This window comes from Dreissena polymorpha, chromosome 5 (assembly GCF_020536995.1).
Source record: "Dreissena polymorpha isolate Duluth1 chromosome 5, UMN_Dpol_1.0, whole genome shotgun sequence".
NCBI lineage: Eukaryota > Metazoa > Mollusca > Bivalvia > Myida > Dreissenidae > Dreissena > Dreissena polymorpha.
In genome coordinates this window covers 114,548,158-114,601,105 of record NC_068359.1, presented here as the reverse complement: position 1 = coordinate 114,601,105, position 52,948 = coordinate 114,548,158, and the positions used below count along the sequence as shown (strand labels likewise).

At 38.1% G+C, this 52,948-nt stretch overlaps 3 protein-coding genes across 3 annotated transcripts; all 3 read right to left on the bottom strand.

Moving 5' to 3' along the window:
• Positions 1 to 5,012: 5,012 nt before the first annotated feature.
• On the bottom strand, positions 5,013 to 11,473 carry LOC127832700 (transcription and mRNA export factor ENY2-like). Its single transcript, XM_052358334.1, has 4 exons — positions 11,307 to 11,473; positions 10,483 to 10,553; positions 8,416 to 8,490; positions 5,013 to 5,812 (listed from the first exon to the last, which is right to left on the bottom strand). Exons 1-4 carry the CDS (start codon positions 11,444 to 11,446, stop codon positions 5,742 to 5,744), a joined length of 357 nt encoding a protein of 118 aa, XP_052214294.1. The 5' UTR covers positions 11,447 to 11,473; the 3' UTR covers positions 5,013 to 5,741.
• Positions 11,474 to 32,325: 20,852 nt separating this feature from the next.
• Positions 32,326 to 40,501, bottom strand: LOC127832672 (uncharacterized). The gene is made up of 3 exons (XM_052358280.1): positions 34,264 to 40,501; positions 33,879 to 34,082; positions 32,326 to 33,293 (listed from the first exon to the last, which is right to left on the bottom strand). Exons 1-2 carry the CDS (start codon positions 40,235 to 40,237, stop codon positions 33,886 to 33,888), a joined length of 6,171 nt encoding a protein of 2,056 aa, XP_052214240.1. The 5' UTR covers positions 40,238 to 40,501; the 3' UTR covers positions 32,326 to 33,293; positions 33,879 to 33,885.
• A 1,048-nt stretch (positions 40,502 to 41,549) lies between these two features.
• Positions 41,550 to 52,648, bottom strand: LOC127831562 (uncharacterized). The gene is made up of 8 exons (XM_052356543.1): positions 51,863 to 52,648; positions 50,182 to 50,479; positions 47,599 to 47,793; positions 46,389 to 46,668; positions 45,891 to 46,088; positions 44,002 to 45,218; positions 43,591 to 43,686; positions 41,550 to 41,596 (listed from the first exon to the last, which is right to left on the bottom strand). Exons 1-8 carry the CDS (start codon positions 52,646 to 52,648, stop codon positions 41,550 to 41,552), a joined length of 3,117 nt encoding a protein of 1,038 aa, XP_052212503.1.
• Positions 52,649 to 52,948: the final 300 nt, after the last annotated feature.

Genomic DNA, 52,948 nt, shown 5'->3' with positions numbered 1-52,948 from the left:
GTATTTTAATATTTGAGCTTTGTAAAAAATATATATCAGTGAACCCGACCTTGTATTATTGAACAAAAAACAACAAAAACCGATAAAAAGGAGAAGTAAGAATGTATCAGATGTTTTATATATAAACGCCACGTTGTACTTAAAAATAACAAGTCCCAAAAAGTGAATCAAATAAGGCGACCATAGGCCCGAGATCGCTCACTTGATACCAGAAGAAACTTAGCTGTTGTCAGCAGATTTTGCATTGGTTTCGGAAATGATTTTCAACGGGCCAGACAATTTTCAAACTTGACCAAGATATCATTTGAACAAATTTTTGAATATGATTTGACTGACGTCGTTTAGAGTGTTAACAATTTATCACCATAACCATACAATGAAAACTGCTTAACCCTCTTTGGATCTTTTTCATCGTATTTTCGTACTTGGCCGTCGATATCAATAAGACAAGTGTTTTGATCACATTTCATTTAGATTGGACTACAAGGGGCATCTATAACCTTAACAATGTTCACTGTAACCAAACTGCACATATATTACAATTAAACAATCTTACAAAGTTTTGCGAAGAATTGACAAAATATGTGATGTAATATGTGATGTCTAGAGTGTTAACAAAGTTTCACTATATAGTAGTGTAAGAAAAACTGTTGTTGTTTTCAGCGGACCTAAACCATTTTTGAACTCGGCGAAGAATCATTAAAACTAACATTTTGAGCAAGTATCACGATAAAAAAAACCACAAAAATGTTAACTCGCTTTAACAAAGAAGGAAAACTTTCCCGCGCCGTGACGATCATGTTTCGATTGATCCTTAAGCAGTTTAAAAATCGCCCGAGTGGTAACAACTCGAACAAATGTTCTGACAAAGTTTCGCAAAAATTTGACTTAAAATGTTACAGTTAAAGGGTTAACAAGTTAGCCATATAAGGAAAAGTGGCCCGCCACTTCCTTTCATTTTTTTAACAACCCGAAAGCATGTAGTAATAGAAGTAGTAGTAATAGTAGTAGTAGTAATTGTTGTATTGAAATAATTGAAATTAATTAAAAAATATACATATATTGTCGTTATTATTTCAATTTATCCGTGAATTGTAGAAACACGGATACCTCACAGATCCTTCTAAACACGTATATCACACTTATCATATTACTGTAAGAATATTTTTCTTGATTTTGTTTTCATAAATATATGAAAGAAACCTGAAAAAGAATGCAAAATGATTTAGTGCAAGCTCCGCCCATAAAGTTTATTGCTTAATTTCACCAGAGGTGTTGTTTCTGTATTAAAATAAAATAATGTCCCCACACTGATGCTACCTTTTTCTAACCGTTCAAACGCGCGGTTGCACTTAACTGGAAAAATACTTATTTGTTTTATAAAATCATGATACCTATAGAAAACTCTCATGAATGAGCGGGCTCTCCACTTCATCCCATTAAAATTGGTGACATTTAAAAAAAGTAATCCTTAAAAATCTTGCCTTCGTCGCGCTTTTGTTGATATTTTACTCCCCATACAGATCTTAAAAAGTCACGTGGAATAGGCACCGTACCGGACAATAAATAAAACACCTAGAATGTAAACAAGGTAACCATTAACGACGAAGGTTGAACGACGAACAAAAAGTAACAACAAACTCTCACCATTAGCAGGTTGGGTTTAGGTAGGCTAAAATAAAATAAAGCGCATGTTTTAACATACATTTTGGTTTGTCGCTGTTTAAGGGCATCAATTACCGAAAAAAAAAGCTTCTCACAGTTGTCTCCCTTTTCTTATAAGGTGATCGTGAGGAGATGGCAAAATAAGAAACATATGTATCATCTTTCAAACAAATTTTCATTTTCAAGATGTCTGATTTTCGACATTGATTTGAGTATAGGTAACACTGCTAGAATTTTAGCTACAATTTACCTCGGCTATCTTAAAGAGTTATAACGCACAATGTGCAGGTTGCTACTTTATTTGTATACCGGCGGTACAATTTTTGCAAGAAAAGACTACATTTATTGTAGGACTCGCGCGCCTTTCAACAAGATATAGGATTACAAACTCTGTTCAAACATGCTAGCGTCTCGTATGATTTTATCAGAAATACTCAAGTACATCGGATAAAAGACTTTCGGGTTAAAACAGGAATCGGGTTAAAAGTTAATTTACAGGTCATCAATTTATGTCTGGTTGCCATCAAAGGGCAAGGTTACTCCGCCTTGGGAATTTTTACGATGTACCAACATATCTCTTTCCGTTCCTAGCGCGCTGCGCCGCCTTTAAGGCCGCTCTTGAAGTCACAAGCCGTCCATCCGAACCCCAGAACATTATTCCCAGAACTTTGAGCGTACTGAGTACCGCCGTCTTGGGACACTTCCATTATTTGCATAAGGCCAACCCCTTCAAGTCCTGGTCTGCATCACTGCACAGTTCTCCCCGTCCGTTCTCTACGCTGCCACCTCTGCTGCCCCGCTACTCCCGTCCCTTTCCGGCGATATAGCGAAACCACCATCCACCTACGGACAATTAACATTCCGCTTGGCGATCCTGGGGGTCAACGAAGTCAGCGGGAGAGGACATCCGGCTTGAGGGATGACGGTACTCGCTGGATTAGCAGAGCCACCTGCAATGTTCCCCTATCCGACCCACTTCAGACGATCCATTGAAACCACTATCACCTACGGAAAATTACCATTCCGTTTGGCGATTCGTCGGAGAAGTCTTCAAGAAAATCTGCGGGTGACTCTCGCCCCGGTCGCGACGTGCACGCTCCAGCTGCTGACAAAAGTATGTAGTAAAACTTTTCATAACCAAATGAAGACTTTTCATACAAATCTTTTCATTTATTCTACTGCTGGATGGAGGTGGGAGGGGGCATACATATCCAAAAACGTATATCAAGCGAACATATATTCATCGAAAAACTTCATTACATATGCTAGTTTAGTATGTATCAAAAACATATCATGACAAAATGTACAGCATTTTCATTATATTCTTGTTTTTGACAAACGCATACAAAATCGCTGCTGAGTTTGGTAGACATAGGTCGGCTTCATCGCATTTCACATTCGCTACGAGGTCGTAAAATTTAGTATGTATTAGCATTTGGTCTTAAATAGTCTAACGCCAATTTAAAAACATACTTGTTAATGTGTTTTAGCGGTGGTTTTAATTAATATAGATTATTCACATTTAAGTTCACATGTTAAGTAATAACTAGTTAAAAACTTAAGATCGCTGTGACATAGTTAATAAGTTGTCCGCCTAGTGGTCATGGTGGTCGTAATGTCACATGTTCGGTCACCACCGGCACCGAGTGAGCGTTCGACGGATTTTTCCCCAACGACACCAAGTATTTGTTCCATTAAGAAACGCAATCAAGAGCGTTTCAAAAAGTCTTCGACTTTCGATGCAAGCGAAATTACATATAATTAGGTTTAATGTAAAACAAGACTATTGCCAATCAATATATGCCCCTACCGGCTCCAACATTGTAAGATTTTTTTAATTTGTTGCCATAGCAACCAGTATTTTTGACGTAGGAACAAAATGAAATGGCGTGCATAATGTCCATATTGCCATCTATCCATTTTCATAAACAAATATGAAGAACTTTAAAAGTTATCGAAGGATCCAGAAAAGTGTGACAGACAGACGCACAGAGCGCAAACCATAACCCCCCCCCCCCGGTGAAACCGGTAGGGGACAAAAAAAACACACTGGTTTGAAAAGGTGCAAAGCCCAGGTATATCACCGGGGCTTTTTAAGTGCAGTGAATCTCCGTTCCTGAATATCGCAATGAATGGCAGTGCTCCAGGTAGGATTTGAAAAGGGCAGGGGGGCTTTTTTGTCAAAGGGGCACTTTTAACGCGCAATATTTTGTCAAAAGGGCACTTTCGACGCGCAGTATTTTGTCAAAAGGGCACTTTCGAGTGCGCGGTTGTTTCAGGAATGCTTCCTGTTGCATGTTTATTTATATGTTATTAATAATTGTTAGAATATATTATTCACATTATTATTAAACCATCCAATTATAATGTCTACAATATTTTTTTATTTTTTTTTGGTGGGGGGGGGGAGGGGGCAGGGGTGGCCCTAGGAAAGGCAGGGCGGAGGTTCGGAAAGGCAGGGCGCCCTTCAATTAAGACCTAGCTGGAGCACTGAATGGTACCCATGTGCCTGAACTTTCAATATAGGTTTACCCCTTTATCTTAATTTTCCAATACCTGTGTGTGCTTGTTAAAGCAATTTAATTTAGAAATCATTATAGGATAAATTAAATTAAGACAAAATCAAATTGTCATCTGTGGTTATCCGCACCTATGCCATAACAACATTCACCACCAGAAGCCATATTGCAATATGCTGTTTCCTGAAAGTGAACAACAAATGAACATTCATCAATTATCAGAACATTTTACTTGTATTGCTGGTTATTCTATGTCTTTTTTATAACGGTAACACAATTATAAATTTATCCAAGAGGGCTTTTGGACTTTGCATTTGAATCCCATAAAAATCAGAAATGTGCACATGTTATTCCATGTTTATGGAACGCGCCCAGTTTTTCTGGAACTTCTTTGTTTAATCTCGTAATAACTTATTATGACATTGTTTTTTCTAGTAGATATTAAATTACATATTTATACCATTAGTAGTCTTCATTGTAAATTCAACGATATTATTTTCTAAAGACTATGTAACTTATTCAAAAATTCTTATAAATATTATGGTGAATAAAACTCCCCTCCAAATCTCGCTTTTTGTATTGTTCTGTATATTTTTTACGCTTATCAAATTAATCAGTCTTACAAGCAATTCTGTTATCATAAACAACGGAAAGGTGCTGTTTGTTTTAATTAAGAGTCAAATTTTTAGGACAACCAAACCAGCCATTTGGCGACATTTAAATGATTGTATTTGGATCTCTATCATGTCTAATCGAAACTATGTTTGCAGTTTTAATTTTCATCAACATATTTTCTGGAAAGTGGAATTAAGAATGAAAACAAGAATACAAATTGCTTAATTGTATTACAAAAACACGACAGACACATATGATTTGCAAATCATGAGTGATAGTAGACAATTACTCCCCTATAGTTTTTAATATGACTTAAATGTAATATGAACAATCTTTCAACATTTCCACACCAATTACATGGAAATAATCATAAGACTGCAAACACTACAAATAACTTAGACTTTTGTGAAATAATTTATGTTCAGAAAAGATTTAATATGACAACGGGTTTAATAATATAGTAAAGGAGAAACAATACTTATACAAATTTGATGTGCATTTATTAACAATACTAACACAAACACAGAATTGTATATTTGGCATAATGGTAGTCAAAGAATCAAAATTAGAAGTTTGATGCTTGAGTAAAACAATTACTAAGAAACAATAATAATTATCACATAAATATCGACCCCAGATCAAACTGTGTTTTAAGTTTTCAAAATAATAAGATTGCAATTTCAACTCAATTTATAAAAAATAGACATCTGTAACAAATTAAATCTTGATGATTTGTAGAACTTATACCAGATACAATTTTTCACAATAGAAACAAAACTTCAAACTATATACACTACACTCATGAGTGTATATAAGACATAGTGAGTCTTTAATTGTCATAAAAGTGCATTAAGTGTTGATGTATTTCATGCAGGTGTTTGAAGAATGATGGTGTGCAACCCTTTGCCCAGTTGTGAGTAGTAGTTGTAGTGAGACATATCATCAACTTTGTTGTGCCAGAAATGTCCGGATTCTTTGCAGTAGCTCTTTCTTTACCATGTCTGGTACCAAGGCTGCAAAAACAAAGATATAGAGAATTTAGATTTAAAAACCAACTGCGGAAATAATGTTTCTGATTTCCGTGACAGTTCATTAAAAATTTCTAACATTTGACCTCAGCATCATGTGACCTTGACCCTAGTCTTACCTTTGACAAAGCCAGATGAAGGAATACAGTTGTTCAAAGTTATTACATATCCCTTGTTGCATAGTGAAGTTATGGCTAGATTATGAATAATTAATCAATTGTGTGATCTTTGATCTCATTATGAGATCTTGACCTTGCCTCTAGGGATATGGGTTTTCATCCCAGGGGTGTAACTTCCTATATACAGGTATATAGGGGTGTGCAAAAAATATGGGGTGTGTTTTTCGACTAAAATTATAGATATGGGTATGGTTTTGAGCATCTAAGTATAGATATGGGTATTTAAATCAGAAATTTGCTTGTAAATAAATGCATATATAATAGCAAATTCAATAAGTATACTGTATTGATATGATAGAGATTAAAAAATTCTAGTATTAAATGTGTCCTCTTTATCAAATTCTAGTTATCCCCACGCTTTTTGAAAAGCGTGGGGATATTGTGGTTATCTCCGCCGTCCCTCCGTCCATCTGTCAGTCCTGGCCATTATCTCCTCTTCACTATTAGCACTAGAACCTTAAAACTTACACACATGATAGCTATGAGCATATGTGCCACCCTGCACTATTTGGAATTTTGATCTGAGCCATGAGTCAAAAGTTATGGGGGTTGGGGTGGGGCTGGGTCAGAGATTTTCACTCATTTTTATGCACCTGGTATGGTGCATTGGCCATTAATTTTGCAATATTGAAGATAGCAACTTGATATTTGGCATGCATGTGTATCTCACGAAGCTGCACATTTTGAGTGGTGTAAGGTCAAGTCATCCTTCAAGGTCAAAGGTCAAAAAAACAAATCCAAGGGAAGTAATAAGCTTTAAAGGGAGGTAAGTAATAAACCTGCCAAATGATATAAAAAAAATTAATAAATCAAAGCGGCGCAGGAGGGGGCATTGTGTTTGTTCATCCTTCAAGGTCAAAGGTCAAAAAAACAAATCCAAGGGAAGCAATTAGCTTTAAAGGGAAGTAAGTAATGAACCTGCCAAATGATAATTTTCTTTTAAATAAATCAAAGCAGCGCAGGAGGGGGCATTGTGTTTCTAACAAAAACATCTCTTGTTTTATGTTATTTCTAAACGGATTCACTTCCAATTGATACTGAACATCTCTTATGACAATATGGTCAATCTCAACAATGCATGGCCCCATTACTAACCCTGATGTGCCCCCTGGGTCAAACATGCGGCGTGGGGATACTCGTTGACCTCTACCGCGCCATTTCTAGTATTGAAATGGGTCCAGTTTATCAAAATTCTTGTATTGAAATGGGTCCACTTTTTCAATGGTATCGTATAGAAATGGGTCTGCTTTTTCAAAAATCTTGTATCAAAATGGGTCTACTTTATCAGAGTTCTGGTATAAAAATGGGTCACATTTCGGAAGTCTCAGTGGGACACCCCTGCCCTTAAATTTGGGAAGTTACCCCCCGGGGGTCTTCATGCACCTCAGCCCCAGGTGATTGAGAACAACCGTGGAAAGTTTCATCACTGTGGCTTATGATATTGGAGATACAGCTCAAGACAGAAACAATCCTGTATAAAAAGACTATCTTCAAGTAAAAAAAGACCATAACTCTGTTACTGACAAATGGTTTGCGTCGCAATAAAACATGCATCATCCTCGATCTATATAAACACTCATACCAAGTGTTAATGAAATCTGCCTGAGCAGTTCCAAGATGTGGCCCCAGTCACAAAAGTGTGCTAATTTTCAAGTAAAAAAGGCCATTACTCAATCATTTACGCAAGGATTGCTACTGCATCAGATGTGTATCATCTTATCCATATATACACTCGTTACAAGTTTCAAAGAAATCAGCTCAAGCAGTTCTGCAATATGGCTCCAGACACAAAAGAGTTTCAGACAGAAGGACAGAAAACGCCAAAACAATACCCTAAATGCCTTTTGCCTACTGGGGGGGGGGATGTTCTAGGAGTCAGTGGTACAGCTAAGCCTAAACAGACAGGCACAGATCAATGCTGCTAATATTCATTCTTTTTTCTTTTGCTTGAAATAATATTTTAGAAAGGCTTTAGTTCTTGGTTACAGGTCACCAATATTTAATCTTATATAGTCCCTTCTTGCATATTAATGCTAGAATAGAAATACGCAGAGACACATTAGTCCAAGGCCCTAAATTTTCTTAGAAATTTTACTTGTTTTTTCTATACAACTATTGAAAGAAGATAAGTATGTGATGAGGTTTAAAAAAAGTTTCTAATGCTGTAATGTCAAGTCTGTAGAACATTTCAGAAGCAGCTGTTAATTTGGATGCCACCTTGCATCTGTTAAAACAGAATAAACTTAAAATTTTGCAATAAAACAGCATAAATACTACTTTGAAGAGCAATGTGAAATTTTAACAGCAGTAAGAATCAATGAAATAAGCAACAAAAGCCTTTTTTCTTGTAAAAAGACAGTAGATTTCTTGAGAAATATGCACCAGGCTGTATAATGCATTCCCACTGACCTCTGCCTTTTGGAGTGATTTCTGCCACCAAGTCGTCCACTGTGATATGCTCCAGTCCTTTTTGTCGCACCACTTCTGCAAATTCAAAATCAGATTTTTTACTAGCCACAGTTTATCATTGGCCAGATACTTATCATAGTATAAGTAAACAAGAGATGCGTTCGTCAGAAACACAATGCCCCCTATTGCGCCACTTTGATCTTTATTTTTACCTTTGACCTTGAAGGATGACTTTGACCTTGAACTTCCACCACTCAAAATGTGCAGCTTTATGAGAACACCGCTATGATTTTTTTTGACCTTTGACCTTGCAGGAAGGATGACCTTGATCATGAAGGATGACCTTGACCTTGAACTTCCACCACTCAAAATGTGCAGCTTCATGATAACGCCGCTTTGAATCATTTTTTTGACCTTGATGGATGACCTTGACCTTGAACTTCCACCACTCAAAATGTGCAGCTTCATGAGAATGCTGCTTTGAAATTTTTATTTGACCTTTGACCTTGAAGGATGACCTTGACCTTGAAGGATGACTTTGACCTTGAACTTCCACAACTCAAAATGTGCAGCTTCATGAGAACGCCGCTTTGATTTTTTTTTGACCTTTGACCTTGAAGGATGACCTTGACCTTGAACTTCCTCCACTCAAAATGTGCAGCTTCATGAAATACACATGCATGCCAAATATCAAGTTGCTATCTTCAATATTGAAAAAGTTATGGCCAATGTTAAAGTTTTCGGACGGACAGACGCCATATATTTGACATTTGACCTTGAAGGATGACCTTGACCTTCAACTTTAACCACTCAAAATGTTCAGCTCCATGAGATACACATGCATGCATTTCCCCAGGATTTTGGCCAGGCACAGCGGCAAGGCAGCATGGAAGGGAGTTGATGCGGGTGGGGGACCATTTCCCTGTGTAGATTTATATATATTTATTGTTCTAACTGAAAATCTTCATTACTTAAGAGCTATTAAAAGACATTTTTGTTAACTTTTTATTTGTTTTTACTCAATTTATCTCATTTAACTCATCTATTATAATATTAAGTAACAAACATATAGACATGATCAGAAAAACAAGCGCTGCGGCAAAATAGATTTTTACTTCCAGGCACCACGGGCCCGCTGTGCTAAAACCGCATGGGGAAAGCCTGACATGCATGCAATATATCAAGTTGCTATCTTCAATATTGAAAAAGTTATTGCCAATGCTAAAGTGTTCGGACAGACAGACGCCATAAATTTGACATTTGACCTTGAAGGATGACCTTGGCCTTGACCTTTCACCACTCAAAATGTGCAGCTCCATGAGATACACGTGCATGCCAAATATCAAGTTGCTATCTTCAATAGTGAAAAAGTTATGGCCAATGTTAAAGTTTTTTTCGGACAGACAGGCAGACTGACTGACATACTGACGGACAGTTCAACTGCTATATGCCACCCTACCGGGGGCATAAAAATTGTCACAAAACACTCAAAGTGAGTTAGTGTAACTATTATGCTGTTATTAGCCTGTTAATTAAATTTATTGAATACAAGACATATTTATTATCAGCCTTGTGCGCACAACACATGCACATAAATCATTTTGACGTCACCAGCAGCATCTTGAGGAACTGGGCCTGGCTGCAAAAACTTAAAACAGTGTTTACACATATGTCTTTCCAATTAACTCTCATAAATTTGCTGTCAGACTAGAAGTGTTGCAGCTAAGCTGAATGGAAGAGTGCAGCACCATGTTCCCACAAGGTCCCGCCATGACCCTTTTGATCCCTGCTATTCGCTTTTTGATCTGATCACAATATTTCACAGCAAATTGTTTCAATAATGTATCTAAATTAACACAATGAAACTAGTTTTATATATAGAAAACATATGTACAATAAAATATATCACAAGTTATTTTGAAAAAAAGCTGCAGAAATAATTCAACCGCATGCGATACACTGCCAATTGGACAAAGACCACCCTGCCCTTTGTGAATCCTAGCTGGAGCACTGGACGAGTGTGAATTATGGCCACTAAAAAAGCCTGGTTTATCGTTGCCATGGTACCTTTGCAGTGCTGTTTGAGTTGGTCTCTCCAGCCACACTCCACTAGACGGGTCCTGAGTAGCTCCTTCAACCTGCCATGTAAAAATAAGAGCCACAATGAGAAAACAGGGCATAATGCATATGAGAATAGTGAAGTCTCAGATAGCTTGAGAGTCTGCACAGGCTTATCACAGACAACACTAAGCTTTAATGGAAGTTTTCATTTAAAGGGGGTCTCTTTTCAGAAAAAATCAAGTTTAGGAGGAAAAAGTAATCTCTAATAAGCCTGCATACTGCACAGGCTAATCTAGAACAACACTCTACACTCAGTCATTAAACCCCATTTTCCCTGAAGGAGGCTCATATGCAGGGTAAAAATGACATTTAAAGCCTAGCTTTCGGGCTTGCATATCGGATGCAATAAAGTTAATAGGCAAACGTTCATTTGGTTCAGAAAAAATGCTCAAGCACAGATGTTTTATATTTAATGCCAAATGAATTAAAGTGCATTTCATTCAATAAGTTGTCTTATCCCATCTGTGAACGTAATAAAACTTGTCGACCTTGTGACCAGGAAAGGTGAGCCCCAGTAAAGTAACCTATTCCAAATAAGCCAGAATGTGCCATGCATAAAAGTATTAAGATGGTTAACTCCAGATTAGAGATTTTATATCAATCATAAGTTAGTTAGTATGACATGTTGAATAAATACCATATTTTGTATGAAAAAGAAATGTCTACTGTGTCACACTTGAAATGTTTTATAAGAGTAATAAAATAACAGCTGTGAATGTTTCTTTGAAGATTAATTCAAAACTAAAAGCTCTAGAGATTAAACTAAATACCTTTCTCGTTCACCAGTTTCCACCAGCTTGGAGTTTATTGTTGCCCGCATCTGAGCATCTTTCACTTTTCTATCGTGTAGGCTGAAAAAGGACATACACAAACAATTATTCATCAAGATATTCGAATTTAAAGATATCATTAATAAATACTTTTCTTTGGAGACTGTATCATAATACAAAACAGCAGTTCAATCCTTAATTTTATAGAGAATTATAACCTATTCCTTCATCTTTCAATTCTTTGACCTTTTTAATATTATTTCTTTTGAGCAGAGTGATACAAAATTGTGAAACTCCTTTTATAAGATAAGTATAATTATTTTATTTTATTTGTTTTAGCTTTTGCTGTGAACTTCTCAAGTCTGTTAAACTGATTATCTAACCAGTGATTTTTTACCATTTTGGAAATGTGCTCTTTAGATTGGGAAAAATTCATTGTTTTATCATATGATACTTATATCTTTGTTTGGTTAAAATGTTTAATTTGTTTGTAAAATTTGGGCTGTTTTTCCACTCCATTCCTAATGTCAAAAAGGATATTTTTGTTTTAAAATGAATGCCTAAAATTCAAAATTAAAGGTTTTAAAAAATGCTCTTATTTAAAATAAATATTTAAATTTATTTGATTTCTCTATCCAGTTGTAAACCTTGAACCTTAGTGAATATTACTGGGGACAAAAATATTTCAAGATTGCATTAGTCCTGCTGGAGGAGTACTAGTCAATTTCACTTGTCCTGCAAACACTTGCAACGGTCCTTCAAATGTGTGCATTATTAAGATTGCAAGGGGCTGATAGGACGCACAAAGTTTACACCAAAAACAATCAAATACTGATTTGGGACACAGTCTAGCATAACAATGCGCACCTGCTTTATGAACTTCACAATGCCAATTTTCATTCAAGTTCTACTTTTGGATATAATGTTAGAAAAAGTACAAAATTAAATGAAATATAGTCTACTGGACTGGTCAGAAAATACATACAATTTGTTCTCTTTTCCTGTTGGATGAGAGCATTTGTGAAATTCATTTGTCCTTTAAAGATTTCACTTGTCAATACGAGTGGAATTTTCCCATGCACAATATTGAAACACTTTTATTCTCAATTTCAAGTATATAGAAACAGGAAGCCATAACAAATCACATGCCAATTTCACAATTTTATTTAAAAATGACATGATTTTTTCCAAAATTAAAGACATCAGCCATATTACCTGGAAAGGTAAAAACCACTGTTATAACAGACATATGACAGAAAAATTGCCCTTTTGACAAAACTCAAAAAAGAATCCTGACTTTTCAAATCCTTGCTGGAGCTCTCCGATTGTTGTCAATGGAGTATTTACTTTGAAATCATATTATAATATGGACTGATTATATGCAGCAGATATTGTGAAAAGATAAAATTAACAATTAAAATCAACACAACAAAAATTATTTTACTGATTTAAATTATCCTTTACTCTCATAGTATTGGTCCTCCTCATAGTATAGTGCTTTTAACGAAAAACCTTCAAGAAGTGCTGAAGCTTATGTATTTTTCAATTTTTAGAAATTGTAATTTATTTGATGGTTATACTATTACGACGATCATTCTCATGATTTCCAGTGTTTGTTGAAAAGTAGATAATATTTATTCCAGGGTGATGCTTTGATTTTTAATTACGTAACACACAATTATGTTAGTTTGTTTATGGGTTCATAGTAGCCTAAACAAACGTTTTATTATTTATTTTTTTTAATAAAATATCAAAATATTATAAGAACAACATGAGCAAGAGTTTTGGTTTTTCCTTCAGTTACTTTTTTTAGAACAAGCACATGCCCATAGTTACAAATATAAGCAACCAATCAGAAGGGCCGATACTATGAGAGAATTGTACACGAAACAGATAACTACAGGGAGCTAAGTCTAGCCAGTATTTTGTCAAAATATTGCTGATTTAAATGCAGTTTTCATTGTAATGTCCAAGAATACACATTTACTATAGATTGACATATAACACATGCATTTTCTTTGTATTTTTTCACTTCCAAAATACATATGAAACTATGAATTCATTAAGAGGGCCGATACTACGGATAGACATGCTAATGTGATTGTGTTCAGTTGGGAACACTCTGCAAAGCCAAATTATATGTTTTAAATACAAGTTATAAGGGTTAAGTAAGGTATAACATTCCATAATTTATAGTTATATAATATATATATATATATATATATATATATATATATATATATATATATATATATATATTGTGAATTTATATAATTCTGGGCAAAGGGTGTCGAAAAACATTTTAACTCTTTTGGTTACATTTGGCACTTCGTCCGAACAAACGTATCCGATTACACATCCATTAACATGAGTACATAGAAAACGAATAGCACCAATACAATCCTGTGTATTCTCCAGAAAAAGAAATTAAAGATGTTATAAAATTAACAACTATAAGTGTTTAGACAAAAATTGAGTTATGTTACTATTGAAAAAAATAAGTTGAACAACTTATAAACAAAACAACTCACTCTGCCATATTGGTATGTCTATTCGTACTTACCTCTTTCGAACCCCAGGTAGGAATCAATAACGGCTGTCCTGTTTTCGCACTGAGTGGTACATGCGCATCACACCTAGGCGACCCGTGTTCAATCCCTTTACCAGAAAGGGTTTGGGTTTGGTTGAAGGGCACCATACCGGACTGGAGGGGTTTCTTCCAGGTAATCCGGCTCCCACACAACACAAGACGGCAGTCACGGCTGTCGGATTTACCAAATGAAGGGCAAATAACCGAAAATGATTTTTTAATTGCAGCGCTGAATTGCAAATAGGTTATTTATGAAAGATGCTGAGAGTGTAAATTATTCCCCATATGTCGGTTATATGAAAAAAAATGTCGTCCAAAGGAGACATTTTTTGCATATAATTTAAATGTGTTTTTTTTTCACAATTAAACAGCGCGCAAGATCGAATCGACGTTTACAAATTATAACGATTTTCCCTTTATTGATCATCCTCATGTACTATTATATTTGTTTAAACGAAGTTAACCTGAATTTTACAACATTTTGCTGACGAACGACCGGTGCTTCAACGTACTATGACGTCATAATTTTATTTTAAATGACGTGGCTGCTATAGCGACAGAGCGTCATTTTATCTTGCGCTTTGTCAAGAGACACACGCGTTATATGCAACAAGCTTAAAATGCTATTGTTTACATCTTTCTCGTTCAATGAAAAGAACCGGTGTATTAGTGGTAGAAAGCGTAGTGAAGCAGCAGAGTTTGCTAGTCAAGAAACGGAAACGTGCTGATAGATTGGTAGACCGCGAACTTTCCGTTCCTGGACCTGATTTTACAGAGCGAGAGCCGAAACGATGCAAATTTCAAGACGTTACACTGTCCGCCATTGTTTGCTATAAAACACCAGGCAAGACCGCAAGAGTAAAGAAGACATATATTCATGGAAGTTTCCTGACGCGGGCTGAAAAGAAAGAGCTTCATGACAGAAAGTGGAAGCAATTACAAGAATTGAAAGAGTGTCAGTCAAGAAATCTTACTAGAACCGAGATCACAAAGCGATGGTCGACACAAACCAAATTTCAATACATCAAACTGTCTGCCAATGGTTGCGTTAAAGCTGCAGACCAGAATGCGAATGATAAGAAGACGTATATTCCTGGAAGTTTCCTTACGCAGGCTGAAAAGAAAGCGATCCATGATAGAAACTGGAAGCAATTACAAGAATTGAATGAGTTAATAATAGGACAGCCAAACAACGAAATCAGCATTGATTCCATTGTGAGTTTAATGCAAGTTCTAAATATTGCTGGTCATGAAGAAGAGGAACGCAAATCATTGGCAAAACAAAAGCTGGCATTAGAAGAAAAAGAGAAAGCTATAAGACAAAGAATCGAAAAAAGATTGTGGTTGAAGAAACAGACAGAGCTTGTGGAACGTTCAAAGAAAGAATTGAAAGAAGTAGAAAACCTTCTGAATGAGATGGAAGAACTTCTTTGCAATAATCATGTCAACCTAGACCACTACGCTGACGTACCTGTTGAAGATGTTATATCTAAAATCGACAAGATCCTTGGCGAGTACGGAAGCTACAAAATAACACAAACAGTAATTGATGACAAGAACAATCAATCACGAGAGAAAAAAGAACGCAGATCAATGAATTCAAAAAATGATGAGAACAGCCCTCCACCGACAATGAAACCAAAATTTAAATTCGTACCAGTCTCTTTTCCTTGAACGACGACAAAATATTTTTAATTTGTTACACTTTTGGCCTCTTTGACTAACGATTTCAAAGTCTACTTTTCAAAAAACCTATAGTGGGGAAATCTGGTTATTAAGACACGTGGCTGGCTTAATGACCCACCACCTGATGAGACCCATAGAGGGGTCGAAATAGGTTTAATTAACGTATTGGTCCGTGTACATAGAAACATAACTTACTAATATACTTAACATGTAACACAACGTATAAAATACACTTTTTTAACTTTGTTAATTTTTTTTCCACACAAGCATTGAAGGACATAACGAACTTTTTTTTTCGCAAAAATTGACATATATTAAAAGACGGCATATTCCCACTTTTTCACACATGTATTTACATCGTATCTAGCATAAATTGATATAATCGTTGGGGAAAAAATTTAATGTCGACAAAATCTCAGCGATACGCCTTTGTCTGACGATACTAAATTTAGAATTAATTAGAACTGATTACTTTGTTAAACAGCATGTCTTGGTGAATACATTTTATATATAAGTTTATTTATTTTAATTTTTTTAATATTAATCTGAGCGTTGAATTTAAAAAGGCCTATTTGTTACGACACACATTTATTATTCAGGACACATGATGCTATTGATATGTAATTCCGTTGTATACGTAGATCTGGGTCTTACAAGAAAAACGATACTTTGGCTGACAATATTACTCTGAAAATCTTAATAAGCACTATTCAACAAATGTGTAACATAGTTTTCAAATTTATATTTAAGATGTAAATAGTTGATATCTATTATTTATATAAAAAAATAATTGATGTTACCATGCGTTTAAGTTTGTTTTGATGAATAGACATATTGTTAAAGAGGTGATAATGTGATACCACCCCTAAAATCGGTCGACTTACAAGGAAACGTAACTAGATATACTTCTGAAGAAGAAAAAGCAACGTGCTTAAACAATTATTTTGTTTCTATTTCAACTTAAGATTCATCTTTGGGAGTTCTTGCCGTTCCTACTCAGTTTCCATTTGCCAGTTTGCAAAATGTGTCCATTACTGAAACTGAAATAATCGATTTACATGTAATCAAAATTTTAATAACCAACACAGCCGTTGGAGAAGATTTAATCAGTCATCTTGTTTTTTAAGCGAACTTGCGAGTCTATTTCAAAACCGTTATGCCTTTTGTTTAATAAATCACTACAAGAATGCACATTTAATTCATTATGGAAACATGCAATTGTGATGCCCTTATTCAAAAAGGGTGCCTCGAACATACCTTCAAACTATCGCCCAATCTCTCTTTTAAGCTGCTTAGGAAAACTTATGGGGCGTGCTGTATACAAACACTTGTATAACCATTATTTGCACACAATTTAATTTATTGCAAACAATCAGGATTTCTTAGAGGGCACTCAACAGTCTACCAACTCATTGATATATTTGATCAAATAGCTCGATCTATTGACGACAAGAAACTTAATTGTATGATATTCTGCGATATATCCAAGGCGTTTGACCGTGTTTGGCATCGAGGTCTTTTATTCAAACTTAAACAAAATGACATAAGTGGAAATATGCTACACTGGATAGAGTGTTACTTGTCTAACCGTACCCAAAAAGAATTTGTCGGCTTAGCAAACTCGCAGTTATTAGACGTAAATGCCGGTGTCCCGCAGAGCTCAGTATTAGGACCGTTGTTTTTCTTGATTTACGTTAATGATATTGTAATAAACCTTTTAAGTATTAACCCGACTGTTGATGATACTTCATTATCATGTACCACATCTGTATTAGCTGATCTCGAGGGTATTTTTAATCATGATCTATGCCTAATTAACGTATGGGCAAAGCGTTGGCTTGTTGATTTTAATCCCCAAAAACTGAAGCTATTCTATTCACAACACAACAGAATATTCCTTTTCCCAAGTTATTGTTTGGTAATACACCCGTAACATTTGTTTATGAACACAAACATCTCGGCCTTACGCTTAGCAGCGATGGTAAATGGAACAACCACATAAATAATATTCTGGCATCCGCGTCAAAAATCCTCGGCGTTATGCGTAAAGTTAAGTACAAACTATCAAGAAAATGTCTAAATCAAATATATTTTACACATTTGCGGCCATTATTAGAATACGCGTGTGTTGTTTGTGACGGTTGTACATCGTACGACAAGGAATTACTTGAAAAATCCAAAATCAAGCCGCGCGTAATGTCTCAGGCCTAACCAGACCCGTCTCACTTAGAAACCTTTACACTGTAGTTAAATGGCCAAGTCTAGAAAAACGACGAAGTTTTCTAAAACTAATAAATATCTACAAAATGCATAACGGCCAGTGTCCCAATTACCTTACTAACCTTCTCCCACCAACAGTTCATGAACAATCCTTTCGTAATCTTAGAAACGCGGAAGACTATACTATTTTATCAAGAAGAACTTATCTTTATTCGCGTTCGTTTTTACCATCTGCCATTAGTCTATGGAATTCGTTACCTATTGATATACGAAACATTGACACCATTTCGAATTTTAAAGCTTCATTGAAACAGTTATTTAATTTATGCGAAGATAATCCCCAATACTTTCACACTGGGGATAGACTATCATCAATTCTATATGCCCGTTTAAGAAATAACTTAGCCATCTTAACTCGGACTTATTCATTAATCATTTAAAACGCACTTCCCGATGTGCGTGCGGAAATGATGTTGAAAATGTTACTTCTTTCCTTGCCATACATACCATTTGCAGCGAATAGCTCTATTTACTGCGTTACGATCGTTTCATCCCCTAAATTGTGAGATGCTCCTTTATGGTAAGCCTTCACTAAATAATGAAAACAACACCATCATTTTTAACGAAGTTAAAAAAATATATTATTACGACAAAGTGATACATTACTTAGCTAACTCTTTTTTTTACATTTTGCTGGACAGGACTTATTACTATCTTTATTACTATCATTATTAATATCCTTCATTGTATAAGATATCTGAATATTTCTATAAAATCATTATTATTTTTTTGTTTTATTAGCTCGGCTGTTTTCGGAGAAAACCCGAGGTATTGTCATAGCCAGCTCGTCGTGTCGTGTCGTGTCCGTCTTCGTGTCCGCCGTCCGCGTCGTGCTAAAACCTTAACATTTTGTTAAGGTTTTGAACATTGGCTCTAAAATCAAAGTGCTTCCACCTACAACTTTGAAACTTCATATGTAGCTAAACCTTGATGTGTTCTACACGCCACACCCATATTTGGGTCACTTGGTCAAAGGTCAAAGTCACTGTGACCTTTACAAAAAATAATCTGACAAGCTTTCATTTCTTCAAAAATTTACCCGCAGCCGAGCGTGGCATCCGTTATGCGGTGCTCTTGTTATTAGTAATGCTATTAGTATTACTATTCTTGGTAACTTCTGTTATTATTAGTAGAACTGTTGTCATCATATAATGAATATAATTTTTATATTTATGTTCTCAATTGTATACTGTGTAAATGACATGATTCATATTTTGTGTAACTCTGTCACCATAACGGCATGTTAAAACTTTTTAGTTTTTTAAATCGTCAAAAGATGCATATAATGTATATTTTAGAGCAAGGTAAACGTTCAGTATTACTGTTTCCTCACGAATATCTTAACTACAACAAACATGTGCGAATCTGAAACAATATGTATTTTTTAATTTTGTCATTATACCAAAACGTGAAAAAGACCAATTTAATTGTGTTTATTGAGTTTCACAAGATGTAAAAAGCGGGCGAGAGAGTGAGAGGATGAGCATGATTGCACTGTGAGAAAGACTGTGGATGTCTTTGTGTATGAGAAAGAATAAGCGTATGCCATGGGCCTAACGACAGACGGGTTATCTGTGAGTTATTGTAGAAGGTGAGTTATTGTACAGAAAGTCAGAGATTATGAATATTTGTACGCGAGGAAGGAATGTGTTAAGAAAACAGGAAAACAAATTGTAAAAAAGTGAATATGGACGAGTACACGGGAAACGAGTGCGTAAGAGACGAAATGTATATGTAAACTGAGTATAATTAGACGATAACACATGACTGAGCTGGACCGGAAGTCTATAATCGGTCCGCTGCCTACATAACGGCACCAGGACCTTTGGCCGCTCTGACAGATTATAAACGTCCAACCAAGCTCTGTCATATGTTATCGTTATCCTATTTTTCCTTAAACAATTTTATAAGCGAACCAGCTTTCCGTACTTTCATTTTCATTTAGTAGATTACGCAATTATTTATTTTAAATGACGTGGCTGCTATAGCGACAGAGCGTCATTTTATCTTGCGCTTTGTCAAGAGACACACGCGTTATATGCAACAAGCTTAAAATGCTATTGTTTACATCTTTCTCGTTCAATGAAAAGAACCGGTGTATTAGTGGTAGAAAGCGTAGTGAAGCAGCAGAGTTTGCTATAGTCAAGAAACGGAAACGTGCTGATAGATTGGTAGACCGCGAACTTTCCGTTCCTGGACCTGATTTTACAGAGCGAGAGCCGAAACGATGCAAATTTCAAGACGTTACACTGTCCGCCATTGTTTGCTATAAAACACCAGGCAAGACCGCAAGAGTAAAGAAGACATATATTCATGGAAGTTTCCTGACGCGGGCTGAAAAGAAAGAGCTTCATGACAGAAAGTGGAAGCAATTACAAGAATTGAAAGAGTGTCAGTCAAGAAATCTTACTAGAACCGAGATCACAAAGCGATGGTCGACACAAACCAAATTTCAATACATCAAACTGTCTGCCAATGGTTGCGTTAAAGCTGCAGACCAGAATGCGAATGATAAGAAGACGTATATTCCTGAAAGTTTCCTTACGCAGGCTGAAAAGAAAGCGATCCATGATAGAAACTGGAAGCAATTACAAGAATTGAATGAGTTAATAATAGGAAAGCCAAACAACGAAATCAGCATTGATTCCATTGTGAGTTTAATGCAAGTTCTAAATATTGCTGGTCATGAAGAAGAGGAACGCAAATCATTGGCAAAACAAAAGCTGGCATTAGAAGAAAAAGAGAAAGCTATAAGACAAAGAATCGAAAAAAGATTGTGGTTGAAGAAACAGACAGAGCTTGTGGAACGTTCAAAGAAAGAATTGAAAGAAGTAGAAAACCTTCTGAATGAGATGGAAGAACTTCTTTGCAATAATCATGTCAACCTAGACCACTACGCTGACGTACCTGTTGAAGATGTTATATCTGAAATCGACAAGATCCTTGGCGAGTACGGAAGCTACAAAATAACACAAACAGTAATTGATGACAAGAACAATCAATCACGAGAGAAAAAAGAACGCAGATCAATGAATTCAAAAAATGATGAGAACAGCCCTCCACCGACAATGAAACCAAAATTTAAATTCGTACCAGTCTCTTTTCCTTGAACGACGACAAAATATTTTTAATTTGTTACACTTTTGGCCTCTTTGACTAACGATTTCAAAGTCTACTTTTCAAAAAACCTATAGTGGGGAAATCTGGTTATTAAGACACGTGGCTGGCTTAATGACCCACCACCTGATGAGACCCATAGAGGGGTCGAAATAGGTTTAATTAACGTATTGGTCCGTGTACATAGAAACATAACTTACTAATATACTTAACATGTAACACAACGTATAAAATACACTTTTTTAACTTTGTTTATTTTTTTTCCACACAAGCATTGAAGGACATAACGAACTTTTTTTTTCGCAAAAATTGACATATATTAAAAGACGGCATATTCCCACTTTTTCACACATGTATTTACATCGTATCTAGCATAAATTGATATAATCGTTGGGGAAAAAATTTAATGTCGACAAAATCTCAGCGATACGCCTTTGTCTGACGATACTAAATTTAGAATTAATTAGAACTGATTACTTTGTTAAACAGCATGTCTTGGTGAATACATTTTATATATAAGTTTATTTATTTTAATTTTTTTAATATTAATCTGAGCGTTGAATTTAAAAAGGCCTATTTGTTACGACACACATTTATTATTCAGGACACATGATGCTATTGATATGTAATTCCGTTGTATACGTAGATCTGGGTCTTACAAGAAAAACGATACTTTGGCTGACAATATTACTCTGAAAATCTTAATAAGCACTATTCAACAAATGTGTAACATAGTTTTCAAATTTATATTTAAGATGTAAATAGTTGATATCTATTATTTATATAAAAAAATAATTGATGTTACCATGCGTTTAAGTTTGTTTTGATGAATAGACATATTGTTAAAGAGGTGATAATGTGATACCACCCCTAAAATCGGTCGACTTACAAGGAAACGTAACTAGATATACTTCTGAAGAAGAAAAAGCAACGTGCTTAAACAATTATTTTGTTTCTATTTCAACTTAAGATTCATCTTCGGGAGTTCTTGCCGTTCCTACTCAGTTTTCATTTGCCAGTTTGCAAAATGTGTCCATTACTGAAACTGAAATAATCGATTTACATGTAATCAAAATTTTAATAACCAACACAGCCGTTGGAGAAGATTTAATCAGTCATCTTGTTCTTAAGCGAACTTGCGAGTCTATTTCAAAACCGTTATGCCTTTTGTTTAATAAATCACTACAAGAATGCACATTTAATTCATTATGGAAACATGCAATTGTGATGCCCTTATTCAAAAAGGGTGCCTCGAACATACCTTCAAACTATCGCCCAATCTCTCTTTTAAGCTGCTTAGGAAAACTTATGGGGCGTGCTGTATACAAACACTTGTATAACCATTTTATTGCACACAATTTAATTTATTGCAAACAATCAGGATTTCTTAGAGGGCACTCAACAGTCTACCAACTCATTGATATATTTGATCAAATAGCTCGATCTATTGACGACAAGAAACTTAATTGTATGATATTCTGCGATATATCCAAGGCGTTTGACCGTGTTTGGCATCGAGGTCTTTTATTCAAACTTAAACAAAATGACATAAGTGGAAATATGCTACACTGGATAGAGTGTTACTTGTCTAACCGTACCCAAAAAGAATTTGTCGGCTTAGCAAACTCGCAGTTATTAGACGTAAAGGCCGGTGTCCTCTAGAGCTCAGTATTAGGACCGTTGTTTTTCTTGATTTACGTTAATGATATTGTAATAAACCTTTTAAGTATTAACCCGACTGTTTGCTGATGATACTTCATTATCATGTACCACATCTGTATTAGCTGATCTCGAGGGTATTTTTAATCATGATCTATGCCTAATTAACGTATGGGCAAAACGTTGGCTTGTTGATTTTAATCCCCAAAAACTGAAGCTATTCTATTCACAACACAACAGAATATTCCCTTTCCCAAGTTATTGTTTGGTAATACACCCGTAACATTTGTTTATGAACACAAACATCTCGGCCTTACGCTTAGCAGCGATGGTAAATGGAACAACAACATAAATAATATTCTGGCATCCGCGTCAAAAATCCTCGGCGTTATGCGTAAAGTTAAGTACAAACTATCAAGAAAATGTCTAAATCAAATATATTTTACACATTTGCGGCCATTATTAGAATACGCGTGTGTTGTTTGGGACGGTTGTACGTCGTACGACAAGGAATTACTTGAAAAATCCAAAATCAAGCCGCGCGTAATGTCTCAGGCATAACCAGACCCGTCTCACTTAGAAACCTTTACACTGTAGTTAAATGGCCAAGTCTAGAAAAACGACGAAGTTTTCTAAAACTAATAAATATCTACAAAATGCATAACGGCCTGTGTCCTAATTACCTTACTAACCTTCTCCCACCAACAGTTCATGAACAATCCTTTCGTAATCTTAGAAACGCGGAAGACTATACTATTTTATCAAGAAGAACTTATCTTTATTCGCGTTCGTTTTTACCATCTGCCATTAGTCTATGGAATTCGTTACCTATTGATATACGAAACATTGACACCATTTCGAATTTTAAAGCTTCATTGAAACAGTTATTTAATTTATGCGAAGATAATCCCCAATACTTTCACACTGGGGATAGACTATCATCAATTCTATATGCCCGTTTAAGAAATAACTTAGCCATCTTAACTCGGACTTATTCATTAATCATTTAAAACGCACTTCCCGATGTGCGTGCGGAAATGATGTTGAAAATGTTACTTCTTTCATTGCCATACATACCATTTGCAGCGAATAGCTCTATTTACTGCGTTACGATCGTTTCATCCCCTAAATTGTGAGATGCTCCTTTATGGTAAGCCTTCACTAAATAATGAAAACAACACCATCATTTTTAACGAAGTTAAAAAAATATATTATTACGACAAAGTGATACATTACTTAGCTAACTCTTTTTTTTTACATTTTGCTGGACAGGACTTATTACTATCTTTATTACTATCATTATTAATATCCTTCATTGTATAAGATATCTGTATATTTTCTATAAAATCATTATTATTTTTTTGTTTTATTAGCTCGGCTGTTTTCGGAGAAAACCCGAGGTATTGTCATAGCCAGCTCGTCGTGTCGTGTCCGTCTTCGTGTCCGCCGTCCGCGTCGTGCTAAAACCTTAACATTTTGTTAAGGTTTTGAACATTGGCTCTAAAATCAAAGTGCTTCCACCTACAACTTTGAAACTTCTTATGTAGCTAAACCTTAATGTGTTCTACACGCCACACCCATATTTGGGTCACTTGGTCAAAGGTCAAGGTCACTGTGACCTTTACAAAAAATAATCTGACAAGCTTTCATTTCTTCAAAAATTTACCCGCAGCCGAGCGTGGCATCCGTTATGCGGTGCTCTTGTTATTAGTAATGCTATTAGTATTACTATTCTTGGTAACTTCTGTTATTATTAGTAGAACTGTTGTCATCATATAATGAATATAATTTTTGATATTTATGTTCTCAATTGTATACTGTGTAAATGACATGATTCATATTTTGTGTAACTCTGTCACCATAACGGCATGTTAAAACTTTTTAGTTTTTTAAATCGTCAAAAGATGCATATAATGTATATTTTAGAGCAAGGTAAACGTTCAGTATTACTGTTTCCTCACGAATATCTTAACTACAACAAACATGTGCGAATCTGAAACAATATGTATTTTTTAATTTTGTCATTATACCAAAACGTTAAAAAGACCAATTTAATTGTGTTTATTGAGTTTCACAAGATGTAAAAAGCGGGCGAGAGAGTGAGAGGATGAGCATGATTGCACTGTGAGAAAGACTGTGGATGTCTTTGTGTATGAGAAAGAATAAGCGTATGCCATGGGCCTAACGACAGACGGGATATCTGTGAGTTATTGTAGAAGGTGAGTTATTGTACAGAAAGTCAGAGATTATGAATATTTGTACGCGAGGAAGGAATGTGTTAAGAAAACAGGAAAACAAATTGTAAAAAAGTGAATATGGACGAGTACACGGGAAACGAGTGCGTAAGACACGAAATGTATATGTAAACTGAGTATAATTAGACGATAACACATGACTGAGCTGGACCGGAAGTCTATAATCGGTCCGCTGCCTACATAACGACACCAGGACCTTTGGGCGCTCTGACAGATTATAAACGTCCAACCAAGCTCTGTCATATGTTATCGTTATCCTATTTTTCCTTAAACAATTTTATAAGCGAACCAGCTTTCCGTACTTTCATTTTCATTTAGTAGATTACGCAATTATTGACGTCTCTCATGTGACGTAATTTTTGTGACGAAACACACCAGTTTATGTTATACTTTCTGGAGTATAGGAACAACAATTCGGACGTGGTGGTTTAATCAACAGTAAGGTATTTCTTAAAAGCATTGAACGAATCTTAAACATGTGTGTTCGCATGCATAATTGGAATCTTCCGAAAGGTACATGTATAAAATAAATCTCTCTGACCATAAATATGATTTCAGACGAGACTGCATGATCATCCCTTTCTTACCGCGACGATACAGAACTACTGACAAAGTAAATGAGATAATTTCTGACGTTTGAGAAACGTTTTGGTACTGTGAATGGTGAATGAATATTGCTGGATATCTGTGAAAGTGAAGGGGCGATGATGGGTATGTTAAAATGTGAGAGAGTGACGATGGTAGATCTATGTGTAAAGCGAAGGAGTGATGGTTGTTATGTGTAAATTGAAGGGGTGATGGTGGGTATATGTTACGTGAAGGAGTGATGAAGGGTATGTGTAAAGTGAATGTGTGATGATAATTGGTATGTGTAAAGTGAGGGAGTATTTGTAGGTATGTGTAAAGTGAGAGAGTGATGATGGGTATGTGCAAATTGAGAGAGTGATGGGTATGTGAAAAATGAATGGGTGATGATAGGTATGTGTTAAGTGAGAGAGTGATGATGGGTATATCTAAAGTTAATTAGTGATGATGGGTATGTGTTAAGTGAAGGGATGATGTTGGGTATGTGTAATGTGAATTGATTTTGTGTATGTGTAAAGTGGGAGAAAGTGAGAGAGTTATAGCGCGTATGTGTAAAATGAGAGAGTGATATTGCGTATGTGTAAAGTGAAGGAGTGATGATGGATATGTGTAAAGGGAGAGAGTGATGGTAGGTATGTGTAAAGGGAGAGAGTGATGGTGGGTATGTGTAAAGGGAAAGAGTGATGGTGGGTATGTGTAAAGTAAAGGAGTGATGGTGGATATGTGTAAAGGGAGAGAGTGATGGTAGGTATGTGAAAAGGGAGAGAGTGATGGTGGGTATGTGTAAAGGGAGAGAGTGAAAGTGCGTATTGTAAAGTGAAGGAGTGATGATGGATATGTGTAAAGGGAGAGAGTGATGGCGAGTATGTGTAAAGTGAAGGAGTGATGATGGATATGTGTAAAGTAAAAAAGTGATAGGTATGATAGGTATGTGTTAAGTGAGAGAGTGATGATGGGTATATCTAAAGTGAATTGGTGATGATGGGTATGTGTTAAGTGAAGGGATGATGGTGGGTATGTGTAATGTGAATTGATTTTGTGTATGTGTAAAGTGGGAGAAAGTGAGAGAGTGACAGTGTGTATGTGTTAAGTGAGATAGTGATAATGCATATGTGTAAAGTGAGGGAGTGAAGGTGGGTATGCGTAAAGTGAAGGAGTGATGATGGATATTTGTAAAGGGAGAGAGTGATGGTGGGAATGTGTAAAGTGAGAGAGTGATGGTGGGTATGTGTAAAGTGAAGGAGTGATGATGGATATGTGTAAAGTAAAAGAGTGATAGGTATGATAGGTATGTGTTAAGTGAGAGAGTGATGATGGGTATATCTAAAGTGAATTGGTGATGATGGGTTTGTGTTAAGTGAAGGGATGATGGTGGGTTTGTGTAATGTGAATTGATTTTGTGTATGTGTAAGTGGGAGAAAGTGAGAGAGTGACAGTGTGTATGTGTTAAGTGAGATAGTGATAGTGCATATGTGTAAAGTGAGGGAGTGAAGGTGGGTATGCGTAAAGTGAAGGAGTGATGATGGATATTTGTAAAGGGAGAGAGTGATGGTGGGTATGTGTAAAGTGAGAGAGTGATGGTGGGTATGTGTAAAGTGAGAGAGTGATGGTGGGTATGTGTAAAGTGAAGGAGTGATGACGGATATGTGTAAGATGAATGGGCGATGATGGCTATGTATAAAGTGAATGGGTGATGATGGATATGTGAAATTGGGGAGAGTGTTGGTGGGTATGTGTAAAGTGAATGGGTAATGATGGATATGTGTAAAGTGAGAAAGGGATGGTGGATATGTGTAAGATGAATGGGTGATGATGGCTAGGTGTAAAGTGAATGGGTGATGATGGATATGTGTAAAGGGAGAGAGTGATGGTGGATATGTGTAAGATAAATGGGTGATGATGGCTATGTGTAAAGTGAGGGAGTGATGATGGGTATGTGTAAAGTGAATGGGTGATGATAGGAATGTGTATAGGAAAAGAGTGATGTTGTGTATGTGTACAGTAAGAGAGTGATGATGGGTATGTGTAAAGAGAGGGAGTTATGGTGGGTATGTGTAAAGAGAGGGATTGATGGTAGTAGGTATGTGTAAAGTGAAGGAATGATTAAGGGTATGTATAAAGTGAAGGAGTGGTGATGGGTATGTGTAAAGTGAGAGAATGATGTTGGGTTTGTGTTAAGTGAGAGAGTGATGGTGTGTATGTGTAAGTGAAGGAGTGATGGTAGGTATGTGCTAAGTGAGAGAGGTGATAGTGGGTATGTGTAAAGGGAGAGAATAATAGTGGGTATGTGTAAAATGAAAGAGTGATGGAATGTATGTATAAAGTGAGAGAGTGATTGTGGGTATGTGTTTACTAAGAGAGTGATGATGGGTATGTGTAAAGTGAGAGAGTAATGGTGGGTATACGTAAAGTGAGAGAGTGATGGAATGTATGTGTAAAGTGAAGGAGTGATGGTGGGTATGTGTACAGTAAGAGAGTGATGGTGGGTATGTGTAAGGGGGGAGAATGATAGTGGGTCTGTGTAAAGTGAGAGAGTAATGATGGGTATGTGTTAAGTTAATGGGTGGTGATGGGTATGTGTAAAGTGAAGGGATGATTGTTGGTATGTTTTAAGTGAGAGAGTAATGACGGGTATGTGTGAAGTGAGGGAGTGATGATGCGTATGTGTAAAGTGAGAAAGTGATGATGGGTGTTATGTGAGAGAGTGATAATGGGTATGTGTAATGTGAGAGAGTGATGACGGGTATGAGTGAAGTAAAGGAGTGATGGTGGGTATGTGTAAAGTTAAGGAGTAATGGTGGGTATGTTTTTATGAAGAGAATGATAGTGGGTATGTGTAAAGTGAAGGAGTGATGACGGGTATGTGTAAAGTGAATGGGTGGTGATGGGTATGTGTAAAGTGAAGGGATGATTGTTGGTATGTGTTAAGTGAAAGAGTAATGACAGGTATGTGTTAAGTAAGAGAGTTATGACGGGTATGTGTAAAGTTAAGGAGTGATGATAGGTATGTGTAAAGTGAGAAAGTGATGATGGGTATGTGTTATGTGAGAGAGTGATAATTGGTATGTGTTATGTGAGAGAGTGATGATGGGTATGTGTAATGTGAGAGAGTGATGACAGGTATGTGTGACGTAAAGGAGTGATGGTGGGTATGTGTAAAGTGAAGTAGTAATGGTGGGTATGTGTTCAGAAAGATAATGAAAGTGGGTATGTGTAAAGTGAAGGAGTGATGACGGGTGTGTGTAAAGGAAGAGAATGATAGTGGGTATGTGTAAAGTGAGAGAGTGATGATGGGTATGTGTAAAGTGAATGGGTGGGGATGGGTGTGTAAAGTGAAGGGATGATTGTTGGTATGTGTAACATGAAGGAGTGATGATGGGCATGTGTAAAGTGAGAGAGTGATGGTGGGTATGTGTAAAGTGAGAGAGTGATGATGGGTATGTTTTAAATGAATGGATTGTGATGGGTATTTGTAAAGTGAATGGATGATTGCTGGTATGTGTAAAGTGAAGGAGTGATGATGGGTATGTGTAAAGTGAGAGAGGGATGATGGGTATGTGTTAAGTAAATGGGTTGTGATTGGTATGTGTAAAGTGAAGGGATAATTGTTGGTATGTGTAAAGTAAAGGAGTGATGATGGGTATGTGTAAAGTGAGATAGTGATGATGGGTATGTGTTAAGTGAGAGAGTGATGAAATGTATGTGTAAAGTGAAGGAGTGATAATGGGTATGTGTAAAGTAAGAGAGTGATTATGGGTATGTGTAAACTGAGAGAGTGATGGTGGGTATGTGTAAATTGAAGGTGTGATGGTAGGTATGTGTTAAGTGAAGAAGTGATGATGGGTATGTGTAAAGTGAGGGAGTGATGATGGGTATGTGTTAAGTGAGGGAGTGATGATGGGTATGTGTAAAGTGAGGGAGTGATGATGGGTTTGTGTAAAGTGAAGGAGTGATGGTAGGTATGTGTAAAGTGAGAGAGTGATGTTAGGTAAGTGTAAAGTGAAGGAGTGAAGGTAGGTATGTGTAAAGTGAGAGAGTGATGTTAGGTATGTTTAAAGTGAGGGAGTGATGATAGGTATGTGTAAAGTGAGGGAGTGATGATAGGTATGTGTAAATTGAGAGAGTGATGTTAGGTATGCGTAAAGTGAGAGAGTGATGTAAGGTATGTGTAAAGTGAGGGAGTGATGATAGGTATGTGTAAAGTGAAGGAGTGATGGTAGGTATGCATTAAGTGAAGGAGTGATGGTGGGTATTTTTAAAGCGAGAGAGTGATGATGGGTATGTGTAAAGTGAGGGAGTGATGATGGGTATGTGTAAAATGAGGGAGTGATGGTGGGTATGTATAAAGTGAAGGAGTGATGGTAGGTATGTGTAAAGTGAGAGAGTGATGTTAGGTAAGTGTAAAGTGAAGGAGTGAAGGTAGGTATGTGTAAAATGTGTAAAGTGAAGGAGTGATGGTAGGTGTGTGTAAAGTGAAGGAGTGATGGTAGGTATGTGTAAAGTGAGAGAGTGATGTTAGGTAAGTGTAAAGTGAAGGAGTGATGGTAGGTATGTGTAATATGAAGTAGTGATGGCAGGTGTGTGTAAAGTGAAGAAGTGATGGTAGGTATCTGTAAAGTGAGAGAGTGACGTTAGGTATGTGTAAAGTGAAGGAGTGATGGTAGGTATGTGTAAAGTGAAGGAGTGATAGAAGGTATGTGTAAAGTGAAGGAGTGATGGTAGGTGTGTGTAAAGTGAAGGAGTGATGGTAGGTATGTGTACAGTGAGAGAGTGACGTTAGGTATGTGTAAAGTGAAGGAGTGATGGTAGGTATGTGTAAAGTGAAGGAGTCATGGTAGGTTTGTGTAAAGTGAGAAAGTGATGGTGGGTATGTGTTAACTAAGAGAGTGATTGTAGGTATGTGTAAAGTGAGTAAGTGATAGTGGGTATTTGTAAAGTAAGAGAGTGATGGTGTGTATGTTTAAAGTGGGTATGTGTAAAGTGAGAGAGTGATGGTGTGTATGTGTAAAGTGATGGAGTGAAGGTAGGTATGTGTAAAGTTGTAAAGTGAAGGAGTGATGATAGGTGTGTGTAAAGTGAAGGAGTGATGGTAGGTATGTGTAAAGTGAGAGAGTGACGTTAGGTATGTGTACAGTGAAGGAGTGATGGTAGGTATGTGTAAAGTGAAGGTGATGGTAGGTATGTGATAAGTGAGAGTGATGACGGGTATGTGTAAAGTGAAGGAGTGATGACGGGTATGTGTAATGTGAGAGAGTGATAGTGTGTATGTGTAAAGTGAAGGAGTGATGGTGGGTATGTGTAAAGTGAAGAGAGAGAGAGAGAGAGAGTGGTGAAGTGTATGTGTTAAGTAAGAGAGTGATGGTCAGTATGGTTTAATTGAGAGTCACTGATGGTGGGTATGTGATAAGTGAGAGTTGTTACAGGTATGTGTAAAATGAGAGAGTGATGGTGGGCATGTTTTTAGTGAGAGATTGATGGTAAGTATGTGTGAAGTGAAGGAGTGATAAAATAAAGTGTAGATTGAGAATTGGTATATGTGTGAGTATGTGTTAAGTCAATGATAGGTGATGGTTTGCATCATGGGAGATATGCGTAAAGAGAGCGAGTGAGGGAGACCGTGCATGTGCAAAGGTAGTGATTGTGGATGTTCATGAGTATTTAGTAGTATGTTTAAGTCAGTTAGTAAGACAGCGAAGGAGCAATCAAGTTAGTATGTGAAAAAGTGAAAATGGGAGTGTTCTAAGTGAGTGAGCGAGTGAGTGCATAAGTGATGATTGGTATGTTAGCGCGCGATTGAGTGAAGAGAAAACAGTAACGGCTGTGGAATTGTAAATTAAGAGGGTTAAAATTTATAGGGTGCTGATAGTGAACTTTTAAAATTATTGATAGAGGACTTCCATGTGAAATAATAGCGACCGAGAGAGGGGGTGTGTATAAGTAAAGTTAGTAAGTAATCGAGTTTTGAAGAGAAGTAGAGCTTATATTATGTGTTAAGTAATGGATCGGTGCTCTATCGTTGCTCAAATAATCTGTTGGCTGTTCGATGAATTGGTACCAGAATATGTTGCAAATATATATATTTTTTTCATTTTAAATAATTTATAGCACTCTGGCACGTCTTTTGGCTAACAAATACGAACGTCATCTCGTCTTATACATACAGTTAAAATCAAAGATCAACTGGTCGGTCGCTATACTGCAAGGATGCACCCATTGGTATATGTTGTTTCTAACTTGTACATTAAATGAACGGATTACTTTTAATATGGTGCTTTGTTTAATGTTTTCAGGGATTTCAGTAGATTTTGAAAACCAGGAGTCAAAATGACCCAAGGTCTCAAAATTATGAGGGGTCAACATAAAAAATTATTACAAATGATCATGGTCAAAATATTGATGTAACTTAAACTTTTCCTAAATGCACGTTGAAGGTTTTGTTATAGCTTATTTATCATAATAATGAATAAAACATTTTCACAAAAGCTTTATTATTTCCATAAAAGATCATTTCTGGTCTTTTTTCAAGATGGATTGTGGAAATCATATGTGTCAACATGATGCAAGGCTTTTTTGTTTTGCAGGAGTCAAAAATGAGAAAATTGCAACTTGCTTGCATCAAAATGCAGGATTCTGCTTCAATTGAAATCTCTGTGTTTTGTAAATAACACGGTCAATATGTTAACACAAAATCATTGATTAGATAGCGTTGTGTCTGTTGCTATGTGTGAAACAAATTGCATTAAATGTACCTTGGTAAAATCATGGATAGTCTAAATTTATTATACTTGGTCAACCGCATCACATCCTCAACGGAATAACAAGAACATAAAACATTTTTTTATTGTTTATTTTTTGTATCAACTTCTTACAGATACGACAGAATGATTTAAACATTACACGTCAACACATCGATACAATAATTAATGGAATGATAATTCAGAAAATTGCGTAAGGACTCCGTGTTCTATGAATACTTCATTGCAGAATTTTCCTATTATTTTGAGGCAAGTGCGATTGTTGTTATGGCTATCAAATGAATAGTTTAGAAGTGCTCTGCTTGAATTTTGTGGATACTTGCAAATTTATTTCCATTAAGGTATACATAAGTTTCAATGAGATTGTGTTATTTTTTATTATTGCATTTCTGATCTTCCAAAAATTATATGTCGACTTGCCATAAAAACTTCCACACATTACTCTATATTTATAATAAGCACATGAACATACAATAAATGGTAAACGAGGCAAAATGGACATCATAAAAAGTTTACCGACGTTAGCAGACTTTTCAGTCATACTGAGACATGAACATAATGTAATGAATAAATACGCAGGAAATACAAGGCAAGCAGTAACAATTTATTTCGAATCATAATAATTGAAAAGCAAACATAAATATTAATCTAATTCAACGTAAGCACAAGAGGCAACTTAGTTATTTAAATTACTTTAGTATAATTTAATTTAAAATAATTTTAAATAAATGCTAAACTACAGTGAAATAGAATAGAAACATGATGGAGTAAACCATTAAGAAAGGCAAATATGCGAGTATGTTTCCGCTGTCTAAAATAACTATGACATGACGACAGTGCTTATGTTACGTTGGACAAAGCAGTACCGTAGGCAGGGATTAACAATATTACACGTCAAACAAAAACAATCGGTTAACAAAAGATGCAAATTCGTATGCGATTATACAGCTAATATATGACTAACTCAAGAATATACACTATTTTTTGTAATATTTTTTAGATAATTAAGAAAGTTCATGTGATGCATAAATCCGTCTTCTTCCCATCTGCATCCTTTCTCCTGAAAAAAAGACAAAAACATGTTACGATATTATAACTTCATACAGAATGCTTGTTTTCTATTTAATTTGCCAAGTCAGGTCAAATGGCCTGTTATGGTAAGGCCAGTGACGTAAAGTTACATAAAATAACGTCACGGAAGAAAACATGCTAACGTCATTGGATAAAGTAAAGCTAACGTTTTTTCCTTTTATTACGTTGATGCTGCCGAAAGAAAGATATAATTGGTCAGATAAATTATTCACACAGTAACTTTCTGGATCCCGCACGCTTGATACCGGTAGCAAATGCATATAAATTTATGAATCGATTTGCATATACACTTACATCTTAACAACGTTAATTAACTACAAAGTGCATAAAAGAAGGCGAACACGATACTATGCATATTTATTAGACAACTTTTAAGATGAACAAGTATTCCGTAATTAACGATTATTTTTTGTTGCAATAGCTTCTAACCGAGTAAGTTAACGAACATGATCGCGCAAATATTTGCCAAGTTTTGATTACTGTTTAATTGGGTAGTTAATGATCACAAATAAATCAACAATGTTCAACTTCGAGCATTGTATGCACACCTCACCTTCAATCTACCACTCCATCTTGCCCATCTTCCACTTGACATAATCACCGCAGCAAATTGCGAGTTTGGGCGTGTACACGTATTCTCCGCAGCAGTAACTCTCTTCGCCGTAGCTTCTTGGTTTAACAATACCGTTGCAACAAATGTACATGTATGGGTCGTAACTTGTCTGACCGCAGCATTTGGTTGCCTCACCACAACGACCTGTTGATAAAATATCGTAATAATAAAATACGATTAAAATGTTTGCACTTTAAATTCATGTTCCTTTAAAACCATTTTAAAAGTTAATATTTTGCTCAAAGGTATAAAGTTTTATAGTTTCATGAAATAAAAAATGTGTGAGAAAAGGACGTTTGATGTATATCTCTTTAAACAATGTTACCTTGGACATTGCAGCCGCAGCATACTTGTTTGGCGCTGTATATGGTCTTATTGCAACAGCAGCAGTCGTCCCACGGTAATGTCTTCTCCACCATCTGGCCATTGCAGCAAAGTCCTCGATCTGGATTGTAGCTTCTCTTGCCGCAGCAGCGCGTTCGGATACCGACCCAGGCGTGTTGGATAACGCCCTCACAACAAACGTCCATGCTGGCATCGTAACTCACGCCATCGCAACATCTTGTGTTTTTGCCCTTCAGTGGTTGAGGTCTTTCCATTGGGTCTCCGGGACAGCAAATCTCAGTGTTAGGATTGTATGTGCCGTTTCCACAGCACCAGAGATCGCCAGTCTTGTCGACCGGACGAAGACTACCATCGCAACAGACATGTTTGTTAATGTCGTATGCCTTATCTCTGCAGCAACGTGTATTCTTTTGACCACCGACCGCTTCCTGAAGCGTCAGTTCGCAGCAAATATGTGTTTCGATGCTGTAACTGTATATTCCACAACACTTTGTATCCTTGATGTCCTTTGTTTTAGCTGGGCTAGCAACACCATCGCAACAAACATCAGAAAGTGTGTTGAACGTCGTGTTTCCACAACAACAGTTATCATCCTTGTTCGCCTTTTGGAATATTTGCAAGTCATCGCAGCATACTTCGTTGCTAGGATTAAAAGCCACCTTTTCGCAACACATTGTGTCCATTCCACCTGTCCTATTTTGGATGATGCCTTGGCAACATATCTGCAGTTGCGGATTGAATGTTAACTTACCGCAGCAAACGTTATCGCTATTTTTGGATTTAGGCATGACGTTACCGTCACAGCAAATTCTTTCGCCACTGTCGTAGCTAACCGACCCACAACATTTGGCGTTTCCATTATATATTGGCTGTGGAACACCCAAGCAACATACTTGAGTATTTGTGTTGTACGTGGTCTTTCCACAAATCCAGTCATCACCTGAACTGACCTTTTGATACAACGTGTTATCCTCGTAACATATGTATTTATCAGCGTCGTAGCCCTTTGTGCCACAACATTTGGTGTTTGCGCCTTGCAATGGTTGTGGAACATCGTTGCAACATATTTCTTTGTTTGTATTGAAAGTGGTATTACCACAGCAACAGTTGTCATCGTTGCTTTCCTTCATTCTTACAGAATTCTTGCAACATATTTCTTTCTCAAGATTATAACTCTTGTCCACGCAGCACATTGTCATGGCGCCTGCTGTTCGTGGCTGTGGCGTCAAATTGCAACAAATCTGCGATACCGCATTGAATGTCTTCATGCCACAACAGCTGTCATCGCTAGGGTTATCTTTTTTCATAACCGAGCCATTGTCACAACAAATTTCCATAAGCATGTTGTAGCCCTTGTTGCCACAGCAACTAGCGTCCTTGATATCACCGCGTAGAGTGCTTGGTACACCGTCACAACAAACCTCAGTGCCTGTATTAAATGTTGTCTTACCACATCGGCAATTGTCATCCTTATTTCTCTTGTCATACAAAATGTCATCAAAACATAGTTGCTTGCGTTTGTCGTAGCTCTTCTTGTTACAGCAATCGGTAAATTCGGCGCCTACAGCTGCTTGCGGTTCGCCGTTGCAACATACATCTTGCGCCCTGTTGTAGGTCTTATTACCACAGCACCAGTCATCATCGTTGCTAGTTTTATCGAACAAAGACATGTCGTTGCAGCAAACCTGAGTTTTGGGATTGTAACTTGTCTTTCCGCAACATAATGTTGCTTCATAAGCCTTAGACGGGTTTCCATTACAACAGAACTGTGAGTTAGTGTTCATTGTAGTCTTACCACAACAGGCATTATCATTATTATTTGCTTTCTTTCGTATTTCATTATCACAACATACGTGCTGTCTTGAATCATAGCTTGTCTTGCCGCAACATTTAGTGAATTCGTTACCAACAAGATTCTGCGGAATATTCTCGCAACATATTTGAGTCTTGGCGTTGAAAGTTGTACTTCCACAACAGCAGTCATCTTCTTCGCCTCGCTTTTCTTTTACCTTGCCGTCACAGCAAATGGATTTTCTGTTATCGAAGCTCTGATCGAAGCAACATGATGTAGATTCAAATCCACCAACAAATGGTCTTGGCTTATTGTTACAACATATTTGGGTAGCTGAATCAATTGTGACATTACCGCAGCAACAGTCATCGTTCGGATTCGCTTTAGAGACAATTTTACCACCACAACATACTTGTTTGGCTGGATCAAAGCTCTTTCCGTTACAGCATTGTGTGTCCTTGCCATAAGAAGGTTGGCGTATCATTCCATCGCAGCAAACTTCGCTCTGTGTATTGTAAGTAGTAGAACCACAACACCAATTGTCCTTGCTATCGTCCTTCTTTCTAAGTTTTCCATAGCAGCAAATATGAGTTAATGTGTCGAATGATTCCATTCCGCAGCACTGCGTGTTCTTTCCGAAAGAGATTTGCACTGACAAGCCGTGACAGCACAATTCCTTGTTAGTATCATACGGCTGGTCAGCACAACACCAGTTGTCACCATCCTTCTTCTTTTTAATAATTTTTCCACCGCAACAAATTTCTTTCGTGGAATCATAGCTTTGAATTCCGCAGCATTTAGTGTATTCAATTCTACCCTTGGCTTGTTGAGGACTTCCAATGCAGCAAACTTCGTTCTTAGCATCAAATGTGGTATTGCCACAACAGCAGTCATCTGCTTTGTTCTTCTTGTCTCTAACCTTTCTTTCACAACATATTTGCGACTGCGTGTCAAAGCTGACATCTTCGCAGCAAGTCATATATTTACCACCAGCGCGTGTCTTTTGGAGGCAACATATTTCAGTAGTAGAAGAAATGGTTGAATTTCCGCAGCAACTGTCGTCACCTTGGCGATTTTTATTTCTAATTTCACCATCACAACATACCTGAGCCTTTGAATCGTAGCTTCGTTTGCCACAGCACTTAGCACTGTCACTTCCTTTCTTCTCTTGTGGTTGATCTTCACAGCATAATTCTGTGTTTGTATTGAAAGTCGTTGCACCACAGATGTAGTTATCGTCTGCGTTGCGCTTCTTACGTAATGTGTAATCTTCCATACAGTAATACTCTCTTGGATTGTAACTTGTCTTTCCACAACACATTGTTTCTTCACCGACTATTAGCTTCTGTGGCTCGCCATTGCAACAAAGTTGAGTCCTTGTGTCAATAGTTGTCTTTCCACAACAAGTGTTGTCATTAACATTTTTCTTTTGAACAACATTTCCATCACAACATACTTCTTTTCCAGAATCGTAACTTCTGTTTCCACAACAAGCAGAGAGATCATTTCCTACTAATGGATTTGTAAAGCCATCACAACATATTTCAGTACGGGAATCGATTGTTGTTCTTCCACAGCAGCAATCATCTTTTCTGTCCTTCTTATCTCTAATCTTTGCCTCACAGCATACTTGCGTGTCGGAGTTGAAGCTCTGGTTACCACAGCACGATGTTTTGCTACCATATGATGGTCTTGGCGTATTATCACAGCACACTTCTTTTGCCAATGTGAGTGTCGTTGTTCCACAAACACCATCGTCGGATGGATTTCGTTTCTCAATTAATTTGCCATCGTGACAGAGATGTTTGGCAGGGTCATAACTTTTTTGTCCGCAACATTTGGTATTTTCTTTAGCAACTGCTGGTTGAGGGAAGAGTCCCTGACAACATACTTGAGTGTTTGTGTTAAATGTTGTCGTTTTGCCACAACAACAGTTGTCATCAAGTTTTACCTTCTTAACAATATTATTGAAGCAGCAAATATCCTTACCGGAGTCATAGCTGACAACTCCACAACAACGTGTCGGTGCTCCATATGATTTTTGCGGGACACTATTGCAACAAACTTCGTTCAGAGAATTCGAAGTTGTGTTGCCACAACAACAATCATCTTCTGGATTACGTTTAGATCTTAGCTTACCATCGCAACATATGTCCTTGCGTGGGTCATAACTTACTTGACCACAACATTGTGTGTACTGGTCGTACATAGGCTGCGGTAGACCACTGCAGCAAACTTGTGTCTTTGCATCAAACGTGGTACTTCCACAACATGAATCGTGATTGTCATTAGCCTTGTCACGTATCTTCTTGTCACAACAAAGTTGTTTGATAGTGCTGTAACTCTTACTTTCACAGCATGTTGTGCTATCGCCCTTTTTCGGTTGTGGGGTAGCTAAACAACATACTTCAGTCTTCGTGTAAATCGTTGTATTGCCACACGGGCAGTCATCATCTTTGCTTCTCTTTACCAACAGAACAAAATCGTCACAGAATTCAGTATTCGGATCATAGCTCACTCCAGCACAGCACCTTGACAATTTACCACCTTTACGTTCCTGTGATTTGCCATCGCAACATATTTCCGTTACAGTATTGTAGGTTGTGTTTCCACAGCAACAGTTATCGTTTGACTTAACTTTATTTCGAAGAATATCACCATCGCAACATATCTGCTTTGAAGGATCGAAGCTATAAAAGCCACAGCACTGAGTTTCTTTTCCGGCAACAGCCCGGGCTGGCATGCCATTGCAACAAACCTCGGTTTGAGTGTTGATAGAAGTATCACCACAACAACAGTTGTCCTCGTTATTCTTTTTCTTTCTGATCATTTTCTTACAACATAAGTGCGTTTTTGTATCGTAACTTAGAGCACCGCAGCAGTCGGTATTCGGTCCACCAACCAGCGGCTGGGGATTTCCTTCACAACAAATTTCGGTTGTTGCACTTACGGTAGTGTTTCCGCAGCAACAATCGTCTTGCTCTTGTTTCTTAACCCTTAGTTGTTCGTTACAGCACACATGTTTACGTGAATCAAAACTAACTGCACCGCAGCATGACGTGTATTCACCGCCAACGAGTCTCTGCACAATACCTCTGCAGCAAATATCTTGCTTGGAATTCATCGACATGTTACCACAACAGCAGTCATCGTCCGGCTTCTCTTTCTTGATAAGTTTTTCTTCACAACATAAATGTACTCGAGGATCATAACTAACGTCACCGCAACACATAGTGTTGTCGCCACCTACACGAGCCCGTGGATATTTGCCTTCGCAACATATCTGTGATCTGCTGTTCATTGTTGTGTTACCGCAGCATAAATTATCGTCATTGTTGACTTTTTTGAACAAAACTTGATCACAGCATAATGAACCGAGAGAATCATAGCTAACCTTTCCACAGCATCGTGTTTTATTGCCTCCTTTAGCAGGCTGTGGAACTGAACCATCGCAACACACCTCAGTCCTTGTATCGAAAGTTGTCGGACCACAGCAGCAATTATCATTGGAATTTCGGAGTTTCCGGAGACCTCCATCGCAACAGATGTGTGTGGATGGGTTGAAGCTATTGGAACCACAACATCGGGAAGAGATTCCTTCGAAAGCTTCCTTTGGCTCTCCCAAACAGCATACTTGAGTCTTTGTGTTCATCGTTGTTTTACCGCAGAATGAATCATCGCCGGGTTTAGCTTTCTTTCTTATTTCTAGATTGAAGCAAAGTTCGTCAGCAATAGAATAGCTTCTTGGTCCACAGCAGCCAGTATTGGCAACACCAAGCATTTTTTGAGGCTGTTCTTCACAACATATTTCTGTTTCAGTATGAAATGTTGTATTGCCACATATGCAGTTGTCATTTTTATTTCTTTTCAGCACTAGATATTGTCCGTTACAGAAATATACGCTTGGATCATATGATTCTTCGTGACAGCATTGTGTGCGCTCACCGCCTGTCTTCTTTTTTGGATTACCTTCACAACAAACTTCATTGTTTGAGTCAAATGTTGTGCCGCCACAGCATAAGTCATCTGAAGGATTCCTCTTTTTTGTTGGGTTAGTTCCGTTACAGCAACTCATTTCTTTTATGTTGTAGCTTACACGGCCACAACACCGACTGTTTCTTCCATAGGATGGTTGTGGTGTGTCACCATGGCAACACACCATTGTTTTTGTATTGAAAGTGGTATTTCCGCACACCCAGTCATCGTCTTCCCGAACTTTGACGTATATTTTTCCATCAAAACAAATTTCAGTTTTAGAATTATATACTACCTTTAAGCAGCATTTTGCGTACTTACCGCCCTTAGCTGGCTGTGGAACACCATCGCAACATATTTCGGTTGCAGAATCGAAAGTTGTACTACCACAGCAATAATTATCCTTTCGGTCTCTCTTCTTTCGTATTTGGGCATCACAACAAACTTCATCATTTACTACATAGCTCTTTGCCATGCAGCACTTATGTGTATTCATGTTTCCAAGCTGAGGTGTATTATCGCAGCAAATTTGCTTAGCTGTATTTATAGTTGTTTTTCCGCAACAACAGTCATCATCCTTGTTTGCTTTTTCTACCAATTTACCATCACAACAAATTTGCTTTTCTGAGTCAAAACTAACATCGCCACAACATTTTGTATTAGAACCATAACTCTTCTGTGGCATTTTACCATTACAACAAACCTCGGTGAAACTGTTGAAAGTTGTTGAACCACAGCATACATTATCCTTCTTGTCTCTCTTTTTCGTAATAACAACACTGCAGCACATTTCTGATTCTGAGTCGTAGCTCTTGCCTGCACAACATCTTGCATTCTTTCCACCCTTGGCTGGCTCCACAAACAATCCGTCGCAACAGATCTCGGTGTTCGTATCAATAGTAGTGTTACCACAGCAGGCATTGTCTTCCTTTGATGTTTTTGTTACAACAACATTATCGCAGCAAACGCTTTTTGACTGGTCATAACTAATACGTAAACAGCATCTAGTGTTATCACCATAAGACACTTGTGGCGTGTCGATGCAACATACTTCCTGTCTGGTGTCGAACGTTGTTTTTCCACAGCAGCAATTGTCGTTCTTATTTCTCTTCATCGTAATTGATAGGTCACAACATGAAGCTTTGGTTTCGTCATAGCTGGTTCTTCCACAACATTTCGACATACTATTTGCAGCTGGTTGAGGATTACCATCGCAACATATTTCACTGTTTGCATCGATTGTCGAATTGCCGCAGCAAGTGACGTCATTTTTATTTTTCTTTGACCTGATAACACCTTCACAACAAATAAAAGCAGCCAGTTCGTATGATTTGTCATCGCAACAGTCGTAGGTCGCAATGTTTCCAAGTCTTGGGTTGCCTTTACAGCAAATTTCTTTATTAGTATTCATAGTAGAACTACCACAAGGGGCGTCGTCATCTTTGTTCCTCTTTTTGATTAGCAAACCATTGTAGCACAGATATTCTTCAGGATTATAACTAACAAGACCGCAACACAGTGTAACGTCTCCTCTCCTTGGTTGAGGCTGAATACCGGCACAGCATACTTCAGTATTTGTATTGAACGTAGCATTTCCACAACAACAGTTATCGTCGTCACTATCCTTCTTTCGAACGACTTCGTCACAGCAAATTTCGCTTGCTGAATTGTAACTTACCATTCCACAACATCTAGCGAATTCCCCACCCTTCGCTGGCTGAACATTGAATCCATCGCAACAAATTTCATCGCTCGACCTCATGGTTGTTTCGCCACAACACCTATCATCCTTTGGATCTGTTTTGTTCACAACTTTGTTGTTACAACATAATTGTTTTTCCTTGTCAAAACTTATTCTGAGACAACAGCCGGTAAATTCTCCGTAAGATGGTTGTGGTACTCCATCACAACACACCTCTTTAGCAGCATTTACCGATGTGTCACCACAGCAAACATCATCCTCAGACTTCCTTTTTTTTCTTACCATACTATTGCAACAAAGTTCATTTTCAATATCGTAACTAACTGATCCGCAACATGAAGTCATATCTTCTCCGCCTTTCAATGGCTGCGGGGTTTCGAGACAACAAATCTGTTTTCTTGCGTTGTACGTTTTGTTTCCACAACAGCCATCGTCTATTCTATCAGATTTCACTAATAAAATGTTTCTTTCATAGCAACATAGGTGTTTATCAGCGTCGTAGCTGACCTGATTACAACATTTCGTGTTGGCTCCATAAAATGGCTGTGGTTTTCCTTCGCAGCACACTTCTTTAGAAGTATCCATTGTTGTTGAACCACAGCAACAGTTATCGTTTGCATTCCTCTTTGGAACAAGATCAGTTCCATCGCAACACATGTGTTTTGTTTCATCATAACTCTTTTCAAGACAACATCTTGTAGACTTGCCGTAAGATGGTTGTGGAATACCTTTGCAGCAAACTTCACTTTGAATATTCATCGTTGTATCCCCACAACACCAGTCATCAGTCTTGCTTCTCTTCTTTACTAACGTCAATTCACAGCAAACATAATCATCCGTATTGTAAGCCTTTCTTCCACAGCAGTTCCAGTTTCCGCTTTTCGTTATTGATTGTGGAACGCCATCACAACAAATTTCTGTGGCTGTGTTCATTGTTGTGTTTCCACAGCAACAGTCGTCAGCGTCGGCTCTTTTCTGTCGTATTAATCCTTCACAGCAAATTTCCTTTACCAAGTTAAAGCTATTGTCTTCACAACAGTCGGATAACAGTCCATTTGGACGTGTGCGTGGAATGCCGTAACAACATACTTCTGCTTCAGCGACCATAGTTGTATTACCGCAGAGAGCATCATCAGCAGCATTTCGTTTCTTTATTAGTTTTCCGTCGTAACATATGTATTCAGCTGGATTGAAGCTCTCTAAACTGCAACACTGTGTATTTGTTCCACGTAATGGCTGAGGAGTCGTTCCTCTGCAGCAGATTTCTTTGTCGGGATTGAATGTAAATTGAATTCCGCAACAGCAAGTATCGTCTTTACTTCGTTTCTTCCTGATCCCTTTATCACAGCATAGTTCTGTTGTTGAGTCATAGCTTTCTTTGTGACAACATCTGGTTAACTGACCTTTCATTGGAGCGGGCGTGTCCAAACAGCATACTTCAGTTCGGGTGTTCATTGTCGTATTACCGCATCTCCAGTTATCTTCCGGTGTTCTCTTTTTAAGCAATTCGGTACCAGAACAGAGCATTTCTCTTGGATTATAGCTTGTACTCAAACAGCATTTTGTGTCAGCACCGTATCTTGGCTGCGGATTCCCATTACAACAAATACTTTTCACGGCATCAACTGTAGTATTTCCACAACAACAATCATCGTTCTGGGCAGCCTTTACAACTATTTTACCTTCACAACATAATTCTTTCATTGTATTTATACTCTTATCAGCGCAACATGTAGTAAATTTATCTCCTCCAACTAATGGCTGAGGTTTACCCTCGCAACACGTTTCTACAGAGGCATCCATTGTTGTCGGTCCACAACATGAATTATCCTTTGTACTTCGCTTCTGCCTTACTTCTTCACCACAACACACAGATTTATCACTATCATAGGTAACAATTCCACAGCATTTTGTAGATGGACCATAATTTTTTCCTGGAACGCCAATACAACAGAAATGCAACTCAGTATTGTACGTTGTGTTTCCGCAACACCAGTTATCGTTTGCATTCACTTTATTTCGAACCAATTTACCATCGCAGCATATCTGTTTCGAAGGATCGAAGCTATTAATGCCACAACACTGCGTTTCCTTTCCGGCAACAGCCTTCGCTGGCATGCCATTGCAACAAACCTCGGTTTGAGTGTTGATAGAAGTATCACCACAACAACAGTTGTCCTCATTATTCTTTTTCTTCCTGATCATTTTCTTACAACATAAGTGCGTTTTTGTATCGTAACTTAGTATACCACAGCAGTCGGTATTCGGTCCACCAACCAACGGCTGGGGATTTCCTTCACAGCAAATTTCGGTTGTTGCACTTACGGTAGTGTTTCCGCAACAACAATCGTCTTGCTCTTGTTTCTTCACCCTTAGTTGTTCGTTACAGCACACATGTTTGCGTGTATCGAAACTTACTGCACCGCAGCATGACGTGTATTCACCGCCAACGAGTCTCTGCACAAAACCTCTGCAGCAAATATCTTGCTTGGAATTCATCGACAGGTTACCACAGCAACAGTCATCGTCCGGTTTCTCTTTCTTTATAAGCTTCTCTTCACAACATAAATGTACTCTAGGATCATAACTTACGTCACCGCAGCACATCGTGTTGTCGCCACCTACTCGAGTCCGTGGGAATTTGCCTTCACAGCATATCTGTGATCTGCTGTTCATTGTTGTGTTACCGCAGCACACGTTGTCGTCATTATTGACTTTTTTGAACAAAACTTGATCACAGCATAAGTTACTAAGAGAATCATAGCTAACCTTTCCACAGCATCGAGTTCTATTTCCACCTTTAGCAGGTTGTGGAACTGAACCATCGCAACAAACCTCAGTCCTTGTATCGAAAGTTGTCGCACCGCAGCAGCAATTATCGTTAGAATTTCGGAGTTTCCGGAGACCTCCATCGCAACAGATATGTGTGGATGGGTTGAAGCTATTGGCACCACAACATCGGGAAGAGATTCCTCCAAAAGCTTCCTTTGGCTCTCCCAAACAGCATACTTGAGTCTTTGCATTCATCGTTGTTTTACCACAAAATGCATCATCGCCGGGTTTAGCTTTCTTTCTTATTTCTAAATTAAAGCAAAGTTCGTCTGCAATAGAATAGCTTCTTGGCCCACAGCAGCCAGTATTGGCCCCACCAAGCATTTTTTGAGGCTGTTCTTCACAACATATTTCCGTTTCAGTATTAAATGTTGTATTGCCACATATGCAGTTGTCATTTTTATTTCTTTTTAGCACTAGATATTGTCCGTTACAGAAATATACGCTTGGATCATATGATTCTTCGTGACAGCATTGTGTGCGCTCACCGCCTGTCTTCTTTTTTGGATTACCTTCACAACAAACTTCATTGTTTGAGTCATATGTTGTGCCGCCACAGCATAAGTCATCTGAAGGATTCCTCTTTTTTGTTGGATTAGTTCCGTTACAGCAACTCATTTCTTTTATGTTGTAACTAACACGACCACAACAACGGCTGTTTTTTCCATATGATGGTTGTGGTGTGTCACCATGGCAACAAACCATTGTTTTTGTATTAAAAGTGGTATTTCCGCACACCCAGTCATCCTCTTCTCGGACTTTGACGTATATTTTTCCATCAAAACAAATTTCAGTTTTAGAATTATATACTACCTTCAAGCAACATTTTGCGTACTTACCGCCCTTAGCTGGCTGTGGAACACCATCGCAACAAATTTCGGTTGCAGAATCGAAAGTTGTACTACCACAGCAATAATCATCCTTTCGGTCTCTCTTCTTTCGTATTTGGGCATCACAACAAACTTCATCATTTACTACATAGCTCTTTGCCATGCAGCACTTATATGTATTCATGTTTCCAGGCTGTGGTGTATTATCGCAGCAAATTTGCTTAGCTGTATTTATAGTTGTTTTTCCGCAACAACAGTCATCATCCTTGTTTGCTTTTTCTACCAATTTACCATCACAACAAATTTGCTTTTCTGAGTCAAAACTTACATCACCACAACATTTCGTATTAGTACCATAATTCTTCTGTGGCATTTTACCATTACAACAAACCTCGTTGACACTGTTAAAAGTTGTTGAGCCGCAGCATACATTATCCTTCTTGTCTCTCTTTTTCGTAATAACACCACTGCAGCACATTTCTGATTCTGAGTCGTAGCTCTTGCCTGCACAACATCTTGCATTCTTTCCACCCTTGGCTGGCTCCACAAACAACCCGTCGCAACAGATCTCGGTGTTCGTATCAATAGTAGTGTTTCCACAGCAGGCATTGTCTTCCTTTGACGTTTTTGTAACAACAACATTATCGCAGCAAACGCTTTTTGACTGGTCATAACTAACACGTAAACAGCATCTAGTGTTATCACCATAAGACACTTGTGGCGTGTCGATGCAACATACCTCCTGTCTGGTGTCGTACGTTGTTTTTCCACAGCAGCAATTGTCGTTCTTATTTCTCTTCATCGTAATTGATAGGTCACAACATGATGCTTTGGTTTCGTCATAGCTGGTTCTTCCACAACATTTCGACATACTATTTGCAGCTGGTTGAGGATTACCATCGCAACATAATTCGCTGTTTGCATCGATTGTCGAATTGCCGCAGCAAGTGACGTCATTTTTATTTTTCTTTGACCTGATAACACCTTCACAACAAATAAAAGCAGCCAGTTCGTATGATTTGTCATCGCAACAGTCAGAGGTTGCAATGTTTCCAAGTCTTGGGTTGCCTTTACAGCAAATTTCTTTATTAGTATTCATAGTAGAACTTCCACAAGGGGCGTCGTCATCTTTGTTCCTCTTTTTAATAAGCTGACCATTGTAGCAAAGATATTCTTCAGGATTATAACTAACAAGACCGCAACACAGTGTAACATCTCCTCTCCTTGGTTGAGGCTGAATGCCGGCACAGCAGACTTCAGTATTTGTATTGAACGTAGCATTTCCACAACAGCAGTTATCGTCGTCACTATCCTTCTTTCGAACGACTTCGTCACAGCAAATTTCGCTAGCAGAATTATAACTTACCATTCCACAACATCTAGCAAATTCCCCACCCTTTGCTGGCTGAACATTGAATCCATCGCAACAAATTTCATCGCTCGACCTCATGGTAGTTTGGCCACAACATCTATCATCCATTGGATCTGTTTTGTTCACAACTTTATTGTTACAACATAATTGTTTTTCCTTGTCAAAACTTATTCTGAGACAACAGCCAGTAAATTCTCCGTAAGATGGCTGTGGAACTCCATCACAACATACCTCCTTAGCAGCATTTACCGATGTGTCACCACAGCAAACATCATCTTCGGACTTCCTCTTCTTCCTCACCATACTATTGCAGCAAAGTTCATTTTCAATATCGTAACTAACTGATCCGCAACATGAAGTCATATCTTCTCCTCCCTTCAATGGCTGTGGGGTTTCGAGACAACAAATCTGTTTTCTTGCATTGTACGTTTTGTTTCCACAACAGCCATCATCCATTCTGTCAGATTTCACTAATAAAACGTTTCTTTCGTAGCAACATAGGTGTTTATCGGCGTCGTAGCTGACTTGATTACAACATTTCGTGTTGGCTCCATAAATTGGCTGCGGTTTTCCTTCACAGCATACTTCTTTAGAAGTATCCATTGTTGTTGAACCACAGCAGCAGTTATCGTTTGCATTCCTCTTTGAAACAAGATCAGTTCCATCACAACACATGTGTTTTGTTTCATCATAACTCTTTTCAAGACAACATCTTGTAGACTTGCCGTAAGATGGTTGTGGAACACCTTTGCAGCACACTTCACTTTGACTGTTCATTGTTGTATTCCCACAACACAAGTCATCATTCTTACTTTTCTTCTTGACCAAAGTCAGTTCACAGCAAATATTCTCATCCATGTTGTAAGCCTTTCTTCCACAGCAGTTCCAGTTTCCACTTTTTGTTATTGGTTGCGGAACGCCATCACAACAAATTTCTGTGGCTGTGTTCATTGTTGTGTTTCCACAGCAACAGTCGTCAGCGTCGGCTCTTTTCTGTCGTATTAATCCTTCACAGCAAATTTCCTTTACCAAGTTAAAGCTCTTGTCTTCACAACAATCGGATAATAGTCCATTTGGACGTGTGCGTGGAATACCATAACAACATATTTCTGCTTCAGCGCCCATAGTTGTATTTCCACAGATGGTATTATCAGCAGCATTTCGTTTCTTTATTAATTTTCCGTCGTAACATATGTATTCAGCTGGATTAAAGCTCTCTAAATTGCAACACTGTGTATTTGTGCCACGTAATGGCTGAGGAGTCGTTCCTCTGCAGCAGATTTCTTCGTCGGGATTAAATGTAAATTGGGTCCCGCAACAGCAAGTATCGTCTTTACTTCGTTTCTTCCTGATGCCTTTGTCACAACATAGTTCTGTAGTTGAATCATAGCTTTCTTTGTGACAACATCTTGTTATCTGTCCTTTCATTGGAACGGGCGTGTCCAAGCAACAAACTTCAGTTCGGGTGTTCATTGTCGTGATCCCGCATCTCCAGTTATCTTCCGGTGTTCTCTTTTTAAGCAATTCGGTACCAGAACACAGCATTTCTCTAGGATTATAACTTGTTCCTAAACAGCATTTAGTGTCAGCGCCGTATCTTGGCTGCGGGTTCCCATTACAACAAATGCTTTTCACGGCATCAACTGTAGTATTTCCACAACAACAATCATCGTTCTGGGCAGCCTTGACAACTATTTTGCCTTCACAGCACAATTCTTTTATTGTGTTCATACTCTTATCACCACAACAAGTAGTGAATTTATCACCTCCAACTAATGGCTGAGGTTTACCCTCGCAACATGTTTCTGAAGAGGCATCCATTGTTGTTGGCCCACAACAGCAATCATCCTTTGTATTCCGTTTCTGCCTTACTTCGCCATCACAACATATAAATTTGTCACTATCATAGGTAACAATACCACAGCACCTTGTAGAAGGGCCATAATTTTTGCCTGGGACTCCGAGACAACAGAACTGCGTCTCAGTATTGTATGTTGTATTACCACAGCAGCAATTGTCGGCACTGCTTACCTTCTTTAGCAAGAAATTTCCATCGCAACAGATATGCTGGACGGGGTCGTAACTGTCTGTGCCGCAGCAAAGTGTATTTTTACCGGCAACCGCAGGTTCCGGGACGCCATTGCAGCAGTATTCGGTTTTTGTGTCCATCGTCGTGTCACCACATACCCAATTATCGCTGTTCTTTCGCTTCTTACGAATTCCATTTTCGTGGCAGATTTCCTTTTCAGAATCATAGCTTACACTTCCGCAACACTTTGAATAAGCTCCGTTAGTTATTGGTTGAGGCACGTCGTTGCAACATAACTCTGATTTGCCATCTATCGTTGTTGAACCACAGCAACAATCGTCTCTGTCGTTCTTCTTCTTTCTGACCTCACCAGCACAGCAAACCTCTTTAACCACATCAAAGCTTTTCGTTCTACAGCAATCAGAATTCGTGCCGCCGTTTTGGGGTACACCTTCGCAGCATATTTCTCTATTGGTGTTAATTGTTGTGTTTCCACAGCAACAATCGTCTTCTGATGCACGTTTCTGCACTAGTTTACCGTCACAACAAAGATATTTCGCGTGGTCATAACTTTCGTATCCGCAACATTTAGTGTTATCGCCACGCATTGGCTGCGGAGTGGTTCCCTGGCAACACACTTCCTTGAACGAGTTGAAAGTTGTTTTACCACAACACCAATTGTCGTTTGGATCTCTTTTTTTCTGAGGCTTATCTGTGTCACAACAAACTTGTGTGTCGGGATCATAGCTTGTCTTTCCACAACAAGCATGGAATTTACCGCCTGGAGCTGGTTGCGGGGTATCTAGACAACATACTTCTTCATTACTATTCAGTGTTGTTACACCGCAGCAACAGTCGTCCTTTTTGTTTCTTTTTGTACGTATAACGTTATCGCAACACATTTCAACTTCTGCGTCGTAGCCCTTGTCAGCACAACACTTTGGCATGCTACCTTTTCTGTTGCTTACCCTACCTAGACAGCAAAGTTGAGCTGCAGCTTCGTAAGTTGTATTTCCACAGCATGTATCGTCGCCATTATTAGCTTTGTCTCGTATCGATCTATCGCAACACACAGATTTTTGCGTGTTGTAACTTTCAGCTCCGCAACAAGAAGTGTATTTCAAACCACCAAGCCGTGGTTTTGGTCTACCCTCACAACATATTTCAGTGTTTGCATTCATTGACGTTGAGCCGCAGCAAGCATCATCCTTGGGATCTTTCTTGTCTACCAATTTTAAGTCACAGCATACTTTCTTACTGGGATCATAACTGACCCTTCCACAGCACATTGTGGCATCACCGGCGTATTTGGTATCGGGATTACCATTACAACAAATTTGTGAAGTCATGTCTATTGTCGTGTCACCGCAACACCAGTTGTCATTTTTATTTTTCTTCTTTCGTAGACTTAGGCCATCACAGCAGACATGCTCGTCAGGGTTGTAGCTCGTTTTGTCACAACATTTGGTTTCCAATCCTTTAAGCATTGGTTGCGGAACGCCGTTACAGCAGACCTGCGTATTTGTGTTTATAGTCGTATTTCCACAACAACAGTTGTCTCCCTTGTTTGCTTTCTTGCGGATTCCTCCGAGACAGCAAATTTCTGACTCAGAATCGTATGTCTGTTGTCCACAGCACTGTGAAAAATCGCCGTTCTTCATTGGCTGAGCAATTCCGTCACAACACATATCTCTCTTTGAGTTTGCAGTCATTTTTCCACAACAAAAATCATCTATACCATTAGACTTCGAACGAATTTCCATATTCTCGCAACATATAGCAGCGTCTGTATCGTAACTCTTTTTTCCACAGCAGTCAGTGTTGCCATATTTAGTGCTTGGGTTACCATCGCAGCAAACTTCCGAATTAGAATTCATTGTAGTCTCGCCGCAAACACGGTCATCGTCGGCCTTACGTTTCTTTTTTAAACCATTTTCAATACAGAGATATATAGTGGTGTCGTAACTCACTGGGCCGCAGCAAAGCGTTGGATTGTTATACAACTGCTGAGGTGTTGTTCCTTGACAACATATTTTGTTCTTGGTGTTAAAGGTAGTATTGCCGCAGCAACAGTCGTCGTCCTTGCTCATTTTCATAAATATTTCGCCATCGCAACACATCTGAGATTCAGGGTTGTAACTTCTCTTTCCACAGCATTTCATCTTCAGTGCGCCAACTGGAGCCGGCTGAACTGTATTGTCACAGCATATTTCCTTAACAGTATTCATCGGTTGCATATTACAACAGCAGTTGTCCCCTGTGTCCCTCTTCTTAATAAGTTTATCGTCACAGCAAAGAACGTTTGCAGAATCGTAACTTTCCTTTCCACAGCATCTAGTGAATTCTCCGTATGACTTCTGAGGTATACCTGAACAACAGAACCCTGTCTCAGAATTGTATGTTGTCGAACCACAACAGCTGTCGTCATTCTTTCCGACTTTTTTGGTTACCACGCCATTGCAACATAAATCGGAAGTTGTACTATAACTAACAGTTCCACAACAAGAGCTCATGTCTCCATAATTCTTATTTGGTACACCTTCGCAGCACATTTCAGTTTTAGAATTAATTGTTTGGTTTCCACAACAACTGTCATCATTTTTATCATCCTTCTTAAGGATACTATTATCTGCGCAGCAAACTTGATTGTCTGCGTTGTAACTCCTTTCGCCGCAGCATTTTGATGTTCCGCCCTGGAATAACGGTTGTGGCTTTCCAAGACAGCATATCTGGGTGTTTGTATTGAAGGTTGTCTTTCCACAACAGCAGTTGTCACCTGGAACGTTCATCGGAACAAGCATGTCGCCATCGCAACAAATAAGTTTACTAGAGTCGTAACTTTGATCTTGACAACACTTAGTTGCTGGTCCTTGTTTAGGTTGTGGCGTTAGAAAACAGCATACCTCCGTGTTAGTATTCATAGTTGTATCTCCGCATATCCAGTTATCATCTACATTTCTTTTCTTGCGAAGTTCTCCAAACACACATATGTACTGTCTTTGGTCAAAGCTTGTCTGCCCACAACATTTTGTGAATTTGTCACCTACCAACGGTTGTGGTACACCTTCACAACATATTTCTTTTTCTGTGTTCATCGTGGTATTTCCACAGCAACAGTTGTCCTCCACCTTGGCTTTTTTGCGAATTGTACCATCGCAACACATATGTGTTCGGGAATCATATCCGAGGTTACCACAGCAAAGACCGTACCTTGGATCTGGGACCTTTTGGGCATTCCCCACGCAGCATATCTCAGTTTTAGTATCAAAGGTTGTTGGCCCGCAGCATGCATTGTCCTCAGGATCCTTCTTGTCTTGCAGTTTACCGTTTCCGCAACAGACTGTCTTTGTCATATCATAGCTTGTATCCCTACAGCATGCAGTTTCACCTTTGTACAAGGGTTGAGCTCTTCCTTCACAACAAATCTGTGTGTTGGTATTCATTGTTGATTTACCACAGCACCAGTTGTCACCATCATTGGTTATTTTGGAGAGGTTGCCGTCGCAGCAAACGTACTTCGATGGATCGAAGCTGGTTTGACCGCAACACTGGGTCTTATCTCCAGCCACACGGTTTTGGGGTTTTCCGTCGCAACAAATTTCTTTTACCGCGTTAAATGAATCTTTGGGTCCACAGCAACAGTCATCACCAGTTTTTGACTTCTTCCGTATTTCACCGTCACAGCATATTTCAGCAGCTGAGTTGTACGGCTTGTTCTGGCAACATTGGTCTGCGCCATTTTTACCTGAATCATATACCTTGCCACCACAACAGATAGAAGCTGTAACATCATATGAAACAGTACCACAGAATCGAGTACCAGATCCATACATTTTTCCAGGAACCCCAAGATAGCAGACTTCAGTCTTGGAATCAAATGTAGTGTTACCACAGCATAAATCATCGGCACCATTACGTTTATCGATTATTTTACCACCACAACACAGAGATTTTTTGGTGTCAAAACTGACCTTTCCACAACATCTCGTTTCCACCTTCGCCTGCAATTTTCTGAACGGTGTCCTCACAACAGATAAAGTTTGATGAATCAAAGCTGGTGCTTCCGCAGCATTGTGTACCTCGAACGTAAATGGTTTGCACGTTGCCCTTACAACAAATAGATTTTGATGTCG

Coding starts and splice junctions, on each gene's coding strand:
- LOC127831562 (XM_052356543.1), bottom strand. CDS start 52,648: ATGTATGGATCTGGTACTCGATTCTGTGGTACTGTTTCATATGATGTT. Junction 46,089..46,388: donor TGTTGTGAAGGTGTTATCAG/GTCAAAGAAAAA, acceptor TTTACGTGTTAG/TTATGACCAGTCAAAAAGCG. Junction 41,597..43,590: donor AGAAGTAAGGCAGAAGCGAA/GTACAAAGGATA, acceptor GCCGGTATTCAG/CCTCAACCAAGGAGAGGAGA.
- LOC127832672 (XM_052358280.1), bottom strand. CDS start 40,237: ATGGTGTGTTGCCATGGTGACACACCACAACCATCCTATGGAAGAAAC. Junction 34,083..34,263: donor CTGCGGCTGCAATGTCCAAG/GTAACATTGTTT, acceptor TTTTATCAACAG/GTCGTTGTGGTGAGGCAACC.
- LOC127832700 (XM_052358334.1), bottom strand. CDS start 11,446: ATGATATCTTTAAATTCGAATATCTTGATGAATAATTGTTTGTGTATG. Junction 10,554..11,306: donor GAAACTGGTGAACGAGAAAG/GTATTTAGTTTA, acceptor TTTACATGGCAG/GTTGAAGGAGCTACTCAGGA. Junction 8,491..10,482: donor ACTCAAACAGCACTGCAAAG/GTACCATGGCAA, acceptor TTGAATTTGCAG/AAGTGGTGCGACAAAAAGGA.